The sequence below is a fragment of the Rattus norvegicus genome, chromosome 10 (assembly GCF_036323735.1).
Source record: "Rattus norvegicus strain BN/NHsdMcwi chromosome 10, GRCr8, whole genome shotgun sequence".
NCBI lineage: Eukaryota > Metazoa > Chordata > Mammalia > Rodentia > Muridae > Rattus > Rattus norvegicus.
This window is the reverse complement of record NC_086028.1, coordinates 99,847,709-99,919,590: the sequence shown is the minus strand read 5'-3', so window position 1 is coordinate 99,919,590 and position 71,882 is coordinate 99,847,709. Positions and strand designations below refer to the sequence as shown.

The window sequence follows — 71,882 nt, the reverse complement described above, 5'->3', positions numbered from 1 at the left end:
TACATCTTCATCTGAAGGCTTCCAGCAAAATACTGACCCCCAGACAGCTAGGATGAGGGTCTTAAAGCCCACACCCACAGTGACATAACCACTCCAACAGGGCCACAACTTCTAATCCCCTTTGACACTCCTTGTGTCGAGCTCATACAAACCATCACAAACTATAAGCCCAAATAAATTCTTTCTTCTGCAAGTTGCCTTGGTTACAGTGTCTTACCACAGCAATAGAACCCCTTTCACTGGTGACAGTGACACAAAAGGTCACTCAGCTCCAGCTTACTCAGTGTTCTCCCTGGTCTAGCCCCCCACCTCCAAGCAATCTGAGAATGGCCCTGCTTTCATTTCTAAGGTCACCCAGTCCCAAACTACTTCCCTTAGCATGAAACTGACCCTTTGGATTTCCTACCATATTGGATCCACAGATAAGGTGAACTGAAGCAGGCAGGCACCTCCTAAAACAACACATAACCAAACTCAAGCTCTCATTTGACCTAAAGCTCATGTGGCCTCCCCTCCTTCTCCCTGCTCCCCTCTCCCTCCAGGCTCTCACCAGGAAGCCTCTGAACCTTGGCCCATTTGAACTCATGGATGGTGACTGTCTTAGTTAGGGTTTCATTGCTGTTAAGAGACACCATGACCACTGCAACTCTTATAAAGGACAGCATTTGCTTGAGGCTGGCTTACAGGTTCAGTCCATTCTCATTATGGCTTGAGGCACAGCAGTATTCAGGCAGACGTGGCACTGGAGGAACTGAGAGTTCTACCTCTTGTTCTGAAGGCAGCTAGGAGAAGACTGACTCTCACATGGCTAGGACGAGGGTCTCCCAGTCCACCCCCACAGTAATACACTTCCTCCAACAAGGCCACACCTACTCTGATGAGGCCACACCTCCTAATAGTGACCGAGCATACCACCAACAATGACCAACTTCCCCACATCTTACCAAGGTTGTCCAGCACTCCAGTCACAACAATAGAGCCGCACCCATGAGCCCTCTGGGTCATCTTCGCCTTAATTAAATAGTTGGATGAATGCTTGGATAAATGACTCACCACTTACTGTGGGATGCAGCTCCCCTTTCCTTCCATCTGGTTGGTTGGCTTGTTCACCTAAAGCCGATGTCTCTCTATCTACCCGGACAGACTCACCCATGAAGTGACCTTAGCGACCACCAAGCCCCTCCCTGGTCCTTTTCCCATTAATGAGCTTCAAGGAAGCCTCAGTCTCTTCCACCTACCGACTGCCTCTTACTCTTTCCACAGTTTCTTTCCCCCTGAGATCTTATTTTTATTTCATTTTATGTGTACAAATGTTTGCTTGAATATATGTCTGTGTACCATGAATATTCAGTGCCCACAGAGGCCAGCCGAAGGCACCGGATCCCCTGGGACTGGGGTTACAGATGATTGTGAGCCATCGTGGGGATGCTGGGCCTTGAACCTGGGTCCTCTGAAAGAACTGCCAATGCTCTTAACCGCCGAGCCATTTTTCCAGCCCCCTCCTTTTCCCACGGTCTTGGCGTAGCAGCATTGCTTCTCCTTGACGTCTCAGCTCAGTGTGACGGTTCTGGTAAGCACTTGCTCATCTCTGCGATGATTTCTGATAACCAATGCTCTCCCGCATCTCATCGAAGCCCCTTAATAGGACCACTTCGCACTCAGCCTCTCCTCACCCCTCAGGCCCATCTCAGCATATCCTGTTTTGCCAAGCCTGAAGCCTCAGCCTACACCACCTTTGTGAGCAACTTCTCTGCCTTCCTCTGTGCCCTCCGCCAACCACCATTAATCCGTATTCACGCAAACAACGAGCAGGCCAGACACCAAGTGGGAAACTCCCCTCTGCCTTTTGGGACTCTCTTCCCTAACCTCAGAACCTCTCCTTACAAATCTATGTTGCATATATTTGTAAGTGTGCACATATGTGTGTGATGACTTGTCTGTCTACATGCTCATTCATGCATGTATGTATGTGCATTATGTATTTGTGTATATGCACACACTTATGTGTCTGCCTGTAGGTGTATATGCATGTGTGCTTATGTGCGTGTGTTCATCTGTATATTTGATTATGTGTTTTATGCTTGCGTATGCATGTTTGAGGATGTATTATTTCGTGTGTGTGTGTGTGTGTGTGTGTGTGTGTGTGTGTGTGTGTGTAGGAGGGCAGAGGCTGTGCACAGCACTCCTCTCAGGGAAGCAAGCCCCGCGGTGAGGCCTGTGTTTGTCTGCAGGCAGAGGTACAAGCCGCCCTCGTAGGACAGGAGGTGAGAATGACAAGCACATTTGCCTCATAAACTCAGAGCATGCCCTGCCTGGGGAGATGCGTGTCATAAGCTGTGTGAAGCAGTAGATGAAGTTGTCGTTCACATTTCCTCTTTATGGCTCCCTGTGAGAGCCCCATACACAGAGCCTGTCACTCAGCCCACCAGGAATGACAGCTCTCAGGTCCCTTTCTGTTCTCCACGGGGACACGGGAGGCCGGAAGGGGTCTGTTTCATCCAGGAGCCCTCCCTGCCCCCATCGCATGCACAGTGCCTCCCTCTGAGCCCTGCATATAAAAGGTGCCCAGAAGGATCCATAGGAGGAAGTCACGCAACCACCAGGATTGGGACTGGGAGGCTGAGACACACTGCAGTCCACAGGCATAACCTCCAACGGACTGTCTGGGCATTAGCTCTTGTGCTCCTTCAAAGTGCCCCAAGACAGTGTTTACCTCTGGGGTGAGGAGAGGAGGGTGTGAATCCCTTTTCCTCTAGCGTCTTCCATCAATAAAAGAGAACCAGATAGAGATGAAGGAGGCAGGAACATACATCAGACTTCCAGAGATGTGGCTGGTGCCGCGGGCGGTCTCTCCTCCCTCCTTGGGTACCCAGCCTTGGTGCTCAGCTCACACACGTGGAAGATTCTCCATCCCAACAACACCATGGGGCCGGAGGCTCTTTGGCCCTGGGAAAACGCTCACCCCCAGAGGTTATATGCGCTGGTCATTGATCACTTAGACTCTCAGGCAAAGACAGGGCTGGTGAGATGGAACCAAGTTTCCCTGGCTAGTTCTCCAGCCTCTCAGAGGAGCAGAAGCCCACATCTCCAGGCTCACCGAGGCGACTCTGATGCCCCCCCCCACTTCCTTTCCTTGATGCCCAACATCATATGGCGTTCCCAAATACGCTTCTGACACTGCAGTCCCTCACTGTCTCAATCTGCTTTCCGAGGCTGTGATGAACTGCAATCAACAACCTGAGGAGAAAGGGGTTTATCTCGGCTCACAGCTCGTGTCCATCATGAAAGGAAGCGAGGGCAGGATGTCCGGGCAGGAACCTGGAGGCAGGAACTGAAACACGACCGTGGAGAAACACGGCTTACTGGCTTGTTCCTCATGGCTTGCTCAGTCTGCTTTCTTAGACAACTCAGGACTGCCTGTCCAGAGGTGACATCACCTCAGTGGACTGAGCCTCCCTACGTCAGTCATTAGCCAAGAAGAGGAAAGTGCTACAGAGCCAGCCACAGACAATCTGATGGATTTCTCAAGGGAGGCTCCCTCTTCCTCTAGCCTGTGCCAAGCTGACGCAAAACCATCCAGGACAGCAGCCAGGGACCTGTTTTTAGGAAGATCACAAGGAAGACAGGAAGCCCCACTCCATTTGAGGAGGGAGCAGTGTGTGCCGAGGCCCAGGAGTCTTGGCTCCCAAGGCAAATCTCTTAACTTCTCTTATGTCTCCGCGCCTAGGCCTGTAAAATAAGTGAGTGGGCCACAGTGCCGTGAATCTGCTCCTTACACATTGAAAGAACCAAATTCACCAGGGGTTGCTACAGGGCAAAAATGCAGGCCAGACTCCACATATCTGAATTATGAGATTAATGATCAATACCACACTGCACAGAGAAAGTGTTACATCGGGCAGCAAATCTAAAATAGAGTTGGGAGTATCAAAAGACTGTTGTCAGGGAAAGTTTCTGGAGCTGTGTGCATAACGTTAGGCGAGCTTGGACGTGTCAGGGACCAAGGCTCTGGGCTGAGGTGGGAAGAACTTTGTCTAATCAGCTTCTAGGTGTATGGGTACCGCTTTCCCAACACGAAGCTTTTCCAATCTGATGGGATGGTACTGGGCTGTAATCTGTCACAGGTCTGCCACATGGTAGGCATTGGGTTTATGGAAACCTACCTTCCTTCCTTCCTTCCTTCCTTCCTTCCTTCCTTCCTTCCTTCCATGGATAGTTGTGATTTTCTAGAAAGACCTGGTGCTTAGAGCCTGTCACTCAGCCCACCAGGAATGACAGCTCTCAGGTCCCTTTCTGTTCTCCACGGGGACACGGGAGGCTGGAAGGGGTCTGTTTCATCCAGGAGCCCTCCCTGCCCCCATCGCATGCACAGTGCCTCCCTCTGAGCCCTGCATATAAAAGGTGCCCAGAAGGATCCATAGGAGGAAGTCACGCAACCACCATGTGGCGTCTGGGACTGGAGATGGCTTAGTGGGTGAAGTATTTGCTGAGTAAGCATAGGGACCTGAGTTCAGACCCCTAGCACCCACGTAGAAGCCAAATGTGGCAGTGAGCCTCTGTTACTCTGATCTGTCGCATGCAGACAGGGGTATCTTTGGGGTTTGCTAGCCAGACAGTCTAGGGAACATTGTAAGCTCCAGGTTCAGGTTTCTCTGAGCCTAGAGCTTACCGTTGTCTAAAAAGGAAAGGTGGAGAGTGTGATTTAGAAAGACATTCAATATTGACCTCCTCTCTCTCTCTCTCTCACACGCACACACACACACACACACACACACACACACACACAGAGGGGGAGAGAGAGAGAGAGAGAGAGAGAGAGAGAGAGGAGAGAGAGGAGAGAAAGAGAGAGAGAGAGGAGGGAGAGAGGAGAGAGAGAGGAGAGAGAGGAGCGAGAGAGAGAGGAGAGAGAGGAGAGAGAGAGGGAGGAGAGAGGAGAGAAAGAGAGAGGGAGAGGGAGAGAGGGGGAGAGAGAGAGAGAGAGAGAGAGAGAGAGAGAGAGAGAGAGAGAGAGAGAGAACTTTGCCCTTGTTTCTCAGGTGCCATCTACCTAGCATTTTGGAACAAGGTCTATTACCAGCCTGGGGACGTGCTAAGTAAGTTAGGCTGCCCAGTGAGTCCTAGAGAATTAGTTGTTGCCTCTGCCTTCCAAAAGCTGGGATTACAAATGTCAATCCTCTAGTGAAGGACCCATCCCTGGTCAAGGACTGATACTGAGTACCTGCTCAGCCCATTCTGCCAGAGCACCCGTCTGGAGCACAGCCATGTGACTCCAAACAGACCTAGCCCCTGCCTATAGGGCTGACTTTCTGACCCCACCCCCATGGAGAGGAGAGGAATTGATTAATCAGATCTCTGTAGCTCAAATCAGATCTATCTGATCAGTCCAGACGAGAGGGCATCTGTCCCCACCCAGCACCCAACTTCTTACACCTCTTCTCCGCTCTCCTTCCCCTCCTCTCCTCTGTATTCGAGCAGGGAGGTCTAATACTGCCTGGTTAATGGCTTATAGATCGTTGGTGAGTCGGGCCTGATGGAGGTGTCTGTTAAGGTTGGCATTGGGAGCCGGAGTCAAATGGCCCGAGACAGATTCATGGCTGTCTTCCAGGCCACACCGGGAAAAATTCACCCACACAGCATGCTCAGCTCTTAGAATGTGTTAAACCTGGCAGGATGGAGGGAGGCTTTGAGGGGAGGCCCATGTTCTGAATGGCGGGTCGGGCCCCCCCCCCAGTCCCCACCCATCGTGTAAGGACCCACAGGTCAGGATGGAATTGCCTGAGCGCAAGCCAAGCTGCAAGGAGAAGACAGAACAAGCCTTGGAAGACCTGATTAATGAGCTCTAATTTGGAAAGAGACCAGGGTGACCTAGTAATGGATTCTGAATTATGGGATTTTGAAACCCGATTTTGCCACATTCAAATAGATTGGCTTCAGTACAAGTATCCAAGCGAAAGTACTGGGCGGGGGGAGGTTGATATTTTTGTCCTGCAGGAATTCACAATATACCAGGAAGATGATTGACAGAAAACTGTATTATTTGACACTTAATGGAATCAAATTACCGAAACGGTGAACCAAAGGCTCTTGGGAACCCTCTAGAATGGACAGATATACATGTACTCTCATTGGCACCTCTGGGGGCTGACAGTGTTGGCTATATTACTCGTTCATAGCTTCAACATTCCCCTTCTTTCTGGATCTCAACCCATCTGGTACATGACCCAAGCTTCCAACAGCCAAGTTCCTGGCCCTCTAGAAGGAACATCTGCTTGTTCTCCTGTAGACAAAAACTGAAGGGCTCTTGGTCTACCATGTTTGAGATCCTGGAGTTAAAATCTACCTCTCCGTTCTTGAAGTCAAGAACTCCCAGCTCAGGGACAATTGCCAGGAGCCCAGAGGAGGCCAAAGACTTTGAGGGAGTTTCAGAGTTGGGGGTGCCCCATCTCCTGAGCTTTTAAGAATTTCCCAGTTTGGAGCTAGAGAGCTGGTTCAGCAGTTGCGAGCGCTTGCTGCTCTAGCAGAGGATCTGGGTTCCATTTCCAGTGTCCAAATCAAACCCACAACTGTTGATCGCTCCAATTCCGGGAAATCCGATGCCCTCCTTTGGCCTCCATGAACGCGAGCGTGCTCATGACCCACACGTATACATGCAAGCAAGGCATTCATGATAAATAATTAAGCAAATAAAAAAAAACCCACCAGTCTTTCACCTCTTCCAGGGAAGTTCAGCATTTCCATTTCCTTGGCTGGCTGGCAAATTGTAAATCTAGGTATGAGGAGAAGATATCGTGACATCAAGGTTATGTGGTCCGGCGCTGACAAGATGGATGGCTTCAGTAACCAGCCTTCTCAGCGTCTCCTGGCTCTCTCTCTCCACCTCTCTTTCTTTTCATCTTCTTCTTTTTTTTTTTAAGAAAACATTTTTAGAGACTTTAATAACCGTGGAAGGATGCTGTAAGGCGGGCAAGGAAATCGATCATTTTTATTCGGTTGTTCACGATAAAATGTAAGTTTGGGCGATAAATCTTCTCACCTTGAGGGGAGAGAACAGTGTGGCTGACCATTAATACGATTCCTTTTTGAAAATTATAATGAGTGAATGACGCCTTGGGTCTGAGAAATTAACAGTAATGGCTCCCACTTTCCTGGCGGGACTTAGACTTCAGTGGAGGCTGGAAGTGGACTTACACTTTCCCTGATCTAGGCGTTCGCTGGTCCCTCCTAGTCTGTCTCCCCATCTGCCTGTGGCCACCAACTATCACTTCAACCCAAAATTCCCCCAATGTGTATCAAGCACCCACTGTGTGTAGAACACTATGCTTAGCACTAGGGGTTGTTTTAGGCTCCTGGGTGAGTTTCAGCAAAAGGACTCCCCCCACCCCACCCCCGTCACATTCCACGGGTAACACCAATGTGAGGGACAGGATTACTGGAAGAAGGATGGCCTGGTTTCATTGCTTGTTGCTGTGATAAAATATCCCGATACAAAGCAACTTAGAGAGAAAGGATTTATTTCAGCTCACAATTCCAGGTTAGAGAACATCATTGTGAGGAAATCAAAACAGCGGGAGCTTGAAGCACTTAGTTATGCCTGTTGTCGAGAGCAGAGGGAATGAATGCGTGTGTGCTCAGTGCTCAGTTGGCCAGCTCAGGGCCCAAATCCAGGGGTTGCTGCTGTCCACTTCCAGGCTGGGTCTGCCCACATCAATGAAGACAGTCAATACCATTCTTTCTCAGACATGCCCATAGGCCAACCTGATGTGGACAGTCCCTCAAAGAGAGTCTCTTCCCAGGTGACTGTAAACTATGGCATGTTGAGAATTAAAACTAAACTTCACAAAACGTCTTTGGGGCTGTGGCTCAGGGGACACTATTTTAGGGGAAAGAAGCACAAGATCTAGAGTTCTTAATTCTCAGGGTCTTGGGGTACTGATGCTGATTCTTTTTAAAAGGTTGAGCTCTCTATCTGTCTCTGTCTCTGTCTCTCTATCTCTGTCTCTCTCTGTCTGTCTGTCTGTCTCTCACTTTGTGTGTGTGTGTGTGTGTGTGTGTGTGTGTGTGTAACCCACAATTTCCTGCAAAAGCACACCCAGTACCCAGTGACTATCCCTCCACCTGGTCCCACATCTTAATGGTCTCACCACCTCCCAATAGCACCAAGCTGGAGGCCAAGACTTTACCAACATGGACCTGCAGGGGGAGACTCCATCTGGAAGCTCAGTCAAGTGTCCACCACCGGGACTTCAACAGCTGAATTCTGGGAGGCCAGGAGCCATCACTTCTCCACAGATGTGTGGTATGGAGACTGCCCAAGGAAGTAGGGTAGAGGCATCTGAAAAGCTGGAGTGTGGCAGGGTAGAATCAAGAAGTAGTCTCTGATGCTGGATGGGAAAACATCCTCTGACCTGCTGCTGTCTCCGGAAGCCTGTGGCTAGCTCGTGGGAGGGTTTAAGGTCACCGATGCTCATGCCCCTCCCTAAAATACTTCTGTGATCTCACTTTTCCACTTAAAAGATAATCATTGTGTAGGCGTGTGTGTGTGTGTGTGTGTGTGTGTGTGTGTGTGTGTTAGGTGTGCATGTTCATGTGGGTGAGTGTGGGCGTGTTTGTGTCCTGGTATCTGTGCAGAATTTAGAGTGACAGTCCTCTCCATCCACCTTATTGGACACAGAGTCTCTTGTTTGGAGCCATGTATCCAGGCTAGCTGCTCTGTGAGCTTCTGGGGATTCCTGTCTTTATCTCCCAGCTGCAGTAGGAACTCTGAGACTACATCTGGTTTTCCATGGGTCTTTGGGATTTGAGCACAGATTCACCCACTGGGATATCTCCCCTAATTCTTAACAGGCCACCAAATCCCATCAGGGGACTGCCTCCTCATGGCCTGGAGGAACCCTAATCACCCCTCAAAGGCCTTGTGGTCATCAGTTTTCTGTTCCTATGACAAATAGCCAGCACCATCAAAGACGATCTGGGCTCACTGTCAAATGCTGCTGCCTGCCGTTTTCAGTTCTCCCCCGGCCCCCAAGCATAGGAGGGACGCGTCCAGCCTGGCCTCTCTCCTGTGGTTTGCCAGCACTCTGGACGTTGTCAGCAATGAACTGCTCTCAGAATCCCTGGCATGCACGATACTCTGCAAACAAAGACAGGACAACCAATTATTGCAAACACAGCCTGTTTCTGTTTGCGTCTCGGGTTTGGAGAGCAGCTCCATTGATTGACTTGAACTTTTCTCTTCACGCTGGACCATGATTCATGATTCTTTGGTAAGGAAGAGCAATGCTGTCTAGTTTCTTCCCCAGGGTCAGAAACTGGATATGTATCACCTCCTGGACCATCCTGTAAGGTTAGCACCCCAGTTTCTATTCTGTCCCCCACACAGGGGACAATAATTAGTTTTATGACTCTCACGACTTATAAGGAGCAGGGTCAGAGTTGTTCCAAAGTCAGGGGCCTTTCTGAAGCACAGAGGTGCCAGCACGCAGGCGCCCACCCTTGCTAGCTCATCAGATCCAGCATAGCACTAGGCAAACATGAGAATTGGAGATACTTTTCGAGATCAAACATAGATGGAATTCGGACACCAAGCTGTGCCAGCCGCTCAGCGGTCAGTGCGACCATCTCTGGAAACAATGACAGCCGATTGCTTGCTTCTAACGGTCGTCAGCACTTACAGATTTCTGAATCATATCCGAGTGAGAATTGCCAGGGCAAAGGGGTAACACTTTCATACGCCGGTGAGTTTTCTTCGGAGGAAAGAAAGTGGATATTCACACTAGAGGTCTGGGTGCATAAATTACAGAACATTCACACCAGGCGACGTGATATGCTATTGAAAACAATTAATTGGAGCTACCCAGAGAGATCCCCAAGGTATTGTTGAGAAAGAGAAGCAAGACACAAGAGACTGAATATCAAATGCTTCAGCAAAACAAACAATCACAAAGAGGCAACTCTACGTGCTTAGGTAGGACCTGTGTGTGTGTGTGTGTGTGTGTGTGTGTGTGTGTGTGTGTGTGTGTGCGTGCACATGGGAGCTTACACAAGCAAGTCCGCACCTAATAATGTGTGAATGCATATGTGCAGAAGCACTCAGGCCCCTGTGTCTGAAGTTGCTGCCACTATGGATTCAAGCAACCTTGAGTAGAAAATATTTTGGGAGAAGGGAGGCTGGTGAGCTGCCATGCAAGCCTGAGGTCCCAAGCTCAACCCCCAGAACCCGTCTATGAAAATGGAGCATGGGGGTTCACTTGCAATCCCAGTGCTGTGGAGGGTGGAAACCAGCAGATGCCTGGGGTCCACTGGCCAGCTAACCTACTCTTAAAATTGGGAATCCCCAGGCCTAAGAGAGACCCTGACACAGAAAACAATGAGGTAGACAGTACCGGAGGAACAGAGGAATGACCTCTGGCCTATACACACACACACACACACACACACACACACACACACACACACACACACACAAACACACACACTCCACACATACACACACACACCACAGACACACCCATTACACACCACACATACACATCACACATACACACATACCACACACCCACATACCACACCACACACACACACACACCATACATATACACCACACACACCATACACACACACATACCACAACACACTATAGATAAACCCATCACACACCACACGTACACATCACACATATACACATACCACACACCCATATACCACACACACACCACAGAACCACAGACACACCCATCACACACCACATGCACACCACACATACACACATGCCACACACATACCACACCCACCCACACACACACACACGCACACACACGACAGAGAGAGAGAGAGCATCATTTATGAATTGTATACTGAAATAGGCATTCCCACAAATAACCCCGAGGACGAGCTATAAAAGTGTTTTCCTGAACCAACAGAGACCTGGGTGAAGGTGTAATGAGAACAGGTCCCAGCAGACTCAGACGCCGTGTGGAAAGGCTGGGGCAGCTGCAAAGAAAGTCACCCACAGGCTCCCCGGTGCCTTAGAGCAGGGGGATGTGTGAAATCCTGGGCTATGTTGATTTCATTTGCTTCTGCGGGGCTAAGGATGCAACCTGGGCATCTCGAGTGTGCAACTCAGCCTGTTCATTCCTGAGCTTTGAAGCTAGCTTTGAAGGAAGCCTGGAGACTGTGGTTTTGGGGAGGGTTCTTCCTAGGATGTTGCTTTGAAACCCCTACCTGGACTGATGGTATAATGGCGAGTTGAGGGAGAAAAGGAGTCCCTTTTCAGTTGTGTTACTGTTGGGATAGTCACACATTCATTGTTTTAACAGGGATCTCTTTGAGGATGAGAGCTGTGAGGTCTTGTAGAACCACAGGGGCATCAGCACTGTCCCTGGAAAACTGAGATGCAGGGTCACTGTCGCTACAGGTCCTTAGTGGTGTCAGCATTCTTAACTCTACAGTCTTCCTGCAAATATGACTTACAAGCGTTCCCTGAAGTCCTGACTGTATCCAGAGGCCGGAAGGACAAAATTCACCCGATTCGCCAAATGAGGGTCTCTTCGAGGTTCTAGGATAAGGCCAGGAATGATAGGTGGCTCTTGGGAATCCAGGTCAGCCAGAAGTACTTATGACCCATGCTGAGCAGGGCTGGGGTTTCTCCTATACCCTCGATGTGGCGGTTCCAGCTCTTCAAAGACAGATACAAACTGCACTGGAACACTTCATAGCTGATGGGTCCAGCATCACCAATTCAGATCACAAAATGGGCCATATGCTGACTAATAAAACGAATTGGGTATTTTAACCTCAAACCCATGTTATTCTCTTACCAGCACCCTCTCCCCCAAGCATCCACACAAGCCTTACTTAATGCCAGGGGTTGATGGCTGATGACAGGGAGAAAGGAGGAGACAAACCCACCCCCTCCAACCCCATCCCGAAGCTGACTACCGTGGTTTAGAACTTCAGGCTAGGCTCTCCTTGCATATAAGGAGGAAGGCTATTTGAAGTGCTGTATTTGAGATAAGACAGGATACACAGGAAGCTGAGTACAGAGGTAGAGATGGGAGAAAGATCCAGGTCACACTTTCAGTCTCTAGATCCACCCATGTCTGAAGTCAACCCCCATGGTGGGAAGAATAGTGGCCACCAAAACGGTCCTTATCCCCCATTCCCAGAGCCTGTGTATGTGTTGCCTTATATGACCAAAAAAAAAAAAATTGTTGAAGATCTTGAAATGGAGGCATTGGCTTGGATGGTTCAGGTGGCTCCGGTGATAGCCAGACGGTTGACACAGAAAGGTTACAGAGTAGGGAAGGGAAGCAGACGGAGTAGCTGAAGCAGACGGAGTAGCTGAAGCAGATGGAGTAGCTGAAGCAGACGGAGTAGCTGAAGCAGAGGTGAAGGTTGTAGCCATCAACTGGACATGGGAGTCAGGGAAGCTGGGCCTTCTCAGAAGCCAGGGAGGCAAGGCAAGACGAGGATTCTCTCCCGACAACTCTAGGAAGAATAGAGCTCAGCTCTTGAGTGTCGATTTTAGCCACGTAAACCTATTTCCAACTTCTGACCTCCTGAAATAGGAAGCAGCAAAGATGTGTTATTTTAAGCTCCTCGGTTATCAGTAATTACAGCAGCCATAGAAACCAAATACCTCCGGCTTTCTGGCTGCTGGAATCAGAGTCCTTCTAGTTACTGACGATTTCCTATCATTTGGAACTTCAGGGATCTCTGGCTAGTAGCTCCCATCCACCACACCTCCTGCCCTAGAAGGAAGGGTGGCTCTTCTCAGGACCCGCTTCTGCCTCTATTGACAGGAAAGACTGGAAAAGCCCACAGGGCGGAGCTGTCCAATGTGGTTTTTGTTCATTTGCCTGTGAATGTGGAGTTCCCGTTAGAACCAAATGCTTCTTGTCTTGGCGGGACAGTTTGGTGGATTTTGTGTCCATCCTAATTTTTCTTCTGTTCCTGTGACAAACACCTTGATGAAAAGCAACTTGGGAAGGGAAGGGCAATGTGGTTCACAGTTCCAGGTTACCTACCCACGGTTGAAGAAGAGGAAGACAGGCTCTGGAAGCATCACGTCCACAGTTCAAGAGCAGAGGAGGGACAGCATAGACCCTTGCTCATTCGATTACTTTCCCAGATGGCTTTCTCTACTCTTATACAGCCCAACGTAGGGAATGGTGCTGCCCACAGTGAACAGGGTCCTCCCACATCAACTAACCAAAGACAATCTCTCACAGACACTCTCACAGGGCAAGCTGACCTAGGTCATATACCATTAATACTCCCCTCCTAGGTGACTCTAGGTTGTGTCAAATTGACGGTTAAAACTAACCTGCATGGTGCCCATCTTGAGCTCTGGGCCCAGAGTCCAATCCTGACTCATGGAATCTCAGCAGAGAGCCTGGGATTCTGATTGTGGATCTCTCTCTCTTCCTCTTCCTCTCCCTCCCTCCATCCTTCCCTTTCTTCATCTCTCTCCATCTCTCTGTCTCTGTCTCTGTCTGTCTCTGTCTGTCTCTGTCTCTCTGTCTCTTTCTGTCTCTGTTTCTCTCCCCGTGTGTGTGTGTGTGTGTGTGTGTGTGTGTGTGTGTGTGTGTGTGTGTGTTCGCAGAGAGCTACATAACCTTGGGATTATTCTATAGCAGAGAATACTGGTAGTGAGGGCCACCTACTTTGACCCTTATGCTCCACATCCTGACCCATCTCCTCCCATGACACTTCCCACAGCCTTGCCCAAGAAGCACAGGTCTCTGTGGTCGTGTCTCTAAGGTTTACCTCTGGGGTCCTGTCAGAATTCCGAGAGACAGCCATCCAGCCTCCTAGACCTGATTGTTTTGACAGTTTTGCCAAATGACAAAGCAAAGGCCCCATTTGGTGATAAGAAAAGCAATATTGTGGCAGGGACAGCTTCATCCCTTTGAAAATCAGGAGTAAGTGAATTTGCATCCTCTTAGTAAGACTCTTCTGGCTGCGCCCTCCCTCCCAGCAATCTCAGGAATTTAGAGGCACTTGGGTTGGCTTTATTATTTTATGATAGAGAGAAAGGGAAGTGGGAAGAGAGAGGGAAGAGACACGGCAAGGAGAAAGATACACCCAGAGCGACTAGGGGAAGTTTCCCTTCTAGTTTCTATGTCTGAGCTCACCGCCCCGGGCTTGGGGTGGGGGTGGGGATGAGTATCCAAGCAGGGTGGGTGAATCAGTGTCTGGGAGAAGAAATGGCCTCCCTCGCTTCTGTGTTATGATTTAGAAGCCTCTGAAGAACGCTTGTCAAGACATGCTCTCTAAAACCCTCTTTAAAATTCTGCTGCAAAGGCCCGGGGAGAAGATATACAGGCCTTGGTGGAGAGCAGGGGAGAGAGGGAGACATTGGCAGGATGCTGGCAGAGGGCAGGAGCGCTCCATGCAAATTTGTTTAAAGTCCCAGGTCAGTAGCTACGGGGGAAGGAGCCGCTTTATCCTTTTTAAGAATAAAGTGGACACTATCTCTTTTGCTTTGGAGAGGCGCCAGTTGTGCAATGCTTTGGATTCTCTGCACGGGAATGCCCCGGGTGACCCTCTCTCTCTTTTACTTCTGAGCGTGCATGAAAGAGAAACCAGGCTGGGAGATGAAGGAGTAAGACACATTATGAAAGAGGGCTGTGGGGCCTGTGAGTTCTCAGGTGGGAACCACTGGATCAGAAATGGGACAGCTGGGGGGGAATCAGAGTTCCTGGAATCTTCAGGGTGAAGTCCTGGCTCTCGCTGCCCCATCACATTTGGCTACCCAGCCCAGCCCAAAGCTCCAAGCAAAGAGATACCACCCAACAGATGACATCCAATGTACATGGAGGAGAAGGACGGATAAGGGGTCCCGTGATCTCCAAGTCTGTCTTTGGGGTACTTGACGAGAGCTTTAGGTTTAAAGAGAGGAAGGGTTGGGGTGTGCGTGTGGGGGGTGGGGGCAGGCAGTCAAGGTCAGGGTGCGGTCTTGTCTGTCCATCCTCAGCTCAGCTCTAGTCCTGCGTGGTCAGCAGCAGTCTCCTTGCTTCAGGGGAGCAGCTGATTTGAGGAGCTAACTTCCACTCCAGGGCTCAGCCTCAGCCTTCCCATCCAGCACACGTGTCTTCATCAGGGGGAGTCAGGGAGTGGTGCGTCCTGGAGCGTTTGTGCTTTCTCGGCAAACTGGGGCAGGTTGGAGATGATGACCTACGTCTCTGTGCCTGGAAGTGGGGTGAGGGAGGTTAGGGAGGCTAAGTCAGGAAGGAGACAGGCATGGGATGAAAGGCCAAGCACCACACTGTTAGCTCAAGTGACTGTCATCACCTACGGTAAAAGTGGCTTCTAAGTGGCTGTTTCATTGAACATGGAGGCCTTCTCCTCCTCCTTCACCATCTCATCCTTCCCCCTCAGCCTCTTCCTTCCTCACTCCCTCTTCCTCATCCTCTTGCCTTCGTCTCTACCTTACCCCTCAACAACATCATCATGGTCATGCTTCCTCCTCCTCCTTTTCCTGCAACCCGTTCCCTCTCCCCATTTCTTCCTTCCCCTCTCTCTCTCTCTCTCTCTCTCTCTCTCTCTCTCTGTCTCTCTCTCTCCCCCTTTTTATCTCCCCCCTTTCTCTCTCTCTCCCTCCCTCCCTCCCTCCCTCCCCCATCCTTTCTCTGTCTCTGTCTCATCTCTGTCTCTCCCTCCTCTCCTCTTTCTCCTCTCTATTCTTTCTGTCTCTCTTCTCTCTCTGTCTTTCTCTGCCAGTCTCTGTCTCTCTGTCTGTCTTTGTCTGTCTGTCTGTCTGTCTGTCTGTCCCTCCCCCCCCCAACTTCATACTATACCCTTCAGGTTGGCCTTGAGCTCATGATCCCCCTGCCTCAGCCTGGGATTACAGTACTGGGATTATAGGTCTGCCCCAGCACCCTTGGCTTATGATCAAACTTCTTACCTTAGACTTCAAGGCTTCTTGGGCATGATTCTTAGCTTCCTTACTGGTTTTTCTATCTTGTGCTCAGAGCGCTTTTAATTTCCAAGCTACAGAAGCCTCTGGGATCCAGCGGACACAGATATAATTGAGCTGACAAAGGCAGAGGAGCCATTCCCAAGCTTTCATGACAACCTTGTTTCTCCAGCCATGGAAGGTCTCCTTGTGTCCTCTTCAGAGAGCTCAGTGGAACTCTTGTATACATATTGTGCAACTGGCTCCTTAGACGATTGTTCCAGGGAATAGTCATTGGCAAAAGTAGCTAGGATTCACTTATTACTTCCCATGGGGACAGTGAGGAGGCTCAGTAGGAACAGAGTTGGGGGCTGGCAAGTGAGCCGTGTCCCTAAACTGTACGCCGCAGTCACCTGGCTTGCTTCACCTTAGTCCAGCCCCGGCTGACTTACCCTTACCTACGATCACCCACGGTCATCCAGTGCCATGTGCAGAATGGGATGAAGGCAAGGAGACATGGAATCCGCAATCTCTTCTTCACAGTTACTGATGTACTTAGCTGCCTGCCCTGAACTACTGCAGTTGACACGTGACCTCTCTGGAAGGCAAGCAAGGATCGTTACAATGTCCACTTCACAGATGAGGAAAACGAGGCACAGAATGGTCAAGCAACTTACCTAGAGAGTCGCAGCCATCGAAGGCAAGGAAGGCCAGTCCACTTCATCTTCTTTTGAATAAAGCACATTGGGCCAGGCCTCTGAGACATCTCATGTCCTCAACCGAGCTCTCTCTGGAGCTCCCGGTTGAATTTTTGCTGGGTCCTAGTCTAGACTCTGCTGTGGGCTATGAGGATTCCCGTCTGGTGCTGGCAGAGAATCCAGAGCCTGGTGTAGCCATGTTAGGCAGGTAAACACAAAAGCAGCAAAGTCCAAGAGGTGCAGGGGTCGGGGAGAACCAGGAGCCTGCTGGGAAACAGGGCTGCTGGGTGGGGTCTGGGTCCCATTTATGCACTGCATGTGAGACTCATTGGTACAGGAGCTGCTGTGAATGAATTAGCTGCCTTGTTGGGTTCCTCAACGGCACTAGACCCAGGGGAGGTGGGGACAGTCACCTGGAGGAGCCTCAGTCATTGACCAAGCCACAGCAGCCAGAGCAGCAGCCAGCTGTGCACCCGCCACCCCTCCCCTGACCACCCACCTGCTGGCGGCTCTAGGCTTGTTTGCAATGGCTTTTTATTGAATCTGACTAGTCTGGGAATAATTGCAGTGATAATTATTGACATTAATAGTACACCAGAATGTATTTATATCTTGCTTCTTTCTCGACTGAAATTCAATGTCATCACTCTCGCTCCGGGTGGCAGGCCTCAGGCTTAGGGAGGGGTGGGATCGGGAGGCAGCTGTCCAGGGTACCACACCTGTCTAGGAGGCCTTCTGCTTTGGAGGTTTAAGATCCCTGGCTGCAGTTCCTACAGCTGCCAGTAGGGCGTGCCTTTACAGCAGGTGGTGGTGTTGGTAGTGTGAGGGGGTTTGTTGGAGTTCCCACAAAGGGAAGATGGGCTTTTTTTGAAAGGTTCCGCGCACGCTGATGAAGACGCAGTGCTGGGCAGGACAGCGCTTCTCTAGCATTTGGGAGGTCCCAGTCCCACAAAATGCGTGTGCCGTTTCTCTCCGCGACCCCTGCCGCCCCGCGCCCCCTGCCTGCACCTTGGTGAAGGTTACTGCGTCCCTGTGCCTTTCCTTGGCAGTCCAGTCCCTTTCAGCTTCTTTCTAGTCCCAGCGAGTCTTAGACAGGAAGCAAGAACTTGTCCTCCAAGTTCTCCCTCCCAGTGAGCCCAACGCTTCCTGGCTTGGTGTTTTATTCCAGCTGTGTGAGGAAGCCTTAAGTCTCAAAACCTAGACTCCTTATTATTCACTAGGTTTATTTTACAAGTCATTTGGGACTTAAACACAAAAAAGGCTTCTTGCTACTTTTTTTATTCTAAAGAGTGTGTAAAATGTACACATACGGTTTAAAGAAGAATAATAAACTAAAACACCCATACATTCACATCCGCCATGAGAAACAGAACGCTGCCGGTCCGGGAGAAGGCTCCTGTGTGTTTACTCTTCCTCATCCCTCCCTGCTGCCACAGTTTCACAGCAATTGCTGTCCCCCCCCCTCCCCCCCACTTTTACAAAGTTTTACCAGGCATGCAGGTCTTCCTAAACAACACATTAATTTAGCTCTGCCTGACTCTCTAACTTCATGCTATAAGGGAACTACACAGTAGATTTTTTTTTCTCCCCCCTCGCTTTGCTTCTTAGACTCCACAATGTATTTTGGGGATTCATGCATTTTTAATGGGAATAGTTGCGGCTTATTCCGTTTTATTTCTAAGTAGTATCCCAGGATACGAATACTGTGCAATTCATTTGCCCTGTCTACTACTGGTGGAAATTAGGATCTGGGCAATTAGAAATGTCGCCGTGAATATTCATTTGTAGTGTTGTCCTCAGCCTGGTGGCTTTGACAGTAAATGCAGAATTTCAGGGTCTGATTCCAGAGCAACCACATAAGAATTTGCATTTTTAAAAAGTTTTATTTTTTCCAAGCGTAGCATGAAATATCTGTGTATTTTTTTGGAGACAGTGTCTCTCTCTCACATATGCCAAGTTGACCTTAAATTTGATTCGTAGCTGAGGGTGACTGTGAACCTCTGAACCTTTGGAGTCCAGCTCGCTGGTTCTGGGATTACAGGCGTGCAGCACCATGAATGCAGTGCTGGGGATTTAACTGAGGGCTTTGTGAGCACTGAGTAAGCATTCATCCTCAGATGTTTGCATCTGAACACAGTTAGGAGCACGTTAAGGTTTGAGGTGCAGGGGTTGGGGATTTAGCTCAGTGGTAGAGCACTTGCCTAGCAAGCGCAAGGCCCTGGGTTCGGTCCCCAGCTCCGAAAAAAAAGAAAAAAAAAAGGTTTGAGGTGCAAGGCTCTGTGCATCTGTGCCTCTTCCTGGAGGTGCAGTCACCGAGCCTGAGGAGAAGCACTCCTTCCACTGCTCTTGCAGTAACTGGTTAATGCTTTCCCAGGTGGCTGTCAACAGCCACTTGCCCCAGTGGAGGATGAGGGTGCCTGTTGGTCCCCATGTCTTGGTAGGTGGGAAGCTGGATCCAGGTAGGGTTTTCTTTGTTGTTTGTCTATTTCCCAACAGGAGCAAGCTGAAGACTCTGGGTCCACAGTTAGGGGAAGCCCCACGACTCACCACTTTTCCAATAGTTATGGGCTGTCATACTTCCTGTCCTAGAAAACTGCAGTTTGTGATTTTGCTCACTCTCCTCCTCCTCCTCCTTCTCCTCCTCCTCCTTCTCCTCCTTCTCCTCCTCCTCCTCCCCCTCCTCCTCCTTCCCCCTCCTCCTCTTCCTCCTTCTCCATTTCTTCTTCCTCCTCCTCCTCCCCCTCCTCCTCCTTCCCCCTCCTCCTCTTCCTCCTTCTCCATTTCTTCTTCCTCCTCATCTTCCTTCTTCCTCCTCTTCCTTCTCCTCTTCTTTCTTCTTCCTCAATTTCTTCCTCCTCCTCCTCCTCCCCCTCCCCCTCCTCCTCCTCTTCTTTCTCTTCCTCCTCCCTCATCTGTGTATATGCAGGCCAGAGATCGACCCATGTATTATTCCTTAGAATACTTTTGTTTTTTTAATGATTTATTTTACCGTGTTAGTTAATGTGCACACGTGTGTGCATCTATCTATATAAACACATGAGTTTAGGTGCCCACAGAGGCCAGAAGAGGGCCTGGAATTGGAATTACAGACTGTTGTAAGCTTCTAACATGGTTACTGGAAACTCAACTTGTTTTTTTCCGAAGAGCAATACACACTCTTAACCACTGGCCGTCTCTCTAGCCCTGCCCCCACTTTTTTTTTTTTTTTTTGAGACAGAATCATTTCACTAAACATAGAATTTACCCAGAAGGCTAGGCTGGCCAGCAAGCCCCGAGAGCCATCTGCAAAACATTGAGATTACAAATGTGTGCCACCGTGCCTAGCTTTACCTCAGTGCTGGCGATCAAACCCAGGACCTCACGCTTGTGTGGCAAGCACTTCCCTAACTGAGCCATCTCCCCAGAATTTACTTACTCTCTTGTGAGGCTGGTCGTCCTTTACTGATCCATTCATAGGAGATATTTGTGTAAGGACTTTTACACCTGTGTTCATGGGGCAGATAGTACGCAGTGTTAAACCATGACTTCCTGTCCCTGGGTCCATGGCTCAGCAAATCTTCCAATGCTTGGTCACCATGTGACACTTTCTTTGCCACCTTGTTGGGACCCTGTGACAGTGAGGAAGTGAGAGAAGGAGTCATTTGCTCTGTCCATGGTGCTTCAGAAGGTGTGACTTAAGTAACAGACGTATTTCCTCTTGAAGTTCTGTAGGTTGGAAAAGCAAGATTATAGTGTCAGCACATTCTCTTTGAGGCCTCTCTCCTTCAATGTGACTGCTACCCTCCCACTGTGCCCTCCTATTCTCTGGGTCTCTCTCTCTCTCTCTCTCTCTCTCTCTCTCCCTCTCCCTCTCCCTCTCCCTCTCCCTCTCCTTTTAAAATTTTAATTGTTTGAAAATTTCACATATGCTACTGTATTTATGTCATCTCATTCTCTCCCTCCTCCCTCACCCTCCTCCATCTCCTGCATACCCACTTACCCCCTCCCACATTCATGGTCTCTGTTTCTTTATTACTGTTACGTGCATACATACACATGAATATATGAATGCCACCTGCTGAATCTGTTTAGTGTTGCTTCTATGCCTGTGTGTTTAGGGATGATGGCCTGCTATTGGATAACCTATCTGGAGGCTCGTCCCCGGATGGCCTCTCCCTCTCTTATCTATGGATAAGATAAGATAATCTACTCTGATTTAAGAGTAGGGTCTTGTGAGATTTCCCCCATCCGTGTGGGCTTGTCAACTGGTGCCATTGTTGAGGGTTTTTTCAGGTGGCTGTACTGTCCAGATGTCCATGATGGACTCCGCTCATAACACATTAAAGAATCCACTAATAGGACTTCATTTCACCTTAATGTTTCACTGAAAGTCATTTTATATCTTCAAAGTTCCTGTTTCCAAGGTCAGTGCTTCTCTAGCTGTTGAGGGCAAGTCTTCACACATGAATGTGGGTCAGTGTGTGTAGCGGGGCACACAAGTCAAGGCTATGACAAAAATGTAGAGCGGGAGAGATGGCTCAGAGATTAAGATCACTGTCTACTCTTCCAGAGGTCCTGAGTTCAATTCCCAGCAACCACATGGTGGCTCACAACCATCTGTAATGAGATTTGGCGCCCTCTTCTGGCTTGTAGGTGTACATGCAGGTGGAATACTGTATATATAACAAATAAATCTTTAAAAACAAAAAACAAAACAATAATGTAAGCCACTTCTGTTCCTGGAGGCTACACCCATCCCACAGGTTTTCCCAGCTTCCTCTTGTTCTTTGTCAGTAACTCCAAAAGCTACATGCTTTATAGGGTAAGAAAAGGACTTACTCTGGGTCCCTGTATCGCACAGTGAAGCCTCAGCCACCTCCTGTGTGACACACTATAGCATAGGAAAAAATCCATGTTGTCTGTACTAGGCTCCGAGGTCTTGAAATTTTCCTACTTAAAAAAAAAATCTCTTTTATATGAACTAACTAGCTTTTCGCATGAGATTCAATTGTTATTTTTTTTTCTTTGCTGGTATTATCCTTTTCTGCCTTTGGAATTAAGATTAGGCTAGCCCTTACAACGGTCTGAGGCAGGTGCCTCCCCCTCCCCCAATGGCCTGCAAGAGCAGTTCCTAAAACATTGGGTAGAAATTGCTGATAAATCATTTGGAACGTGTCTTTTTTTTTTTTTTTTTCCTTCCTGGAAGAGTTTCAGCTAATAATTCAATTTCTTTAAAGGTCGTTAGCCTCTCTAGGTTTTCTCCTGCTTCTTGGATAAGTTGTATTTTTCAAGAGTTTGTCCATTTTGTCTAAGTTTTACAACTTATCACTAGGGGTTTTCGGACCCCCCCCCCACCCCCTTTCATGCGTTTAAGCACCAGGACTTTGGCTCCTATTTAATTCTTTGTGTTGTTTTCCAGCATGGCCCTCAGACTGATCTTGCAGGAAAATGGTCTTTTAAACAAATGGTGTGTGTGTGTGTGTGTGTGTGTGTGTGTGTAGTGTCTGCGCATATGTGTTTACGTGTGCGTGTGTGTTCTTGCACATGCTGTGCACATGTGTGTGTGGAGGCGGCAGCTTCCATACTCGCTCTCCATCGTTTTTTGGAGACAGAGTCTCCCCATGAAGCCGGCGCTCACCAATGATGCTGGTCTGGCTTGTCCGTCATCTCCAGGGATATGCTTGTCTCTGCCTCCTGCTGTGGGGGTTACAGGGGACCAGACCGTTTGATGTGGGTGCCGGGAATCGAACTCAGGTTCTCATGTTCATGTGGCAAGCATTTTATCAACTGAGTGTCTTGGGCCCCCTGGATGATCTTACTTAGGCAAAGCCTCTCTCAGAAAGCTGGCTTTAGGGTTTGGTATTCCTTCCTGTTGAACTTCGTTTCCCGTCTGCCATTTTACTCTTACCTTTGACATTTTCTGCCTTCATGGGGTCTCTTCTGTGGGTGTCCTCTGGGTTTCTTCATCTGAAGCACACCGAGTCTGTACGCACAGTGAGAATGGGAACTGTCTTTTATACATTGCATAACTTGCACCCTTACAATTTTTACATAGAATAACTTTGCTATCACTGATTTAAGCTTCTCTCTCTCTCTCCTGCCCCCTCCCCCTCCCTCCGCCTCTCCTCTCCCTCCTCCCCCTTTGTATAGTTCAAGCTGACCTCAAACTTGTGATCTTCCTGTCTCAGTATCCCGAGTGCTGGGTTCACAGAAACAAGCTATTTTTTCCGGCTCAGATACACAGATTTCACACACACACACACACACACACACACACACACACACACACACACACACACAGAGAGAGAGAGAGAGACACACACACACACACACACACACACACACACACTATTGTTTTGGAGACTAACTGTATCGCTGGCTGACTTGAAATTTGCTCTGTAAACCAGACTGGCCTCAAACTCATAGAGGTCACCCTGGCTGTGCTCCCTGGGTGCTGGGATTACATGTGTGCTCCATTCTGCTCAGTGTGGTTCCGTTCTTGTTACTGATTTTCTTACTTGACTATAGGAGTGGCCTAGCCCATAGGTGAGGTTGTGTAGGGTTTCCACAGAGCTCAGCCTATGTCCTGCTGCCATTGGGCACAGCCTCCTCTATAGAATTCCTTCTCAATTGTGTTTGCCGTTGTCTGTATTCTTGGTAAATTTCCTGTCTGGTCGATCAATTATTGAGACAGACATATTAAAAACCTTCACTCTGATGGCAAATGTCTCGGCTTTTTCCTGTGCCTTGTCAATTTGTATTTTATGCGTTCTGTACTTTGATTTTTAGTCTACAAAGTTTAGATTTAGAATGGATATATTTTTCTGATTTAATTAAATAAACCCTTTATTAGGGTGTAGGACGTCTTTAGTTTTACTAATCCCTTTTGTTTAAAAGTCCAGTTCATGTGATGTCAATACCAGGTCAGCAGCAGTCTTTTGCTTAGATATTTCTCCTCATATCTACCATGCTTCTCTGCACTTCACCGGCCAGGCTCATGTGTGTGTTACATGATGGTTTTAGCTGCACTCTCAGTCTGCTTGTTTCCTTTAACTTTGAGGAATGATCATGGAAATTCATGTTTCCCTCTCTCCTCTCAACCACGCTGCCCTACTTTGGTTTCTTCTATCTTTGTGATAAAACTTTCGTCAAAGTCAGGTCAAGGAAGAATGTTTTATTTGGTTTACAGACTGTGGTCCGTTATCAGGGGAAGCCACGGCAGGAACTGGAGGCAGGGACCGAAGTGGAGGCCGTGGAGGGGCACTGCTTACTGGCTGTTCTCCATGGCTTGCCAGCCTGCTTTCTCATACAACCCAGGACCACCTGGCCAGAGGTGGCCCCACCCACAGTGGGTGTGGCACTTTCATGAAGGGTGGCTCCACCCACAGTGAGTGGGGCCCTTCATGTCAATCATTAACCGAGGAAATGTCTCACGGACATATACATAGGCCAATCTGATGAAGGCCATTCCCCAGTTGAGACTCCTTTTTCCCAGGTGACTCTTGTTTGTGTAAAGTTGGCAAAAAACAAAACAAAACAAAAAACAAAAACAAAAAAAACCCCAAACTAACCAAGATGCATGCTCAGAAAGAGTTAAAGTTCTGTTACCTTGATCGTTTAAATCAGATCTAATTCATCCCTATTTGTTATTGATTATCAGCATATCCGAGTTAATTTTGACCAATTTTTGCATGCTGCATGTTAAGATCATAGCACTCCACCCCCCTTTAAGGTGTATTTATTTATTTATATGAGTACACTGTCGTCGCTGTCATCAGACACACCAGAAGAGGGCATCAGATCCCATTACAGATGGTTGTCAGCCACCAAGCAGTTGCTGGGATTTGAACTCAGGACCTTTGAAGGAGCCGCCAGAGCTCTTAACTGCTGAGCCATCTCTCCAGCCTGATTACAGTCCTTTACTCAGAGTAGATGGTTCTGCTTTACTTCTGCGTTTATGCATGTGACGATATGCCTGTGTGTGCACATGTGTGCATGCAGAGGCCAGAAGGTGACCTCAGGTGTCTCCTCCTGTTATTCTCTACCTCATCTTTTGAGACAAGGTCTTGGTTACTCTCCCCTCCACTCCTACCCTTTTCTCTCCCTAGAGCTTGCCTGTTAGGGCCAGGCTAGTTGACGACCATACCCAGGGACCTTCCCGTCTCTGCCTCCTCCGTGCTGGGATTACAGGTACACTGCACTTGCTTTTGTTTGTTTGTTTGTTTGTTTGTTTGCAGGTTTCTTTCTGATGGGTACTAAGGGATCAAACTCAGCTCCTCCTGCTCATACAGCAAGCCCTGTGCTCTCTGAATTGTCTTCACCTCAGTCTTTGAGATGCAGCTCTCCCTAAACCCAGAACTGGCCGTTTTGAGTAGAATGGCTGTCCAGCAAGCCCCAGGGATCACCAGTCCCACCGTCTGGGTTACAGAAGGGTGCTACCGTGTCCAACATCACCACCTTTCACAGAGGTTCTGGAGGGTGAGAACTTAGGTCTTCCCGTCTGTATGGCAAACATTGCCTGCCAAGACATCTCCCTAGTACTGGCTGCCTTGAAAAAAATCGTTGTCATTTAATTTTCCTATCTGCTTGATGAATTATATACTTCATGCTTATTTCACTTAGGGATCACTCCAGCCTGCATGCGTACTTGACTGAAGAAGGATTAAAATGACTGAACACGCTTCCATTCTTCTTGACTCAAGCAAGAATATTAATTTGACGTCCCCTCCTAAGTGGCTCACTATTTAAGAATCACTTCTTTAGCTAGAACCTCATAAGTTTCTGAATTCCTTGACACTAGCACCCCAATCCCTTGGAGCTCATGGGGGAGCTGGCGTTAAGTTCTCTCATGGTAGATGCCAGCATGTGATCCTTTGGCGGAAATGACAGCTCCCTCAGATTGTATCCTTGGACCCAGTGGTCCACTCTACCCCTGGCTTTGATGGTTGCGTAACCTGTAACTTCTCAGTTTTTCTGTTCCCGTCATTCTACTGGCTTTCAAGCTAAGGAGGCACTGGCCTCCCCTGACTGTTGGGAAGTGTCTGCTTATCTTTTTTTTTTTTTTTTTTTTTTGGTTCTTTTTTTCGGAGCTGGGGACCGAACCCAGGGCCTTGTGCTTCCTAGGTAAGCGCTCTACCACTGAGCTAAATCCCCAGCCCCGTGTCTGCTTATCTTAAGGTGTTTACCTAGTGTTAGATTATTCTTTCCAGAAACGTCTGGAGAACTTGCCACGTGCCGTGCATCATTTTCTTCAAAGAAGAACTTTTAAACGATTTATTTAACTTAAGAAGTGCAAGACTGGCAAGTTTCTGAGTTGGCTGCTTTTTGAGTGAGCTTTAGGTAATTTGCATCTTTCAAGAATGAAATCCATCCAATCCAAGACACTGGGAGGTGTCCTGGTGTTTCTTTATCATCTTGCTGGTCTCCATTGGATATGGAATGATTCTCTTCTTCTATGCTTGTTGGTGATAATTTTGTTCTCTCTCTCTCTCTCTCTCTCTCTCTCTCTCTCTCTCTCTCTCTCTCTCTCCCCCCCCGTATGTGTGTGTCTGTGTGTGGTGTGTCTGTGTGTGGTGTGATGGGTGTGGTGTGATATGTGTGTGTGTGGTGTGATGTGTGTGTGTCTATGTGTGGTGTGATGTGTGTGTGTGTGTGTGTGTGTGTGTGTGTGTGTCTGTGTAGGTCAGACATCAATATCAGTTGTCTACTTCAGTTGTTCTCTACTTTATTTTCCGGAGTCAGGGCCCCTCTCTCGTTGAACCTGAACCCACCAAGATGGCTAAGCTGGCTGGCCAGTGAGTCTCAGAGGTTGTCCTGCCTCTGCCTCCCCAGCCTCCGTTGCTCCTGGCGCTGGCACGGGTGGCAGTGTTCTGAGCTCAGGCCCTTGTGGTTACACAGAAATCACTTTATCAACTGAGCCATCTCTCCGGTGTCTAATATCTTCTTCTTTGTTTTTCTCCTTACCAGTCTGGCCACGCTTTGACCTTCACAGTGAGTTAGCATTTCACTCTGCCCAGCTGAGTGCATGAGCTTCAATATTCTTAGTCTTTTTAAAAAAAAGATTTATTTATTTATTTATTTATTTATTTATTTATTTATTTATTATATATGAGTACACTGCCCCTGTCTTCAGTTACACCAGAAGAGGGCATCAGATCCCATTACAGATGGTTGTGAGCCGCTACGTGGTTGCTGGGATTTGAACTCAGGACCTCTGGAAGAGCAGTCAGTGCTCTAACCACTGAGCCATCTCTCCAGCCCAATATTCTTATTTCTGCTCTTCTTCATTCCATCCTTTCTCCTTGCTGGGGTTTAAACTGTGCTTCCTTTAACACGTCTGTTTTTTTTTTTTTTACACTTAGATACAGTAATTACGTTCAAACCCATGGAGACCAATATCTACATTTCAAGTTATGTGTGAGAAGTAAGATGAGGAGATAAGCTACAGGAGAGGAAGAGGGGTGGCAGTAAAAGCCCACTTGACTATCTGCCCCTAGCACTGCATGTGGGGACTCAGACAGAAAGCAATATTTTCCTTTATAAAAGGATATTTATCTATTGGTTTGCCTTCATGTGTGAATGTGCACGGCAGGTGTGCAGTACCCTCAAAGGCCAGAAGAGGGCATCCAGTCCCTTAGAACTGGAATTAAAGTCTGTTGTCAGACACCATGTGGGTACTGGGAACCGAATCCAGTTCCTTTGGAACAGCACCCAGGGCTCCCAAACACTGAGCCATCTCTCCGGCCCCAAGCTATATCTTAATTCAACCGTCTAAGTCATCATGTGTGAACATTTCAGGGTCTTTATGGCAGAAATTTGTCCGGCAAGATTACACACTAACGTTTTCTAGAGAAAACCTAAACCATTTTACCCGGGTTCTTCATTCGTGTGGGATGTGGCGTTCCATAGCTTCTGTTCGGGAATGTCTTCTTGTAGTCCTGCAGAGACTCCAGCTCCAGCCAGAAATTTTTGTTAGTGGTACCCAGAGCTTTGAAGGGTCCGTTTCCGAATCCCCATGAAAAGGAATTTCTTGTTTGGGAGTTCCGCAAATACAGTGCCTGCACTCCAAATGCCAACCGGGGGTGGAGTGGTAAGCTGATCCGTGCAAGGCTTTTGGAGAGGGAACAAAGTCACTGCCTTGTGTCAGTCACTGCCTCTCGTGTGTCTACTCTAATTACCATTTCAAGAGCTCTGGCAAGGGCAATATTGGAGAGTCTGATTGTTTCTTCATCATCCATCAGTAGCTTCGGAGGTCTATGTCTGTGGAGAGCTCCTGGGGAGTGACAAACACAGTTCCCTGATGGATCTCAGTAACAGGGGGACTCAGGAGTTGTTCAGGAGGGACAGGTTCCAAGTACCTCTTGAGATCCATGAAAGGGAATTTAAAAATGAGCTATAACCTGGAATCCTTCCAAGGCACATCCTGACGACCGGCTATATTTGAATAACGAAATTCTTTCAGCGGAGAAATTTTCCTGAATTGCACTTCTAGGATCCCCTTCTTCACTCTCTATTCCAATTCCTGCCTTTAAAATACCTTTATACTTATTTTTATTATTTTAAATTATAGCTGCAGTTAATAGGAAGTTGTGAGCCACCTAACATGGGTGCCGGGAACTGAACTTGGGTCCTCTGTGAGAGCAGTGGGTGCTCTTAGCTGCTAAGCCCATCTTTCCATCCCCTCATTTGATTTTCTTCATGGTCGCTACACGACCTGTAGTTTTGTGTCTCCCCTTATACACATACGGCTGTGAAAGCACAGTCTCCAGTTCTTCTGGTTTCAATACCGTCTTCAGTAGTCACTCACCGTGTTATCTTAGACCCTGGAGTGTTGCTCCACAGAGACCTGAGTATCACCCCCCCACCCCCCAGTCTGCAGGGACCTCCCTTAGCTTCAAGAATCTTCCACTCTAGTTTTCATAAACTAATTAATTTTATTACCATGTATTAACTCTGTTAATTAAGTGCGGTGGTTTGAATACGTTTGGCCCAGAGAATGGCCCTATCAGGGCCCTTTTGGAGTAGGTGTGGCTTCGCTGGGAGAAGTGTGTCACTGTGGGTGTGGGCTTTGGAGCCCTTCTCCTAGCTGCCTAGAAAGAAGTGAGTCTTCTCCTGTTTGCTTTCAGAACAAGATGTAGAGCTCTCAGCTCCTCCTGCCCCATGCCTGCCTGGATGCTGCCACACTTTCCACCATGATGATAATGGACTGAACCTCAGAACCTATAAGCCAGCCCCAATTATATGTCCTTTATAGAGTTGGCTTTGCCATGGCGTCTCTTTATAGCAACGGAAACCCTAAGACGTTAATTAACTTGTTTACTTGTGTATTATATGTGTGTGTGTGTGTGTGTGTGTGTGTGTGTGTGTGTGTGTGTGTGGTGTGTGTCCATGAATACATGCGCCTACTCACATGCACACCCAGTGCATATACATGTGGAGCCTACAGTATGGTTTATTGGCTCTTGGGATACACCTATTTCTGCTCCTTGTCCTTATTTGCATACACAAAAAGCCATACCTAGCTTTTAAGAGGGGCGCTGGGGAGATTTGAACTCAGATCCTCCCAACTTCCTCTTAGTCAGGGTTTCCGTGGCTGTAAGGAGACATTATGACCAAAGTTGGGTGCAATGGTGCACATCTGTAATCTCGGTATTCCTATGGAGAGATGGACAGTGGAGATAGGAACATCAGTTAGAAGCCCTGTGGGCTCCTGGCCCAGAGTCTGCAACACGAAATAACAAGAACTCCTGCGTCCACCAGGTGCAGGAGAGAACGGATGCCCCAAAGTTGCCCTTCGATCTCCAAGACCATGCACTCACCCCCTATGTGTGCACCCCCTCCCAGGCTGACGGACAGGACGAAAGCACGTGCCTTAAAGACAGCGTAGAGCTAGGTCCTGACTTTAAACTCAATTCTGAGAATCTCTGCCTGTCGTCTGAGGCCTTTCCATATATGTTTAGAGCTAGGATTGACGTGGCTTGATTTAGATCTCCCAAATTGTCAAATATTTTCTATTCGTTCCCACCTTCCTCTCGCAGCACAACGCACGATTAATTTTATTTATTTGTTCGCTCGCTCACGTATTTCACTTTGTCCCCATTATTAGCTTCCTGGTTACTATTTTGCAGAAGCTTCTTATTGGCTGCCCCGCGTCTCCACATGCATCTTCAATCCTTGACAGCCTGTCTTTAAATAATAGCCTGCTAATAGATGCCTAGCACGAGAGCCGTGCGTTATCTTGTCAATTTCCCCCTCCTATGGTCTGTGCCGACGGTGACATGCTTCTGCATATGTTGTAAACCCCCGAATACTGTTTGTATTTTTGTCCATAAGCAGGCAATTATTTTCCAAAGTGACTAAACTGAGAAAATAACGTTTTAAATATTTGCCTTTTTTTTCTTTTTTTTTTTTTTTTTTTCTTTTTGCTATTTGGAGAGCGTCTGTTTACTGTGTGTGCTTGCGTCTCCGCTGTCTGGTGTCATATTCTCTCTGCCTCAAGAGCTCCTTTACAGCTTTGCATTCTCAGGGAATTGGTAATTAAATTTCCCCGGTATTGTTTGCCCGAGAATGTCTTTATTTCTCTTCGAGTTTTGAAAATTATTTGCACTGAGACTTCAGTTACGTCTACGAGACACTGTTTGATATGGCTTTCATATAAATCCCAGTCTGGTTCTACTCTTCACACACACACACACACACACACACACACACACACACACACACACACACACACTTTTTCTTTTTCCTTTTGTATTGCGGCTTGTGTAACTCCTGTTCGGTCATACTTCGCTGTTTTGAGCCCATTAATGATGTCAAGAGAAAAATATTTATCTCTGCTGATTTTTATAAAAGTTCTTTTTAAAAAAGAATTATTAAAAAAAAGAATTATTTATTCATTATATATGAGCACACTCTCGCTGTCTTCAGACACACCAGAAGAGGGCATCGGATCCCATTACAGATGGTTGTGAGCCACCATGTGGTTGCTGGGAATTGAACTCGGGACCTCTGGAAGAGCAGTCAGTGCTCTTAACCTCTGAGCCATCTCTCCAGCCATGTGATTATGTTCATTAACTGAGTCCATTCCATAGCATAAATATAGTTCACAACTTTGTTTGGTGGTGGTGCCTATAATCCCAGAATTTGGAAGGTGGAGACAAAGAGTCTTGAGTTCAAGTCCAACCTTAGGTAGATAGGAAGTCCAAGGCCAGCTTGGGCAATGTGAGAGCTCATCTCATCTCATCTCATACATGGTAAATACACACATTTTTATTAGTTAAACTGCAAGGAGTTGGAGGGAGGTAGCACTGGAGAAATGTATAAAAATTTCGAAGAATAAATTTAAAATATTTTTAAAAGCCAAATTCAGAAAATATAAAGTTCTAGCTGTATGTTATGTGAGTCTTCTTCTCTTGGCTCTTTCTTTCTTTCTTTCTTTCTTTCTTTCTTTCTTTCTTTCTTTCTTTCTTTCTTTTTACCTCCTTCCAATAATTCCCTTTTCTTTTTCCTTTCATGAGTTGAGTAATTTTTGAGTCAACGAAGACATTGTGTTTAGAACAGGCTAGCATGAGGTCAATCATCTTTATGCCTAGAAACAGGCATCTTATTTCACATCATTAATGTAGCCCATGAGATGCACTTGGGTACTCTTGTTGCCATGGTTACTTCTCCTGGACCACAGGTTTCCGGGTTTCCTAGTATTAGGCTACTGTTCTGCCGGTTAGAATGGGCGATGGGATGCTCCAGGGTCTTTCTATTGGTTGGAGCTCTACCTCTATTTGAATAGGTCTTTGGATGCAGGGATTCAACCTGGGCTCCTTGGACAGCTGGCTGCTACTTACTGGTTGACCCTGAAGGTCAAGAGAGGGGGTGGGATGGTTCCCTGTTGCCTTGCCCAACACTGATGTTAGGAATACTTTGCTTTAGCTTTTTCAGCACTGTGCCCTTTGTATGCTCTGTGTGTGTGTGTGTGTGTGTGTGTGTGTGTGTGAGTGTGTGTGCGTGTGTGTGTATGTGTATGTGTACATGCACATGTGCATGACTGTTGATACAATCCACTCTTGCCCATTCAAGCATATATGAAACCAGAAATTGAGGTTAGGGTGTCTTTCTTTCTCGAACACTTCTCCAACTCTCCTTTTATGAGAGAAAGTCTCCTAGTGGGCTTAGCACTTGGTTGTCTCAATCAGTTTGCAAGGAAGCTCCAGGGATCTGACAATCTCCACCTACTACACTCTGGGTTATAGGTACGCAGTATCATTCATGTCCAGCTTCTACTGTGGGTTTTGGAGAACTCAACTCAGGTCTTCATGTTTGCGTAGTGTGATGGTTTGTGTGTGCTTGGCCCAAGGAGTGACACTATAAGAAGGTGTGGCCTTGTTGGAGTAGACGTGTCACTGTGGGTGTGGGCTTTTACACCCTAGTCCTAGCTTCCTGGAAGTCAGTCTCCCACTAGCAGCCTTCAGATGAAGATGTAGAACTCTCAGCTCCTCCTGCACCATGCCTGCCTGGATGCTGCCATGTTCCTGCCTTGATGATAGTGGACTGAACCTCTGATCCTGTAAGCCAGCCCCAATTAAATGTTGTCCTTATAAGAGTTGCCTTGGTCATGGTGTCTGTTCACAGCAGTAAAACCCTAAGACACATAGCAAGCACTTTACCTGCTATGTGCCCCCACACTCCCAGCCCAGTCTTTTTCCTGCAGCTGACCTGTTATGGACTCAACACCATCAGTGCCTCCCTAATTCCTGCTGTACTTGTCTTATCCTCTCCCCTCAGCACTGAGTCTCTGCCTGTGGGTGAGGGGGTTGGCTCTTCTGCCTCAGTTTCTCTATAATGGGAAGAATGGAAAACAGTGGGCAGAGGTCTGCATTGCCCTGCCCACCCAAACAGTGGCTTCTCACTTCCTTTCAGGTGATAGCCAAGTCACTCTTCTCATGGCTTTTGATTGGAGGAAAGAGAAGGATCATGGGAAATAGCTGCATGTTTACCCGTGTCACCCTGGCAGCTAATCAGAGCCACACTGCTGATGGTATTTCCTTCATGTCTCATGCTTGGCCCACGGTCTTTCTCTGGAGCATCTTGTAGTGGCTGCTAGGAAAACAGCTATTAGACAGCAGGAAGTCCAGTTTATCAGACACTCACAGCTACTTCAGGCTAAAGTGTGTCACCCTGCACATGGCCTTCGGGGTCCTTTGAAATGCGTTTGCTTCTTCTTCATCCGACTCAGGCTACAGCCAAACAGGTGGTTTGCGTGGCTTCTCTTTGGAGTTCGGGTTCCTTAGTTGCCCTGTGACTCATTTCAAGAAGAGCTGAAGGACTGGGGAGATGGCTTAGTTGCTGAAGTCCTTGCCACTCAAGTGTGAAGCCCCGAGTTGATTCCCAACACTCAAGTAAGAGGCTGTGAGAGAGTACACGGGCTCCAATCTCAGGGCTGGGAAAGCAGAGACAGGGGAATCCCTGAGGTTTGAGGGCCAGTCAGCTTAGCTGAATCTTCGAACTCCTGGGCCAATGAGAGTTGATCTCAAAAACAGGAAGGTGGAGATCAAGAAAGGTAGATAGCTAGCATGAACCTCTCTGGCTTACACATACACATGTGTGTGTTTACACACACATGTGCACACATACACAAACGTTTGTATCCATACATACATGTGTACACACATACACACGGGCACATCCCCACATGCATGTATACATAGACATGCACATGTACATATTCACACACACAGGATTCATTCTATTATCCAAACTTTTCTTAGAGCAAGAGCAGCTTCGGTGGAGAAACAACTCTTTACAAACCAGAGATAGTGTGTCAAGCATCGCTTTCCAGGTACCAACCCTCCCTCCTAGAACAGCATCAGATTCTAAACAGAGATGCCTCATGGATATAAAAAACGGGAGATTCAGGAAACATTCTTGAAAGGTCTCAGCTTCGATACTGTCTCCTTTTCTTCCTTTCTACCATCCCCTGGAATTTTAATTAGACATGTGCTTGATCCGGAAGCCCCCCTCCCCGTCCCCTGAGTCCTGACAGGATCATTTCTGAGATCCCTGCCTGCGGTCCACAAAATTGCTTAGAATTTTATAAGCATCCCATGAAGCATGGAGGAAGTCGAGGTTCCCAAAGGGGGCTTGTATTGGTTTCTGCCATGCTCTCCCAAGCTGGGATAACTTTAATTTCATTTTCTTCTTGAGGTCTTCTGGCCTCCAGGCAGTTCGACTCGTGACTGCAACCTCCCGTTAAGATTAGCTTGTGGCTAGTCTCAAGTAAATCTCCTCCTCGACCCCCATCCCAGGAGCGAACAAGGCAGGCCAGGCCCTACCTGCTTGTCCTTGTGAGATGAAGGCTCTCTGTGGCTCAGGGTGATGGAAGGATTCTATTAAATTGCCTTTCTCCTGTTTCCCTTTCCTGAATCATCCATCAACACAGGGACCCTCATCTCCAGGTTCCAGTGTAAGCACTCAAGGTAAGACTCACCCTTGGCGCTTTCTGCTTTAGTTTGTCTGGGCCCAGGGCACTCTGGATACCTTTCTCTCCTACAGCCTGTGATTTCAAAGAGGCACTTACTTCTAATACTTCAGTTGTTCAAAGATGACAGCGCTCACCACCAAGCCTCAGGACCTGATTTGATCCTCAGGATCCACAGGGGGCGGGGGAGGGCAGGCAGGGATCCACACATGCCTTGGCCTGCTCCCCTGTGCCCCCAACAAATAAATAAATGTAAAAAATATAAAGTAATGTGGCCACAATGTTCAGTCCCCAGGTTGCTGGGATGAGTCTTGTGTGTCAAGAGACATGTTGCTCATGTCTGTCACTGGCCCCTGAGCACAGGGTCTTACACTTGGGACAGCAGCTGGGTAGGTGGGCTCTGCTCTGGGATGGAGTCAGACAGCAGTGTTTGTGGGCGCAGGGGTTTTCCATCCCACGCATCAATGTTTGCAGTTGAAGCTGGACGTTGATGTGCTGTGGAGGGAGGTAGTGCGTTGCAGGTCACTGCGAAAAATCTGAAGCCGGTGGGAATGATACCAAGAATGGATGAATCATGACTGGGCTCCCCGGCAGAACCCGTAGGTTCAGTCTCCAGTGTCAGAAGAAACAAAACACCAACAGTCAAACAAACATGGTTGTAGAGATGGCTAGGGCGCTACATGCTTGCCTTTAAAATGCCAGGAACCAACCCCAAGTTCAACGCCCAGAACTTGTGTGAAAAGCTGAGTGCAGTGGTGGGTGTGTGCTTAGAACCCCAGTAGCAGGGAGGAAGTGGCACTCGTATTTCTGGAGATCACTAACCACGCCTGTGCCTCCAACCATCTGGCTTAACCTTACCAGTGAGCTCCAGGCCAGAGGGAGACCCTGTCTCATAAAGGAAGCTGGAGGGGCTATAGGCTTCCCTGGGGCATACGGTACGGTTTGGAAAGAGGAAGCAGGCTGAGGCTTTGAGGCTGGCGATGTAGCCCTGTGGAAGGGTGCTTGCCTAGCAGGAATTGTGACTGAAGAACCGTTAACATATTGATCACCTACTGCGTACCAGATACACCTGGGGTCCCTCAGGATACTGTGGGAGCTCAATACAAACAAGACAAATAGCCCGGCCTTGCCACTGGCCCTGGAATATGCAATTAGCTTTGAACGCGAGGTAAAAATGTATTCTGTGCTTAATACGTGTACTGCCCCCCACTGAGGATGACCCCATTTCTGAGCTTGCTTGGTAGATGGGGATACTAAGGCCTAGTGGGGACAGGTAGGCTGCATAGGGTCACATTATTAATCATAAGATGATCGTGGAAGCTATTTTCACTCACTGTGGGACACGTAGAGGTGGGGAAACCCTTGGTGGGATCGTCTAGTAATTTTCTTTTGTAAATGGCCTCTATTGGCCAGGACGGGTTTCTAACGGGTCGGATGAGGAGGCTGCCAGACTTCTTAAGAACGCTGTTTAGAGTCTGACAATCCGATGGTGCCAGCATGGATGAGTAATGGTGTTCACGGAAGCTCAGACAAAACAGCCACTTTGCTGGTTGACAAGAGGTATGAATATAGCAACTGATGTTGATCATTCGCCAAGATAAAGATTTTTCACGAAAAAATACTTTTAAGAATAACTTTCGTTTCACAGAACGGTGTTGCAATAACAGAGAATTCCCTTAGTCTTCATGCTACTTCCACTCCAAGTGATGTCTTCATTAAAGATGGTGCGTTTGTCATAATTAACGAGCCAATATTAATATGTTGTTATTAACCAAAGTCCACATTTTGTTCCTCCTTCTTTAGTCCTTTCCTGAGGTCCCCTTGGATTCAGAGTCTCCTCCAGGACACATCACACACAGTAGCTGAGTCTCCGTAAGCCCTCCCAGTGACCGGAAAGGCTTTTGTCTGATTGACCTTGACAATTTTGAGCATTTTGTGTGTGTGTCTGTAATGTTCCTCAGTTGGGGTTTGTCCAAGTATTTCCTTCTAGGGTGATATGTTCAGGAGAGACCAGCAGTAAAGTGTCTCCCTCGGCCACATCCCGTCACATTACAATACATGATAGGTGCTTCTGGGTGCTACTGGTCCATGACTACTGGTCCATGTCTGTTTGTCTTGTGAGTATATGTTTATGTGTGTGCATGCATGTGTGCAGAAACTAAAGTGTAGTCTTTGGTGTTGTTCCTTAGGAATACCATATATACATATATATACATATATATGTGTGTGTATATATATATACATATATATATATATATATATATATGTATGAGGAGGAAGAGAAGAAAGAGAAGGAGGAGGAGGAAGAGGAGAGGGGAAGAGAAAAGGGAAGAGGGAAAGAGAGCAAGAGGGAGAAGCCCAGGCAGGGGCAGGGTTGGGGTGATGGTAATTGATAGTATATGAGTGTGTGTGTGTGTGTGTGTGTGTGTGTGTGCTCTTCTGTCTGGACACTAGAGATTAACCCAGGCCCTCATGCTTGCTAGACAAGTACTTTACTCCCTAGCTATATCCCTCACCTTCTCTTTTTCAAACCGGTTTTATTCTGAGACACGGTCTTTCTAAGTGTTCCAGGCTGGCCTTGGCCTCATTGCAACCCCAGGCCAGCTTTGAACTTGCTCCTTTTCCGGCTTCAGCATCCCAAGGTCTTAGGGTTGTAGGCCTGCACCAGCATACCCAGCTGAGAATCAGTTTTATTTTGCTCCTTTTCCACACTATGCTCTTCACGTGAAAGCTTCTAGGCACAGTCTGCACTTTCAGAGTGACGTTAGCTATGCTCTCCCCTTGTTGGAGGGAAGCAGCTGTAGGGTGAGTCCTTTCTGCCCATCTGCTTACAAACAGTGGCAGAGCTAACTACCCCTGCCTGCTGCCCTTTCTCACCTCCTGGGGACCCCCAGTACTTAGGGTTCAATTGGGCCAAGACAAGCATTGCTGTCAAGGCCTCATCATCATTGTAAAGATTCTTTGTGGTGACAAGGGTGATAGATGTTCAGGATGTTTAGGAAGCTGGATGTGCGGTCATCAAGTCAATGGACGGTGCCCCAGGGTGCTGCATGGGTAGGATTGGAGTAAGCCAATGCTCCGCCTAGCACACAGTTTTGAAAGAACCTGCAAGCTGAGATCTAGGGCTGGAGATGGAGCCTGGTGGTGGGCGCTTGCTTAGTGTGTATGAGGCCTGGAGTCTACTGTCAACACTAAGAGAAAAACCAAAACCAAACAGGGGTGTGGGGCCTACTGCTTGCTTCCTGGGATGAAGAGTATGACTCACAGGAGGCCTAATGATGGCTGGGCATCCTCCATGGGCTGGATGAATGAAGAGAGGGTGATCCAGAGCAGAATTTAACCATTCAACACGTGTAGAGGAGGAAGAGAAATGGAAGTTTCCAGGGGAAGTTGAGGTAGACTGAAACCAGACAGTGGGTCTGGGCACAGAATGTGGAGTGAGGCTTGAGTTGTTGGGATTACAAATAGGAATGGCGTATGTGGCCATTTAGGTCTTGGGGGAATCGGGTGTGGCTTTCTGAGCTATCTCTGCGTCTCCTGTCTAGATAGAGCTTCACATTTGTGTGAATGAGTTGTGAGAACTTGACCGTTAGTTAGGTGTGATTGGTTTGGGAAAGGAGCTGTTGTGAAATTATCCTTCAGATAATGACTTTGCTACCCCAGGAGTTCTGACCAGGCCTTGAGGTAGGAGTCAAATAAAAGGGGACAGATAGACAATACATAACATCATAGGCAGCATGATAGAGCCTTAAAGGAAAAGAGAAATTTCCCTTTAAAACCTGGAGAGAGAAATTCTGGTGGTTAAGTGTTTACTGCCCTCCCAGAGGATGGGGGTTCAGTTCCTAACAGTGGCTCCTAATTGCCTGTAACTCTAGCTACAGGGGATGTGATGCCCTCTTCTGACCTCCGCAGGCACCAGCACACATGCCCACACACGTTCAGACACATTCAAACGCATAAATACAAATAAAATAAGTCTTCAAAAAATTATCTGGTGGCGGCAGGGGTGGGCAGGTCCATTAACATTGATAGTTTAAAGTGAAAGAGAGAGAGTTGCCACGGGAGGGAGGGGCAGCGTGAGTGGGGAGAGCATCTTCAGAAAAATCTCCCAAACAATGGAAGTTATCTAGCTTTTGTACTCTTTTAGGGCTGATGACAAGTTCCTCAGAACATGATTTAGTCTGAGATAGCCTATACAGGAGAGTGGAGGAGATAGAATCTAAACGAAAGGCTATTGGACTATCATAGCACAATATGGTTTCTTAGTTTCAAAGAGAAAGGAAGCGGAAAAGGAGGAAGAAGAGGAGGAAGAAGAAGAGGGAGAAGAGGAGGAGAAGGAGGAAGAAGAGGAGGAGGAAGCGGAGAAAGAGAAGGAGGAGGAAGAGGAGGAGGAAGAGGAGAAAGAGGAGGAGGAGGAAGAGGAGAGGAGAAGAGAAAAGGGGAGGGGAAAAGAGAGCAAGAGGGAGAAGCCCAGGCAGGATCAGGGTTAGGGTGATGGTAATTGATTTCTCTGTCTATGAGATTTGGCTTTACAGAATGACGAGTGTCTTAAAGGCATAGGCCCAGATGTAACAATGATGTTCCTGGTTCTATGTCTAGATGGAAAGCAGAGAGGAATTAGCAAATGCCACGTTGGTGACAGAGACAGGCTGATCCTCTGTCTGTGGGCATGCTAATGACCTCTGACAGCTTCTACAGTGAACTTCTTTCTCCCCGTTGTGACAACACTCAGTCCCACCATCCAGCGTCAGTCCCTGAAGGTGAGTGAGGGGCTATGCTGCTCCATGCTGCCCCCTTGCTGCCAAGGTGTGGAGGAGCTATTCCTACTGGGGTCACTGAGGGTCACTGCCATCTGGGCACTCACTTCAGAGTCCCTTTTCTTCCTTCCTCCACATCACCTCCACCCACCTCTTTTCTCTCTGTCCCCTTCAGGAGAGCTTTGTTGTTTATTGTTCAAGTAGCTGCAAACGTTGACGTTGGATAATTCCTTTCAAGTCCAGGGCCGTAAAGAACACGCCCAACAAAACCAATCCACTTAAAATGCAAATTCTACTGACACTAATAAGCAATATATATACATACACACACAGACACGCATTTACACATGCAAATGAAGGAGGAGAGTGTGGGGCTGTGCAGGGTTTCCCTCCACTGAACTGCTCACATGCTAACTGTGCCCACCAGATACTCCATCGGGGCAGAGCTGAGGGCACTGCCTGTCGCCTGTCTTCAGAGACATCCAGGAGCCTCTGGCAGCAGCCATGGCTCTGCAGAAACTAGAGATCACCGCTCAAGTTCGAGTTACATTGTGTGGTGCCGAGACACATGCTTAGGAGCGACTTCTACTGAGAAGTGTTGACTCCTTGCTTGGACCCACGAGGTGTCTGAAACCAGGATGAAATCCTCCAATCTCGAGCTCACGTATCTGTCTATGTCCTTTACTTTGCAGGAGGCACAGGCAGAGGTAAGTCATCGTCCTACATCCACGGTCACCTTGGACTCCGGGGAGAACACAATCTCACAGGACAGATGCCTGCCCAGACAGTGAGGCTGTAGACTAAATCGGAAGCAACCATCTTGTGAGAATCAGGTCCACCCCATCAAGAGATGACAGTGATGGATTTCTTTAGCCCCACCCCCACCCCCTTGTAGAACTTGACCTGAAACTATGGCCAACCAGCCCACACCTGACCAGAAATACTTAATGATACACACCTCTTGCCTCCTGACTGAAACCGAGGCCAGCGAGATGGCTCAGTGGATAAGAGAACTTGCTGCCAAACCTTAGAGCCTGAGTTCAATCCCCCAGACACCAACTGTGGATGCAGAGGACAAAATCACACAAGTGAGCACAGGCTGCAGCACTCGGGAGAGCAGGCCCTGCATCTCTCCTGGGCAGCACAGTAGAGCTGGCCCAGGATGTGGAGGCTACTGGTGACCCAATTCTGAGGGCATGAGTGTTAGAGCCGGCCCTGTCTCTTGTCTGTTATGTGGCTGCCTTGGAGAAGGAGAGATCCCTTCCTTTTGCCCTCACCACTGGCAATGGGGTGTGCGTGCGTGCGTGCGTGTGTGTGTGTGTATGTGTGTGTGTATGTGTGTGTGTATGTGTGACCATGACAGTGCTTACACACATGTTCTCACATACACACAGACTCGCTGTTACACACACATTCGAATAAACACACATTCTTACACACACATTTCCACACATTCACACACACATTCTCACACACACATACTCTCACACACTCACAGACTTACTGCTACCCACTCACACACATGGGAATAAACACACACTCTTACAACACACAATCACACACTCACACACACATACATATGCACATACATTCACACATGCATACACACACACACACACACACATACACACACAAATCAATTATTTTTTTAAAAATCCTTGCGCTCATGTCAGTTTCCCAAACATGAACTTGGGGCACTAGATTTCTTCTTCCTCCTGTTGTGACTGCATTAAAGAAATCCCTATTTTTTTTATCATTGTTCTTGATTGGATATTGGGGGCGTAGATGTCTGTGAATAGCTTTAGGGGGATGCAGAGGTCCAGAGTTTTGCCCTAAAACTTTGGTTAAGGGCTAGGTAAAGTGCTTGCCATGCAAGCTCAGATTCTGAGAGGCCATGTAAAGCCAGATATGGGAGGCTGCATCTGTAATTCCAGCACTCCTACAGAGAGATGGGAGGCAGAGCTGGGGGAATCTCTGAAAGCTTGAAGGCCAACAGGCCTGGCGTACGTAATGGTGAACCACAGACCCTGTCTTAAACAAGGGAGATGGTGAGGACTAACACTCAAAGCGGCCCTCTGTGTACCACACCTGAATTCACTCACATAAGCACATGCGTGTGCACACATAAATAACAAACCAAAGACACCCACCCCCGTAAGTCACACTGTTCTCTAAGCTTCTGACCTTGTTGTGTTGCCTCCTGTCCCTGCTTGTAGGAATCCCCCTGGACCTTCCAGGCCCACTGAGCTTAGGATGCAGACCTCAGACTTCACTGTAGACCTGGCTGGGGTTCTCATAGCCATCTCACACTTGACCTTCAGCTCTGAGTCCGCAGGTACCAAGAGAGAATGTCCCTTAGTGGGAGATCATTCTTAAGCCCTAAGCTGTTTAGGCTCTCCTGTCCACACATTTAGGATTCCTGGCAGGCAGACAATTCTGAGGGATTTTCTCTTTTATCTCTGCAGCCATGAGCAGAGAAGGAAAATAGCTTCTCACATGAAGGCATGAGGCGCTGGTAGCCCGTCTAACAGTAGTCAGGGAGGGAGACCCTTCCACATACTGGGGATCCCAATGCAGGTGGGGATACTGAGGTGATTTGATGTCTTCCAAAGAAATGATGGGCTCCCGGATTCTCAAAGTAAACACTGTTGGTTCCTTATTGGTATAAGTGTGACTTCTTGGTCTGCAGAGGATTCTGCCTCTCAGTCTCTGAAGCACTTTTATAGCCTAATCTCCCTAGACCTTTAGGGAAACAGCAGTACCGTTTATTTTGCTCTCTCTCTCTCTCTCTCTCTCTCTCTCTCTCTCTCTCTCTCTCTCTCTCTCTCTCCTCTTTCTTCCTCTGCCCCTCCCCCCAAACTAGATTTCCTATAATTCAGGCTGGCTTTAAACCCACTATTAAGCCTGGCCTTGAACTTGAGATTCCTCTATCTTTGCTCTGATTCTGAGCTGCACTCCCCCCCCCCAGCCTTAAAACAGTGTCTTATTTCATCCATGCTCAGTGGTATCTATACATTGGCATCCTGGGTGTTGCCATTCCGTGTGGGTTCGGGGGCTATTCTGTGTGCCAGGACACCCTTTTCTCGCTCATGTATCCAAGTACCGCATGGCCAGCATACTGTGCGTGAGTCACAGGTGGCTCAGAAACTTCTGGTCTGTGAGGCTGCTTTGCAGATGTCTCTGTAAGTGATGCTCCCATGACCCTTGGACACACAGAGTGAGAATGTCCATTGATTGCATCAGGAATGTTTTAATGAATGGTGCTGGTGGAACCAAGGATGGGCTTATGGTCATTAAAAATAAGGCCAGAGAATATCATTGGTGATGCAGCCCAGGCTGACCTTAAATTCTCTAGCCTCCTTCCTACCTCAGCTTCCCAAGCTAGGACTATAGGCATGTGCCACCCCATTGGTTTCATGGAGTGTCTGTCTGTATGTCTGCCTAGCAATAATTTCTTTTCCTACCATCTATTTTATACCTATTTATCTTCATATATCATCTATTTCTATCTTTATTCTTTATATCTGTCTACCATATATAATATACATATATACATATACACATATATAAAAATACATATATGCGTATACGCATGTATGCATATACACATATACACATATATACATATACACGTACACCTATATATACGCATATACACATATATACATATACACATATACACACATACATAGACACATATACACATACAAACATTTACACAAATCCACATATCCACATATATACATATACACATATATACATATACACATATACGCATATACACATATACACATATACACACATACACACATACACACATATACACATACACATGTACATATACATATACACTTGAGACAGGGTCCTACTATGTAGCCAGTGCTAGCTGGCTAGCTTAGAACTTGCCACGTAGACCAGGCTGACCTCACGACCTGGGACTGCAAGGAAGGTTTGTTTGTTTTTTTTTTTTTCTTTTTTCTATTTTTTGGAGCTGGGGATCGAACCCAGGGCCTTGCGTTTGCTAGGCAAGCACTCTACCACTGAGCTAAATCCCCAACCCCGCACCTGTTTTATGGACCCTTTTATACTTGACTTCAGCTTGCCCTCTGGGCAAGCTTGTGCAAACTTTTCCTTCCACTTGTACTGAATGAGGCTCCAGCTTCTAAATGCTCACACCCCACCTCTCTGACTCTTGTTTAAAGACTGGCACAAGAAGTGTGTGCACTTGTCCCTGTGGTCCAGTTTCTCTGCAGCTCCAGGCCCACAACTGACTCACAATAAATATTAGTGGCTTATTGAATGAGCGCCCTGTCTCCCCAGCCCCTGCCCACCTCCCGGCACTCCCGGGTGAGCCTGTCCTCCTTCTCCAGCACAGACTGATAATGGATAACCAAGAGCCTGCCTCGGCCTCGGCTCCCTGGGTGATGAGAAGCAGGATAAATGTGAAGTGAGCAGCAATATTTCCTGAACTTGGGAAGTGGCAAAAATCTGTCACTGTAGCCCAGTCCCCACAGACAAAACAAGGGAACTGTCACTGAGCATATGCTGGGGAGAGCCGGGAGAATTCTAGTCGGAGCTGAGCCAGGGGATTGACAGAGATGGGAATGAAGGAGATGAGATGCAGGCAACTTCAGCCCTCGGTGGCAGAGTGGGAGTGGGCTTGAAGCCACCTGGATCAACGAAAAACGGAAGTTTCTTTACGGTCAGTTCTTGCCTTAGAGTTGAGCATGGTGGCTCACACAACTTGGGAAGTGGAAACAGTAGGATCTGGAATTCAAGGTCATTCTCTGCAACACAAACAGTTTGAGGATAGCCTAGGCTACATGAGACCCTATCTTGAGAAAAACAAGAGTTCCTAACTTTATCTATTCTCCAGGCAAGGGCATGTGTGGTTGCATGGAGTGGGTGATTATAAATGGTGGGAGGAAAGGAGGAAGAGAGACCAGACCAGGGCTGTTTAATGGGTACCTATGACAAACAGTACTCAATCCTTTGGGGATAAACTCCTGAAAGCTAATCTCCAACTACTCACTGCTGAGATGACGCTCTTCCTGTTAGGTTTTGTGGTCTCCATTTCGGTCCCAGTCCAACAAAGACTTCTTCATCCCCAAGTTGAACGCACCGATGAGGAGGCTCATTGACCAGTGATGGGTTCCCCTATAACCAGCTTCCAGTAATCCCTGTCTGTCAACAGCTCTGAGCTGGTGTCTATGGTATAATCTGGCCTGCCCGTATGCAAGTCCTTGGGAATGCCTTCCCACATTCCCCCAGAGTCTCAGTTTGGTCGTGAGACTTGCAGTGTTCAAGGGAACATTAGCAACTGGAATGCAGGAAGAGTTGGAAAAGGTGCTGGCTGCTTTCTGCTGTGCACACACTTCTTCCTCCTTATGTGTGTGCTTCTGCCCTGAGGATGAGCCTGAGTCAGCCTGGAGGAGCAATGAGAGACACTCGAAGGAAAGCCACATTGTCATGGCTAATGTCATTGGGGACCTACTGGACAACTGGTCAGCTACTCACAGACACATCAGTAAACCCAGACGAGAGCCATCAAGACCTGGGGACTCATCAGGCGCCATCACCGGTTGCTGTTTTCGGTCACTGAGACTCGGGATACTTGGTATGCAGCTGATAGACACCCTTTGCCCCTAAGTTAAAAGATGCACATCCTGGGAAGTCTCCCGAAGCCCCTGAGACCTGCTTGTGACATAGGCCTGGAGCTATTCCTCGAAGAACGAGAGAAGTGAGCTTAGATGTGAGAATGGCTGAAATCCTATTGAAATCCATGCCCCACCCCCACCCCCATTCTTAGGTTTTACTCTTTTCAGCAGGTGGCATGGATAACACAAGCTCAGTATAGAGATGGAAACGTAGGGGCCTGGAACGTTACAAACTCTACTTCTCTTCCTTGACTACTGGTACCCACTCCTGCTCACCACCCCCAACTTCTCTCCCTTCTGATTTCCTCCCCTAAAAGGCATTTCTCCTTTTCTTTTCTATCAGTGTGTGTGTGTGTGTGTGTGTGTGTGTGTGTGTGTGTGTGTGTGTGCAAGTATGTACCTGTTTGTGAGAGTGTGGGGTATGCACAACCTCAGTGGTCCATCCTTGTTTGACATAGGGTCTCTCGTTCCCTGTCATGGTATGTATTAGAAGGTGTGGCCTTGTTGGAGTAGGTGTGTCACTGTGTTTTTAAGACCCCCATCCTAGCTGCCTGGAAGTCAGTCTTCCACCAGCAGCCTTCAGATGAAGATGTAGAACTCAGCTTCTCCTGCACCATGCCTGCCTGGATGCTGCCATGCTCCTGCCTTGATGACGATGGACTGAACCTCTGAACCTGTAAGCCAGCCCCAATGAAATGTTGTCCTTTATAAGACTTGCTTTGGTCATGGTGTCTGTTCACAGCAGTCAGACCCTGACTAAGACATCCCCCTTGGGTGTTCCAGGCTTAGCTGGCCTGCTAACTTCTGGGAATTCTCCCGCCTCTGTCTCTCATCTTATTGTAGGAGCCCTGACATCGCAGAGTCATGCCTGACCATAGTGGTTCTCAACCTTCCTAATGCTGCGACCCTTTAATTTAGTTCATGTTGTGCTTACCGCCAGCCACAAAACCATGTTTGTTGCTCCTTAACTGTAATTTTGCTAGCTACGAATTGCAATGTCAGCACCTGTGTTTTTTTGGTGGTCGTAGGCAACCCCTATGAAAAGGTTGTTCCACCCTTAAAGGATCACTACCAAACAGTGTCTGTCTTTAGCAGGTCCTGAGAGTTCCAAACTCGCATCCTCACTCAAGCTCAAGGGCTTTGCCCGCAGAGCCGCCTCTCCGGTGTCAGCTGGTCCTCAGCATACGCACTCACTAATCTTGGCATGGTTTATTTTGCAAGGGGAGAATGGTGAATTACTGTTCTGATGCCTGCTTCTTTTTCTTTCTTTTTTTTTTTTCTTTTTCTTTCTTTCTTTCTTTCTTTCTTTTTTTTTTTTTCCGGAGCTGGGACCGAACCCAGGGCCTTGCGGTTGCTAGGCAAGCGCTCTACCACTGAGCTAAATCCCCAACCCCCTGCTTCTTTTTCTTAACAGCCGTCTGACAGGTCCACCTCATTCTTTTAAATAGCTGTACAAGATGCAGGGCATGAACAAACGCCTTACAGTTGAACTGTGTCCCCGATAGATGCCTAGAAAGGCCTGGAACATCTTTGCATAGTTCTGGTGACACCGCCTCGGGATATAAACCCAAAGGTGAGCCCGCTCAGTGGTGGGGCCTCCTCATTCTTCTCCTTTGACTTACACTGCAAATCTAGTCTCTAAACCTAAGGTGGCTGGCATGAAACCGGCCAGCCCTCCCACCCTGCTTAAAATCAATCTCGTGAATTTTTTTTTCTTACTTTGTCAGGGAAATACACAACACCTTGTTTTGAATTATTTTTATTATGAGTGAGATTGAAATAGTTTTAGATATTTATTGGTAATTTGCATGTCTTTCTTGGTGAATTGCCTGTTTATGTAATCTGACTATTTTCTCTATCAGTTTGTGATTGCTTTGTTATTTAATGTGGCAGGCCTTTATATATTATGGCTATAAACTCTTTGTCATGTGAGTCCCGACGTTTCCTAAATCCATCACACCTCTGCCTTTTAGACAGCCAACCTCATTAAAAACCCGAAGCTAAGGGTCTTAATTCAGTCTTCTGGCACTCACTGTCTCTGTGCTTCAATATTGTTGTTGGAAGGGTGGAAACCAGAGAGGTCTGTGGGAGATCAGGGGATGGGAGTGTGCCCTTCCAGTGTACCTGTATCTCCTGCCGGTTTATTTCCCATGGCTGTAACTGAAGTACCCAGGGCTGAGGGCATTATGAAGCAGATAGGTTAACTTAGAGCTTACTTAGCTGACAGTTTAGGGGTTCGAAGGCACGCCACCAACATCAGCTCAGTTCAGGTGAGGACTTCATGGCGGATGATATCAGAGAGACAGAAGCAGGTGCTGCTAAAACAAACAAACAAAAACAAAACAAAATAAAACACTCTGTCAGGACAAGGCGGGAAGCCAGAGAGTGAATCAGATGATCCCTCTTTCATAACATGAATCCAGAGAATGTCTTTGTATGCTGAGGCCTTCAGTGATGTAACGACTTCCCACTATACTCTGCTTCTCAAAGATCCCACTACCTCTCAATCCACCAAGGAATGGATGTTATCAAGCAGCTCGTGTGGTGGTAAGAAGTAGGGAGGGAGAATGAACTGGACAACTGGCCAAACAAGGTGTCCAGATGCCGCTTCATAGTTCACCATGCCTTCATGGACAGCTCCCAGGTAAGGGTAGAAGCTAAGAGTAGAAGCTAAGAGGGACCAGGATCCAGAACTCTCTTCTGGCATTCCCAGCCTCCAGCAAGGCCATTCTCAGAACCACTCCTTGGGATCCTTGCCCTACCCTACCAATTCCTATCTCCCGTTCTCATAACTTTCACGTTCCATATGCCCTGTCTACCCTGAAGCCGCCTACAGCCTGAGCAGAACTGTGTCTAGCTGGGAGAGAGGTGAAGGTGGGATTGGTTGAGATCTCAGATGAGGGCCTGGTGTGCTTTGCCACGACTTCCTTCTACTAGGGAAGGTTAACACTCCATCTTGAGAGTGCCATGCTGGGAGCCTCTGTTGGTCTCATGGAGATGGCTACACTCAGTGGACAGGGTTGGTATCAGGAACAAGCTTTACAACCACAGATAGCCTCCAAATCCAGCAATGACATCACCCATAGGCGACAGGGATCCTCCCATCTGTTGCCATGGCAATGGCCATACATTCCCAGAGTCCACCTGGCTCACCTCCCACCTTTACCTACAAGTGGTTAGTTCACAGCCCAAATAAAAGGCAGACCCTACTGCCCTCTGCTCTCTCTTTCCCCCTTCATGTTTGTTGCCAGCTTTTGCCTTCCTCTCCCCACAATAAGCCTCTCATGTGGAACTGTAGCGGCCTGGTGTGGTCTGTCGGGACGAGAGCCGTGATTCTAACACAACAGAATTCTACAACACCTACAGCCCTGGACTACTTTCCTGGCCGGTCTGAGGCAGAGAAAAGAGATGGCCAAGGTGCACGGGCTCAGGGATCCCTCTCAGACATGATGCATGGCTGCCCGTTAGGTAGGTTGTTATTATCAAAAGAAACCACTCTCATCTCAAAGGGGGAGAATCAAACACACGGTTTATTCTGGAGCACATATGAGTGACCATGGCCTGGGAACACAGATTTAAGTTATCCATGTTCTACTATAGAAGCAGTTTATGGTTTTACAGAGCAAAGGGTGTCATAAATCAAGGCAAGTTTAAGATACAACAGTGGGTGGCTACATCAGGGAGGCCAAAACACTGAAAGATGTGGGAAGATTTTCTACAGGGCCAAGACGTTATCTGATGGCAGTCTTAGCGTCTAGGTTGGTGGAAGCTAGAGGCAGACAGATTCCCAAAGGTTCCCACTTTTTCCTCACAAGCTACACACAGAAATAGGCAAGGAATGACTGTTCTGGAAGGCTAGGATGAGATCTAAGGTTAACCTGTAAGGCCCACTTGCCCAAGAACAGACAGTTCTCTCAAATGCTGTGTGCCATTGTTCATGTGAGATAACAAGCCATGCATTTCCACCTCAGTAAACAAGGTTGTTGTCCCGAGTACACAGGATGTGCTTGATCACACGTTGGCTGTGTTAGGGTGAGTGATTAGTGGTGCTTTGGAGGGTCTGGGCCAAGGTATGAGGCTAAGAGATCAGACCGTGCAACAGGTTAATTCAAGAGGTTCATTGTGGGGAGGGGGTGAAAGGTCATCTTGGAGTGGAGAAGTGTGTGTGTGTGTGAGAGAGAGAGAGACAGAGACAGAGACAGAGACAGAGAGAGACAGAGAGACAGAGAGAGACAGAGGCAGAGAGAGACAGACACACAGAAAGACAGAGAGAGAAAGAGACACAGAAAGAGATACAGAGACAGAGGAGACAGAGAGAATGGGAGAAAGAGGCTGACAGCAAGAATGAGCAGGACAGAGAGACCGAGAGAGGAGGACATTCTAAACCGTGGGGTGCCACATAGCAGCTGTGGGAATGTGCCTCACCTGTCGGTGGCAAGTGATGACACAAGTTGCTGGCACCAATAAGTTTCTGGAAGGCAGGCTGATGGAGCACCTGGTTTATAACAAGCGGGAGATAGGAAGACAAGAAGTCCATCGGCTGTATGCTTCCTACCACTGGGTGAAGGCGGGAAGGACGTAGCCTTGTGGGTTCTGCCTTCCTGAGTGCCAGACTAACTTAATTCAGCACTGCTCTCTGGGAAGCCCAGGTCTGAACCTGACCAGTGTCCAGCGTCCTGAAAGGCTTGCTCTAATTAGGCAGTTGTGGATTGGGTCTTCTGTGGGTTTCAGGTTTAGCATTAGAAGTAGCCACTATGAGGTAAGTAACTAATTCTAGCCCTGAAACGTTCCAGATTCTCTGAAAATTCTAACCGGTCAACCTGTCTCTGCAGACACAACTTCTTTCCAGGAATTCCTTCTTTCTCCTCGTGTGTAGCTCCAGGCCAGCACAGCTCTGTGTTGGTGGCTGGGCCTTTGTACTCCTCTCCCTGCGCCCTCCCCTTACACTGCTCCCCCCTCGTGCCACCCCATCTTTCTAGTACGAAGCGATTCCTTCTGTGCTTCTTTGACTGTATCCTCTCCCATTTAGCAGTAGCCAGGGGCCTGCGGGACCATTAAGGTGTTTCCTTAAACAAAAGAACAAGTAAATCTTGTACCGCCTGTGAGTAAAAGGCTCACAGTGCGTCTGGCTTTCCAGATCTCGGCTTCAGCTTTCTACATGCATCAAATACTCTCCTGTTGCCTGGCACTGAGAGAGCCCTGGCCTGAGGAAGAAGGGTGGGTTTGTGAGGAATGGAATCATGGTGGCGTGGGACCTGCCAAGGGAGCCACCTCGGGGAGACATAGACAACGTATCTATTTGTCTTCCCGTCTGACAGGACCTTGGGGAGGAAGGGGGTGACAGCAGACTTGGACATCTCTTTCTCAAGGGTGTCCCTTCACGGCCTTGCCAGAAGGCAGACTTCTCTGGAGCCAAGAGCAGACTGTCACCTGTCTATGCCAAAGCCGGCAGCCTGGCCCGAAATAAGGAAGAGGAGGAGGCATGGGCGACCTTGGACAAGTCACCTCCAGTCTGTTCTCTCTTCTGGCCTGAAGCTCGGAGCCCAGGCAACTGACCTGCTTGGGGAGTGGGAGATGATTCAGAGATCAGCCCCACCCTGGAGCTGGCCCATAACCTCTCTCTGACCTCTGAGGGATGCAGGGTACCATCTGGGGGCCTCTGTTGTCTGAGTACAGGTGGCAGGGTGAGGAGAGAGCTGAGGTTGCCCCACCAGGGGCCCTGGAATCTTCCCACTCTTTAATGAGGAAGTAATTCAGTTAGCTTGGATTTCCCTGTCAGCAGCTTTTATTAAAGGCAGGCACAGCCAAGCTATTAGGGACACCAGGAGGAGTGCAGGCTGCCATGGGGACAGGGGATGGGTTGGGGTGGGGGATGGGGTGACAAATTGTTAAGCAGATTAGGAGAGGTGGGGGAAATGAGCAGGAAGTAAAGAAAACAGAAAAAGGCGAAATGAGGCCGCGGAGGAGAAAAATCCAGTACGGAAACAATGCAGACAGAGATGGCAGGGCTGCATTCCAGGCCTGGCACCTCTTTTGTGCTCCTAGGCAGTCTAATCAGGTGCCCAGGCGATCGGGCCAAGCAGAATGGAGGTGCACAATAGCTAGCCGCCGTAATAAACAATAACACACAGCAGGCCTACATTGGCTGGCTCCGGAGTGTGGGATGTCCACCCAGGACTTCCGGGGGCGGGGTACATGGTAGGAGGTTGCTGTCAATCACACAAACTAAAGCCGAGCCTGGATTGTGAGTTCGGGAAGGTGCTACTGTCTATTTTATGCATGAGGGAACGGAGGCTCAGAAAAGTTAGTGCACAGGCCAGGATGAGCAAGCCGCCCCAGAGGTGATTAGACAGAGCTCGCTTGCTATCGGCGCCGATAAAGATTTATTTATTCCGTATTTTACCAACACGTCCATTGTTTTCCGTGAGGCCTGTGGTCACTTTTGTGTTCTAAGGAAGAGTTGAGGCCCTGTGACTGGGCCTAAAACTGTTCAGACTGGGTTAGGAAATGTTTGCCGAGCCCTGGGGTAAGTGGCTGGCTCAAAGCTATAGAGCCACAGAGAGACAACAACGGAGCTGGGGTCTGGAAGAAGTTGGATGACCACAGGGAACCTGGGCAGACCCATGATGAGAGAATTCAAGAGCCCAGGAGGCCCATGAGAATGCAGGAGCCCCATGGTGGGAGAGAAGAGAAAGAGTCTTCCTGGTCCAGTTCAAATACCAGAAGAGACAGAGATGGGAAAGAGAAACTAGTAGGGGGATGTGTGGCTGTTGTTGATTCTCTTTTTCCTTTCTCTCCTCACCCTCCTCCTCCGACCTCCCTCCTCCATCCTCACTCCTCCCCACTCCTCACTCCTCCCCACTCCTCACTCCTCCTCTTCTGGTCCTTCCTTCTCTTCTTTCCCTTCCCCTTTCCCCCTCCTCCTATTTCTTTTATGGGGCTGGGGATAGAACCAGGACCTTGTACACGCAAGGTATCCCCAAGCTTCATCCTAGCCTACTGTGGTTGCTTTTAACCCATTTGAGAAGGACTGAGGTCCATCTGCCCCCAGAAGCTAGAGAAGTCTAGCAAGCCTTAGGTCTCTCTAGCAAGGGTGGCTGTACCAAGGCCTGGAGAAGGAGCCTGGCAGGGATCTCTATATCTTCATATTCATCCTTGGGACCCGAGGGAGGGCCAGATGTGGAACCAAAGCTCAGCAGAGAGGGTAGAATGTCTGAGCGGAACAGGATGCTGGCTCCGGGCTCTGATGGATGAATAGGGCTTTTTTCTTTGTTGGTGCTATTACTAGTGATGTTCCTGCAAGAGGGGCTCAAACCTGGGGGAACTCAGGAGCCATTTGCAACAGCACAGTGGAGTGCCCTTCCAGGTGATGCACCTGCTCTCTTGAAATGCAGACGCAAACCATCTCCAATACACTTGGATGTGTGAGTTGGGGTCGCATGCGGCTGCCTGTGAGAAAAGCACTGGGCTGTGAAGAACCAGAATGGGAAGGAGAGAAACAAGAGTCACACAAACGGGTAGGAGACAGTGTGACAGGCAGAGGGAGTAGCCAATTCAAAGGCCAAGAAGTCAGGAGTTTAATCCCACCCATTCATGAAAAACCCTGACCCAAATCATGCCCAAACAAATCTAATCAATTAATTAAGAAGCAATTAATTAAAGCAATATTTTTTTCCTGTACATGGGTTGTGTCTCCCTAAATGTAAGGTTCAAGAGATGAGCATTGGATTTAGATAAGAGAAGAGGTTTTGTAGTCCAGGAGTTGGGGGTTTCCAAATGGGGGATTTGGCAGGCAGATGATGGGATCACCGAAGCAGAACATAAGCACAACAAATTGGTCATAACACTCTCTAGAAACAAAGGCGTGGTCACAAGGTGGTCATACCAGGTGGTCATACCAGGTGGTTACACAAGGTGGTCATACCAGGTGGTTATACCAGGTGGTCATACCAGGTGGTCATAACAGGTGGTCATAGCAGGTGGTCATACCAGGTGGTTACACAAGGTGGTCATACCAGGTGGTCATACCAGGTTGTCACACCAGGTGGTCATAACAGGTGGTCATAGCAGGTGGTCATTAACAGGTGGTTGTAACAACAGGTGGTCAGAAAAATCTTTCATAACAAAGCATGGCTGACATTTCCTGGAATAGGCAGAACAGAACCATATGTAGTTAGGGTTACAGGTGGGGCATAGTGCAATCCTTGAGACATAGATTTAATCATAAACAGGAATGAACCTAGTTGGTCTTGACTATAAGATGGCTTTCAAGTCCAAGATGGAGTCAGGTTGGTTTATCACTTGAGCTGTGTGAGGATCAGCAAGAGGCACATGCTTTGGAATGATCGGAGGATAGCAAGTGACACGTTCTGAGGACTTTGGTTGTCATCAAGTAAAAAGAGAGCACCAGGAAGAGGGGACAAGAGGCGAGGGTTTTCCTATGGAGAAGGGTGGAGGAGGGTGACTTTAGGCATTTGTGTTTGGGACAGGCCTAGGACATTTCTGGCTTCTCTTTTTTTCCCAAGTCAGGGTTCTTACACATGATTGTTTGCTAGTGGAAATGGCTGCTGGGAGAGACATACTCAAGATGGCGGAGAGGAGTTGGCTACAGCAGGAGCTTCTTGCAAGGATGCTCGCACAATTTCTGATTACATCCCCATCTGGAGAACTTTCTAGAACGATTTCTAATTGTGCCTCCTTCCTGGCATATCTTTCACATCTTTCTCGTGACTGCCCCCGTCTAGCACATAAATAATGTGGCCTGTCTTCTCTACAAGGTAGACACTGTTTCTAGTCCCATTTTACAGATGAGGGAGACGCAACGAGAGGCCAGGCTCAACTGTAAACCTAGGTGTGCAGCTGGAATCTCTTGAGCCTGAACCCCTGTGGTTTTCTGAATAGGTTTGTTCCCCATAAACTCACGTCTTTCACTACTTGGCCATAGGGAGTGGCACTATTAGGACGTGTGGCCTTATTGGACTAGGTGTGGCTTTGTTGGAGGAAGTGTGTCACATGTAGACAGGTTTTGAGGTCTCCTATGCTCAGGTTCTACTCAGTGTGGAATCAGAGCCTCTTCCTGGCTGCCTGTGAATGACAGTCCCCTACCATGGCCTTGGATTAAGATGGAGAACTGTCAGCTCCTTCTCCAGCACCGTGTCTGCCCGCACAATGCCAAGCTTCCACCACGATGACAAAGGACTAAATCTCGGAAACTGTAAGCCAGCCCCAATCAATGGTTTCCCTTTTACGTGAGTTGCCATGGTTATGGTGTCTCTTTATAGCAATAAAACCCAAATTAAGACAGTCCCTGATTGGTTTTTGGATCGATTTCAGGTCCAAGAAGCAGAAGCCAAACACCCCTCTGGGATATCCCATGCTGGACCTGATGGCTGGAGTGTGGGGCAGTGGCACTAGAATCTTCCTTGGGACCAAGAAGACTAAGGATGGTCTGCTGGTCTCAGGCAATGACAGAAGAGAAGTGAAGAGATTTATGTGGGGTTAGAGGCCCCCACCAAGCTTTTCTCTATCTCGTCCAATGCCCACAGCTTACAGCTCATTCTAACCACTAGGACCATAGGCCAAGATGTGTAGGCAAGGTTCTCCTCCTGCACCCAGAGTAGACATAACTAATTGATCCTGGCATCATTGATGGCTCAGCTAGGGATGTGCCACGAAGAATCTGCAACACAGCATTCTGCTCCTTCTGTAGAACCTACAGTCAGTTTGTATTAAATGGAGCTGCTTCGTGACCTTGTTTCAGGAATGTTCTCCAGGAGATGAAGGAACCAGCCTCCGAGTCCAGGAGCATTCTGCTTTCCTTGTTCTCCTGCCACTGGCCCTGCTGTGAGAACAGAAAACAAGGGCAGCCGGGCTCCTCTTAAGAATCCCGTTCACTTCTGCTTTCTCTCGGGAAGGAACACGTTTTGCTGGGGAAATCAGCTGCCTGGCCATCCTCACTTTGACCAGGATGAACCAGCAGCTCCTCTTCCTGGAATTCTCTGGGTAGACTCCCTGTTTTCTCTACTTCCAGTAACTATTTCCACTGTGCTGGATCAGGGACCAAGGTCTAGCATGTGACTCAGGCTTCCAGGGAAACCAGTGATGCAATTGCTTAGATAAAAATCACCCAATGGCCACAGGTAACATTCACAAGAAGCAATGAGAGGAGTGAAGGGTAAAACCACCATTGATTACATTTCTGTACAAATGCCACCCCCACCCCATCCCCACCCCTCCGTATCCTAATAGTTCTTCTGGCTATTTTTTTTAACTGCCCACCAAACAGCAGGTATTGGTATGTTGAATTGTTCCAGGTTTTTGTGTGAGAAAGTGAGAGCGTGTGTACATGCATGTGTATGTGCATATGTACATGTGTGTAGGCACATGTATGTGCATATGTGTGTGTTTATATGTGTGCGCGTGTGTCTGTGTGCATGTGTATAATGCAAGTGCCTGTTGGTGTTGCATGTGCAGAGGTTAACCTCACGTGTCATTGCTCTGAAGTCCTACATCTTGGTTTTGTTTTACTCTGTTTTGTTTGAGACAGTGCCTCTCTCTTGGTTCCCTGGACTTACCAGTTCATCTAGTGTGATGGTTTGCATATGCTTGGCCCAGGGAGTGGCACTATTAGAAGGTGTGGCCTTGTTGGAGGAAGTGTGTCACTGTGGGGGTGGGCTTGGAGACCCTCCTCCTAGCTTCCTAAGGGTGCTCAGTTGGTTCCTGGCTTCCTTCGGGTGAAGATGTAGACCTCAGCTCCTCCCGCACCATGCCTGCCTGGATGCAGGGATGCTGCCGTGCTCCCGCCTTGATGATAATGGACCGACCCTCTGAACCTGTAAGCCAGCCCCAATTAAATGTTGTCCTTTATAAAACTTACATTGGTCATGGTGTCTGTTCATAGCAATAAAACCCTAACTAAGACATCTAGGTTTATCTAGGCCATGAGCCCCAGAGATCTGTTTGTTTCTGCCTCCCCAGTGCTGGGATTGATTGCAAGGCACACCACCACACCTGACATTTTCGCATGGCTTCTGGGGCTAGAACTCATGACCCTGTACTTGCAAGGCGAACACTTTTCTCAAACAGGCTGTCTCCATAGCCTGTTGGTTTTTGAGACAGGACCTCACCGTGCAACTCGAGCTGACCTCCAATGTACAGTCCTTCTGCCTCAGCCTCCCGGGTTCCGGGATTCCAGGTACATTCCAGCAGACTCAGCTGCTCCAGGTTCATGAGCCCCATGCAGCCTGAACACAAATTCATCCATGATTGTTAACAGTCCGACGTCCCACATCTGGTTAGAGCCGAGTTGTCCCTCTTGTGGCCTGAGCCGTCTCTGAGATGAGCAGGATCTGACAGATCGCACTCAGAGTGAGTTATCCCCTAGTTCCCCACCAGCCCTTGATGTATTGTGGCTTCATGGTCGACCTGTGGGAGGTGCTAAAACTGTTGGAGGCAGGGCCTAGAGGAATGGGAGGTTCCATATCCTGGTCCTTTTTCTCTGTATCTGCTTTTGCTGTCTGAGGGTGAGCACCCCTTCTCACCTCCTAGCCTCCTACTGTGCTGAACTACGCTGACATAGGCCCAAAGCCACAGGCCAAGTGACTATGGACGGAGATCTCGGAACTGTAAGAGCTAAAGTCAACCTTTCTGACTCTCAAGATGTTTAAGCTCAGTTATTTTGCCACACAGAAACAGCATGTCTACTTTTAAAAAGGGAAAGGCCTGGACTCATTTCCGGCCTTAGCAACTGAGGAGTCTTTGAGGGGTACCAAGAGCAAAGGCCAAGAACCAAGAAGAGAGAGAACCGTTGGGTGCCAAAGGTGACCAGATGTCAGAGCTTAGATCTGAGCGTTATCATGGAAATGTCAGATGTTGCCCTGCTAAGGTCGAAGGCTGACATTACCTGAGCTTGGTGCAAAATGGCAGAATCCCTTTGTCAGCAGGGCTTCTCCTTCTCTGACCTTGTCTGTACCCTCCTGAAGGTCACACAGCCTTGACTAAATTAGATTACAGGTTAGACTTCCTTTTTCCTGATCACTGGATCTGCAAGCACCTGAGATTCCTGGAATGCCTCCCCATGCTAAAGAAGCATCTTTTAGCTTTTAGCCAATGACCTTTGCCCTCCCTGGATATTCCCACGCCCCTTCCCACAACTACACAACCCTTGGTTCGCCCTGAGTAAAGCTGATCTGCCTCCCCGGAAACTGATCCGGGTGTGCCATTTCCATACATACTGCTGGGCTGTCAGAAACGCTGTTCGTTCATTGACTCTGCTCCCTTCATCCTTGTGGGCCAGAGGCCAACGGTCCTGGGGAGAAGTGTGGAACACACAGTGCTCACTTGTGTATACTAAGCTGGGGACCCGGAAAAGTCTGGTGAGAGGCTTTGGAAGCCCCCTCATAAGTCCACTGTCTGGGGGCCTTTTGCAAAATGACCCAAAGTCTTTGTTACTGGACTTGTTTCTAGATCTTTCCCCCAGGCCCTGAATGGCAGAAGGGAAAAGCCCCTTTCTCTGTTTCACTGCAGAGGACAGCAAGGCTGGGAGAGGTGACTTGACTCTCACAGCCTGAAAACAGCCAGGTTGTCTGACTGCATGTCCTACACCTGTTCGCCATCGGCCTGCAGAGCCCACTGGAGCATCATGGGAGGTTTGCCTTTCCACTGCCAACCATGTGCACGGCTCTAATTCCACAGTCCCACTGCACCCAGCAGATGGAGTGGAGGGGTCTGATGGATGGTTGTTTTTATTATAAAATAATTCATACATGCGAAAAGAGCCGGCGCTCTGGGTGCAAGACAGACAAATTAATAAAACAAATTGCCGAGAGGCAGGCTTATAAAACAATATCACAGAAGCTGAGAGGCCCCCAGTCTCTGGGGACCCCTTGAGCTTCATGACCCTAAGATTTAAGCATTATAGGGCTGACTCTTTTTTTTTTTTTCTTGACATAGGCTCTCACTACTCACACTGGCCTCAGATTTACTTCAGAGCCCAGGATGGCCTTGAACTTGTGATCCTCTTGCCTTAACTTCCATGAGTGCTGGGGCCTCAGGCATGCACCACTGTACCCAGATGTGATGCCTTCTTGGTACGCTTTCCCCATTCCTCAATGTCGCTTTCTCCTTCACGTCTGGATTTCTGACCACATGCTGCTTCATTGTGCAGAGCCTTCTGCCCAGACTCATTAGAACCCTCGCTGTCAGCGCACAGGTCGCCAGGGCTCTCATTCACCCTCACGAGCAAGATGCAGTCCTCATCCCCATTTTACAGATGGCGACACCGCCACACAGGGGCTGCTGCTGCTGGACTGTCCCCAGCTCCCGCAGCGGGCAGTTGGCAGAACCAGGATTGCTAATCCTCCAGAGCTCTCAGGTTCTGGAGCCTGCGCCATGACGGGCAGGCAGCATGACGTCATCCCGGGTGCCTTCTGGAGCTCACTTGTGTCTGCAGTCTTCTTCTGATGCCCGAGGTGTGTGTATGGGAATAAGCAAGAGAGAGTTGGAAGTGCTGGGAAAAGTTTTCCTCCTTAACAAAGAGATGCCAGGAGATGGGGAGAAAGCTAGACAGCATCGTCTTCACCAGGCGACCACGGTCAATAAAGCATCGGCGGTCAGCAGAGCGAATATCATCTCTCCCTCCCCCACAAAAGGGGAGGAGCTCCATGGCCACTGTCCTCCCTAAAAGCTACAACTCCAGTCTGACCTTGAGGAACATGTCAGGCAATCTCAAACGCCTACTGTAGACTCCTTCGGGGCACTTCTTGAGATTAGCAAAGTAATCGGAGACTGGGAGAAGCCAAGAAACTGTCACAGAGCAGACACGAGATGACCCAGTACAACCAGGTGTCCTAATGAGACCCTGTGTTAAGGGGAGGGCAATGGAAGAGGAAGTCATGAACCCGTAGATCAGCTACCACCTGCAGGTGCGGGGGGTGGGGCACTGCCCATGCCAGATGTCCTCCAAGGTAGCAAACAGGGTGTGGGGTTGAATGCAGGCCTCCCCGAGCACTTCATCCAGTGGGAGGAGAGAACTGCAGTGTTCATCTTGTCACTGAGAACAGTGACATTCTGCCTGCTTAAGATGGCAGGGAGGGCAGAAGAGAGCTCTTGGGATCACACTTTTAGGCCTTGCCTTTGAATGACCCCGTTATACAACACAAACAAACACACACACATGCACATTCATGCACACTGGTGCATACACATGTGCATGTGCACACACACATGAACATGCACATGCATGCATATACATGTGCAAATACACATGAACATACATGCATGTGCACAGTATGGGTATACACATGAACACACATGCACATGCACATGCAGACATAAATGTGTGCGCACACTAGTGTGCACACAAGCAAGTGCGTGCATACACACACACACACACACACATTTCCTTTGTAGGAGGTCATAAACTCTCACTGATTATTGCTTTTAGATAGGATTTGTTCTGTTTTGTAAAGATTTATTTCTTTATATAGTTACTTCTTTATTTTATGTGCATGCGTGTCCTGCCTGCATGTGTTTATGTATACTATGCACATGTCTGGTATCTGTGGAGGCCAGAAGAGGCCCTGAAATAACAGTTATGGATGTTTGAGAGCCACCACGTGGGTCCCAGGAACTGCCCAAGCCCACTGAGCCGTTGCTCAGACTCTGAGATTTTCTTTTTTAATTTTCCTTTCTTCCTTCTTTCTTTCCTCCCTTCTCCCTTCCTTCTTCCCTCCTCCCTTCTTCCCTTCTTTCTCATTTACTTGTGTATATGTACATATGCGTATGCATATTATGCACATTTGTGCATATGTTGGAGCATGTGTGTGTTTGTGTGTGTGTGTGTGTGTGTGTGTGTGTGTGTGTGTGTGTGCTGGCGCACATCTGTGTGTATTGGGTGCACCTGAATTTGGAGGCCTCAGGTGAAAACCTCAGGTGTCCTTTCTCAGTCTCCATTCACTTTTTGTATTGTTGTTTTGTTATTTGTTTGTTTTGTTTTTGAGACGAGGTCTCTCATTGACCAGCTAATGAGAAGGACTCCACTTGTCCCACCCTTCCCCTGTGCTGCAAATACAAATGCGGGCCACCAAATATGACTTTTTAAAACTTGTTTTCTGGGGGCTGGGGATTTAGGTCAGTGGTAGAGCGCTTACCTAGGAAGCGCAAGGCCCTGGGTTCGGTCCCCAGCTCCGAAAAAAAGAACCAAAAAAAAAAAAAAAAAACTTGTTTTCTGGACATAGTTCACATGCCCGTTTACTTACAAGGCAAGCACGGGGCCACCGAGTCGTCTCTCTAGCTCTTTTTTTTTTCCTGTTATTTGTAGCCAAAAACATCCATTTCTAGACCCACACTCCTTCCCCTTGTCCCATATGAGCCCTGGCCAATCCTCTGGTCAGTCGAGCACCGTGGCTTCCTTCGGCTGGTGGTCCTGCACGGAACACCACCTTAATTAATCTTGTGTCAAGCCAGAGGATAGAAGTGATCCCCACAGAGGCTGGGAGATGATTGCTTGGGAGCAAAACAAAAGAGAGCCATTGCTCTGTGACAGCTGATATTAAAATGACTACAACTCACTTCATAGCCAGAGTCAATGCATTATACTCCTAGTAAATAATGGGTTGGCGCAGGTTAAGTGTCGCTGCATTCCAATTGTTGATATTTAATTAGCTCTAAAATTAAAATGTTCCTTTTATCGTCACACTGCTAGGGCGACTCGATTCCTAATTGATTGAGATGAAAGCAGTTCCCAAACATTCCCGCGTCCTTTTGTCAGTCCAAGTGTGAGACGATTTAATGAAAACGTTTGACATTTCAAAGTGTGACATAAATATCTTTAAATTAAGCAGAGGATGGGGTTTGGGTGGATTCCGCTATCGGGTGTGATGGGTGAGGAATTGCTTCTTCACGGGAATGAAGCTTTATGGGAAAAAGGATGGCTGGGGCCATTTTTCAGAGGCTAAGACAAAGCAGCCTGTACAAGGGGGCAGCCATCTTTCTTTTGACTGGGAAGATGGCTGATTCAGAGTGGCTATTTCTCATCTGTGGTGCACAGAAGAGAGGGGGCTGGGTGTCTGGAGGGTGGTAAGGGGGTGGGACCACGGTTGAAAGAGGGACAAGCTTTGATTCCATGCGGATTTTGGCTCAGATCTGCTACTATTTTTTAAAAGGTTTATTTAGTTATTAGATATATAAGTACACTGTAGCCACACCAGGAAAGGATATCGGATCTCATTACAGATGGTTGTGAGCCACCAGGTGGTTGCTGGGATTTGAACTCAGGACCTCTGGAGGAAGAGCAGTCAGTGCTCTTAACCACTGAGCCATCTTGCCAGTCTGCTACTTAAGAATTGATTGATTCTCAGTGCGTTTTACTTTTCTAATCCTCGTATAGGGTAACAACACCTTCTCCTTAAAGTTGTATGGAAATGCATGGAGGTCGTATTGCCTAAGAACTGAATCTGGGGGCTGGAGAAACTCCCTGTCAGCTTTTGCTCTTGACCTTAAAGCTTGCTTCTCTATTCATCGGCTGTGGACCTCTCTGTCCTGGGCACAACTTGATCAGGAATTAAGGGCTCCATCTGGGCTGGGCAGTCTGTATTTTTCCTGCTCTCTCATTTTCTTGGGTTAATATAATAAACTACCTGAGTCTGGATGAGTTGTCACAACCCTAATACATCCACCAGGGTACTGGAGCCTGGGAAATTCAAGATGGAGGCTCCACCAGGCTTGGTGACTAGTGAGAGCTTGGTCTGCTTTCAAGATGGCGGCTTAGTGTTGTGTCTTCCTGAGGGACACTATGCCCTCACATAGCACCAGAGATGGTCCATTATCCCGTGCATGGGGTTGTAACCCTCATGGTTCAGTTACATCCTGTAACCTCCATCTCTTTGTACTGCCACACCGAGGTCATGTCCAACATGGATTCAGGAGGGGACATGAGCATCCCAAGTATACCACAGGCTCATTCAAAACCACGTGAGAGCTGGACGCTGAATGCATTCTTTTAGAAGACTTCTAGATGACTTAATTCAGTGTTTGAGGGTTTCTGAAACCTCTACAAAACTCTCGTGCAGCCTCCCTCGGTGATCCATCCATAGAAGTCTCTAGAAGTCTCAAGGTTTCTTTAACAGAATCAAATCCGTTTGTTGCTTTCACCACTCTTTCAGGGCTCCCTCTTCTCCCTCAGGACAGACATAAGTGCCATTTGTCTAGCATTCATTTCTATACTCCATGTAAGCAGTAAAATTGCACTGATGGACTCCGGTGATTGGATAGAGACATGTGACCCGTGTGTGTGTGTGTGTGTGTGTGTGTGTGTGTGTGTATGTGTGTGTGTGTGTATGTGTGTGTGTGTCTGTGTCTGTGTCTGTATGTGTGTGTGTGTCTGTGTCTGTATGTGTGTGTGTGTGTCTGTGTCTGTATGTGTGTGTGTGTCTGTGTCTGTGTCTGTATGTGTGTGTGTGTGTCTGTATGTGTGTGTGTGTCTGTGTCTGTATGTGTGTGTGTGTCTGTGTCTGTATGTGTGTGTGTGTCTGTGTCTGTATGTGTGTGTGTGTCTGTGTCTGTATGTGTGTGTGTGTGTCTGTGTCTGTGTCTGTATGTGTGTGTGTGTGTCTGTGTCTGTGTCTGTATGTGTGTGTGTCTGTGTGTGTGTGTCTGTGTCTGTATGTGTGTGTGTGTGTCTGTGTGTGTGTCTGTGTCTGTATGTGTGTGTGTGTGTGTGTGTGTCTGTGTCTGTATGTGTGTGTGTGTCTGTGTATGTGTGTATGTGTGTGCGCGCGTGTTGTTTTACTTGTCTGTGTCTGTTCCTGTGGGAGCATACATGCGCCGTAGTGTATATGTAAAGATCACCCATCCCCTTCCTCCTTGTTTGAGACAGCGGCCATGAGCTTCCAGAGAATCTCCTGCCTCTACCTCCTACCTTCCAGTAGTAGCTAGGGGAATTGCAAACATTTGTGCTACTGTGTCTGCATTTTATGTGGCTTCTCTGAACCAGCACTGAGGTCCTCACATTCACACAGCAAGCCCTTTATCCTCAACCCCAACCCTGAGCCATTTCCCTCCCCAGCTACTCTGCCAAGTCCTGTGGTCATTTTAGACTAGCAAGTAAGTTATAACAACAGGAAGTATTTCTCAGAGTGCTAGAGGCTGGGAAGTCCAACATGGATGTTCTGAAACACTTGGTGTCCAATGACAATGCTCCCAATATGGTGACTCAGTACTGCCTATTCCTGAGGGCACAAATGGTGTGCCCTCATACAGCTGACGGGAAGAGGAGGGCATTTGAAAGTGGTGGCTGGCCGTTTAATTGCCAGTGTGAGGCCCTCCTAATTTCCTTTTCTTCCTTCATGGTGACCAGCCAGATTCCTGGTGGTGGCTCTTTCCTTAACCTGCACGGCAGAGTAGGGACTATAGTGGCACAGGCAAAGCCTCTAGAAGCACAACACGAAGCACCAAGAGACCCAATGCTTGCTCAGTAGAAGCTTCAGACTTGCTTGCCATCGGAGCCTACTGCGTGTGAGGCTAACTTATGCCTTCCCCTGTGTTTTGCGCCCACACAGTGTAGTAGTTCACGACACTGAGGGAGAGGTGATGTTGCAGAACTCCAGGCATGGCATGGCCATTTCAGTCTTGACTTCAGAGTAGGATGTGGCAAACAAAAGAGGCCCTCACAATATCGGAGCCACTAAGGGACACACTCACATTGGTCTCCTGTGGGAAGGAGGGAGGGCTCAGGAGGGAAGGCACTAGACATAGGAGGCTGCCCATCCCCTCAGAATATATAGCAGCCAATGGTTGCTGGAGGCCAGAGTTCATGAGGTCCTGCTTCTCCCCAGAGACATACAAGTCATTAGAGGTTACTGGAGCAGTATCTGCTGGTGAATTGCTGGTACTCCTGTAAGTAACTGCAGTTCAAACGGTAGCGGCATCAACTGGACTTGGGAAGAGTCACTTTCTTGGTACCCTATCTGAAATGGTATCTGTTCATCTCCTAGGAAATATTTGCATGCTAGGAGAATTGCGTCAACACTGGGGGAAGTTGGATTCTCCCCCTCCTCCTCCTCCTCCTCCTCCTCCTCCTCCTCCTCCTTCTTCTTCTTCTTCTTCTTCTTCTTCTTCTTCTTCCTCTTCTTCTTCCACTATAGCTGTCTCCAGACACACCAGAGGAGGGCATCAGGTCCCATTACAGATGTTTGTGAGCCACTGTGTGGTTGCTAGGAATTGAACTCAGGACCTCTGGAAGAGCAGTCAATGTTCTTAACTGCTGAGCCTTCTCTCCAGGCTTGGTGAGATTCCTCTTAGCTAGGCTAAATTAGGAGCTCGCTCCTTTGACAGGTATATGGCCACAGATGTGGAGTGGGAAGGCTGGTGGGGAGGCAGAGGTCATAAGTTACAAACCGACATCATCCCGTTTCCCACTGAACATGGCATGAAACAAACCAAAAAGAGCCCCATCCCCCAGAACACAGCCTCCTAGGGGCAGGGCACACATTGCACATCAAATTTAACCTCCTGTGTTATGGAGACCCCTCAGGGCTTGCACTTGATCTCCTAGACACCCTAGGTTTAAGGGAGCTCTGTACGTGCGCATGTCATGAGATCTCCTGGCTCATGCCAGGTGCAACTCTTCCACCCTTCCCCAGGACCGTAAGAGCGTTAATTAGTAAGTTTGTAACTCAGGTTTCTGTTCAGCCTTCTATTCATTGTTAAAGTGAGAGGGACCAGATGGGATACAAAATGTATTATTTCCCGAGTTTTTGACTTTCTGGTTTAAAAAAAAATCACTCTGCTTGTGAAATTTGAACACATTTATGAAAAATAGCAGATGCCTATTAAATTGGACAATTATGCTTTGGGACTCAAAAGCTAATCAAAAGTATGGCTTTGACAGCAATTATTTGATCCTGCCTTCCCGAGGATATCTCGGATGCTCATTAACCAGAAGATGCACATTCTCTAGCACACACGCTCGCACGCTCGCACGCACGCTCTACTGGCAACAGGTATGAGTGTCTTTGTTCATTTCCCGCCGTCTCTGAACCATCATCTCAAGAGGATGAGAGAACAAAGCTGCAGAGGCTCCTGGCCCAGGGGAGGCCTGGGAGGGAACACTGGAGAGAGCAGTTCTCAAAGGTGCCTGGTTGCCCGCAAGCAATTTTTCAAAAGAAAATGGGGGTCAGATTCCATCGAGGAAGCCACTGACAGAATCCTCTGTGGCCCAGGACATAGGTGCAATGTTCTTTTCCATTCACCCTGGGCATGCAGGATTTCCTGTCTTCACCCCACCCAGATATGTAGCCTGCACACCACCTCCTCACTGGCTGTATTTCCTTTGCACCTTCTCTTGGCTCTGGGCTGCAATAAGGTTTCATTGTAAATGGGAAAACCCCAGGGTACGAAAGCTGAGTCTTAGCCGGTGCAGTCCTAGGAGCAGAAGAGCCACTATCACTTTCAGTCAGATGAGCTGTGACTGCCTGCAAACCCCCACCTCCCGCCCTAAGATCGAGCCCATTGGTGCTCCTCCATAGTAAGTCAGGCCCTCATGTAAGATTCCAGCCAGTTCCTCTTTCATACCTACTGCCAAGCTATACACAGCTCTGCTCAGGAGGTGCTAAAATAGACAGAATGTGGAGGGGTACCTGAAGGGGGACTCCATCATTGCAGCTACAGAGGAGTCGTCATCCATTTTGGGGGTGGGACTTTCTGACAAGACGCATCCGTCTCGGGTTCACAGTTCTGTAAGCGGCCCATCATTCACATTCCTGTAAGTAAACTCAATAAGCTTACTGATTTGCTTAGCTAGATTATGGTAGAGTGTTCCTTTACCTTACTCTGGGTATGAGTAGACATTTGTTTATGTCTCCCCACATAGAAATTATGCAGTGCCCCAGTAGGAGAACTCTGGACCCTGTCGGGTCGTCTACCCAACTTTCTTTCCCCTTCAGTTCATCGCTACCCATAGAGACCCACGTGCTACAAGACACACTGTCTTGACATTGGCCGCCATATGCTGGCTGCTGCAGTGACAGGGACAGGAGGAGCCCAGAATAAACTTGCAGCTGAGCCCGTCTCAGCCCAGTGACTACCGTTCCCCGCAGAGCTCCACATCAATGGATCGTGGGTTAGGGTGACTCAGTTGCAAGTGGGAACCCCTCCCAGTCCATAAGCCTTCGTGGCAGGTGGGTGGGTGGGGCAATTGTCTTTTGACCGCATTGGCAAATCCCTGCCAAGGGCTGTTTTATATTCTGACTGTCCACGATGGGACTTAATTGTAATGATTTGGTATTGGATTCCCCTTAACAATCAGGGGGAATGGATCCTGACTGTTCGTAAATGTGTTTACAAATAGTGCTTTGATTAGACTCTGGTGAGCAACTTCATCCTTAGCCAAAATCAAGGGGGCTCGCGGTGAGGGCAAAGGATCTTTGGCATGTAGGGCCTGGCCTTAACTTTCTAGTCTGAAGCGGTTTGCACAGACCAATGCTCTCTGCCCCAGAACCTACCTTCTACCGGTTCGTGGGAGAGCCGGGTCTCGTGGGTGGTGTGAGATCGATGGGACCAGCTAATGCACCTAAGAACTTAAGCCATGGTGGTTTAGCTGAGTAAATACCATCGATATTTGTATGATGTAATATATAATAACGACTTCCCTAAACATAGTCACTGCTCCAAGCTCCGTGCCTAGATGATTTAATCTGGTCCTCATTGTCTTTGTTCCCAGAGGCGAACAAGAGAGTTTGTTGGGCCTGGGTACAGAAAGCGTGAGTAAGGGGCGCTACCTGGAGAAATGTGGAGGACCCCCCAAAACAGCCATAATGGCAAGTCTTCACTTAGCAAGGAGGATGACCTCCCGACAGCCACGTAGAAACCCTCTCAATCCTCTCCTGCCTTTATACTCCAGCAGCTCCTGAGCCCTCTAGGTCCGGTGCAGTGGGGGCTGAATTCTGTACAAATATCTGGGAGGAGCTGCTGGAATCTCAGATAAGGGTCCAGCGATCCCCTCCCAACTTCTCTGAGAAACTATCAACCCTCAACAAACCTAGTTATGCTGGACTCCTAAAAGCAGCACAGCTGACCTCCCGAGGATGACACTGTTTTGCTTAGGGGACAGGGTTCTACGGCAGGGGTTTGGCTTGCTTCCTGCTTTGGGACCCACACAGAGGCAGTTAGGAATCAGCCAGGGCTGAGATTTCCTCCGAAGGCTTGACGGAGGAAGGATTCATTTCCGAGTCTACTTTTGGTGACATTTGAGTCTTTGCCACCTGTCAGGCTGAGGACTTCAGCTCCCAGATGGATAGTAGGGTGGAGAGGGGACTCCCCAGCTCTTTGTCACACAAAGAAAAGTGAGGGAGGAAGACCACCAGACAGAATATGCAGTCCTTCAAAGTAATTTTACAAGGGAGCTCTCATTACTTTGATATATACGTATATACATACATATCCATATATATCATATACATATACACATACACACATCTATCTATATCTATCTGTCTATCTGTCTCTATCTTTCTATCTATCTATGTCTGTCTATCTATCTCTGCCTATCTATCTATCTATGTCTGTCTATCTATCTATCTATCTATCTATCTATCTATCTATCTATCTATCTATCTATCTATCTATCTATGAGGTCTAGATACCAGGAAGGGAGTTTACAAAAGGGTGTGAACATTGGGATGTGGTGATGTCCTATTAGGCCATCTTTGAGGTGGCCCTACAACCACGTCCAAGGTTAGGAGAGCATCTTGCAAACTGGCATGGGCTTCACCCATGCTCAGAGATTTTCACGTCTGCTGCAGTGCAGCTCCCTGAGAGGGTGACCCTCTGAGAGTTTTGTCCCCAACTTCCTTTCTTGGGGTCAGCACGAGTTAATGGAATCTGGCTTCTGAAAATGGTGCTGAGTTTCATAGGCTTTGGTGTAGAGCAACTTCCTCTCAGCCTTCTGCTCACTTCACCTCTCAGAGAGATCAGTCTGTCTGGTGATGCAGACGTTTACTGAGCATCCACTATGAAGCCACACAGAGCCTTCCGTTAAAGAGAGAAGATGTACACCTCTCGGTTTCCAAAGTGCTCCGAGGAGGTAGGAGGCCCATTTAGAGTGTGGTCTAGAAGCGGGGCTGAACAGAAGTCATTTTCACTCACAGCCCTGATGTCGTGAGTTGCCACTGGAGTTAGCACAGGCTGCCCTAGAATTCAGGACCCTCAAAGAAGGCAGCCAACACAAATCAAGAGGCCCAAAGAGCACAGTACTCATTTGGAGGTGGGGTAGCCTCTAGTAGGTGAAGGCTGCATGTGGGCGCTAGCTGTGTAGCTGTGTTTCAAGGCCAGTGTCCAAAAAAAAAGTGCTCTACCAACAAATGCCTCAGGAAGACTTATTGTGTAGCATATGTGGGCCTAGAAGGGACAGCACCAGGGAACAGACCAGACCAGGGGTCTCTGGGGTTGCTTTCTTTTTAATACCAAATGGCAAGTTTGGGGGCTCCCCGAGACCACCTTCAAGGTCACAGAGCTCCCCAAAGCCATGACTCTAACAGTGGTTTGTGTCATGGAAGCCAGCAGAGGAAAGAGGCCCACAAAGGTGGGTCCTCTGTGGTCCTTGCCCATCTGTGACCCTCCCCGAGTGGAGCCGTGGACTGCAGTGGCCTGTGACACCGCTAATTCAGAAACCCACCCCGGTGTTGACGTCAGGAGATCTTCCTGGGGCTCAGCCACGTGGAGATGGTTGATTGCCTGTGTGGCTGACCTCAGTCTCCAGCTTCTCCAGGAGTCAAGTTGATGCCACCGAGCCCATTGCCCTCCATAAATCACATTGTTAGCATAGCATGTCAGGTGTGTCCAAGACTCCGGGTAAAGAAAGACACTGCTATCAGGCGGGGCATTCCAAGGGCTCAGGGGTGGCTTCCCAGCAGCCACGGGCACATGACAAACTGCTCTTTGGCTAAAGTAAATCCATTACTGCTGTAGCGGCCATTTTCTCCTGCCTTGACGTGAGAATTGCTATCTTGAAGCGGAACAGCCATGACAACCCACACACTAGATCCGGCCTATTAACATCCCATTGCAGAAGAAGTAGGGAGGCCCCTCGGGCCCCTGAGGTTTAGGCCCTCATGCAGGAGGCCTCCCTAGTGCTGTCAGGAGCCCCCTCTCTCCCGTTAGATTTGATTACTATTCTATAAGAGGTAAAGAATTGGCTCAGGTGAGACTTTCTGGTGATGTAGCTGTTTAAGCATCACCTGTGGTCCCCGAGAGTGGTCACAGCAAAGTCCGTGGTCCACAACAGGGCTTTCTCGGGTCTGTCTTTGCTTGGGGTGAATAGACATTTCCCTGTATCTCTGCAGTACACAACTGCGCGTGGACAGCCCAGCTTCCTCCTGGTGTGTGCATCCCAGTGGGGAGCAGAGATCATTACATGCCCACCGCCGCTCAGCAGACAGATGATGGCAGAGTCAAGCAGGTAAAGGGGACAGAACGTCAGCGTTTGACGTGGGAGGCGACGTCTCGGACCCCTGCCCAAGAGATTCCTCCATTAGTGGGTCCTCACTGACTGCTCTATCTGGAATAGCAGCTGCCTGGGCTGCCTCGGTTCCTTCCAGCCTGCCTCTCTGTGGCCCACCCTGCTCTGAGGCTGGCTGAGTGGCTTCTGTTACAGGCTCTCTGCCTCCTGGGTGAGAACTGGACATTGGGAGCCTCTGGCAAGGGCTGGAGGGTGAGAGGAACATCAGGTCGGGGTACTCATTTCTTTATCTGTTCTTTTCTTCCTTCTTCTTCCCTCCTCCCCTCCCTTCCATCCCTTCTATTCATGACAGAAACTCAGTAGCCGAGCCTGGCCTTGAACTCACCACGTAGCCAGCAATGATCTTAAGCTTCCTGATCCTCCCGCCTCTGTACTGTCTCACATGCCGGGATTACAGGCATACACACATTGACTATTTTATTGGACGCTACCATCAAACCCAGAGTTGTGTGCATCACACCCACTGAGCCGCATCTCTAGCTCTTGGCTATGTCTTCCTTTATTCTGGGCTTCTCCTTAATGAGCCGCAGATGAGCTTGTGGGCTCTACGACAGCTCTCTCTTGGTTTTCAAAATGGCTCCTCCTCTGCCCTTTCATCCTCGGAGTAGGAACAGCCCTTGAGGCCAGTGTGCCTGACCATGCCCAAACGGGCCCTCTAGACCCCAGTCCATATCTTTGCCCCTTTAACTAAACGCCATCATGGCAACCAGTTGCAAGTGGGTGTGCTGTCTGCCTGTTGCTGACTGACTGATGCCCGTCCCTCCCCTCCCCCCTCCGCCCCCTTTTATTGCTCTCTGAAGCACGGATCATTAACTTGGACGGTATTCCATATTTACCGGGCTATGGCTGTACTGTGTGTCTCCCACTCACTGAAGACGAATGCAAACAAAGGGCTTTGCTTTATGGCTAACAGTGTCCCGGGTGTTGGGACCGCGTGTACACGACACAGATGTTTGCTGAATGATACCCGATGGGACAGGAGCCGTGTGTGTCTGTCAGCACTCTGTCCTAGCCTGTGGTAGCTTCTTGGCTCTGGAAGTCCCAGATAATACTGGAATCCAGGAGGACTGGAATCTCCCCCGGGGGGAAGGGAGGTATTTTGTTGTCTGAGCCAGGCTCACATCTGAAAATGAAGCGCTTTCACCTTTATTAGCACCGGGAAGAATAATAGTCCATTCTCCAGGCTTCTAAATCTTACTCCATCATCGTTTCTAAGCAAAGACGCTGAGCACAGCACAACGACGGGCCTAAGGCGGCTACATCATTCTCGGTGTCCGGTGCCTCCGCCAGCACCAGCCGTGTCCCCCTCCCAGACTCGGGGAGGGCTCAAGGCTTTCCTCCTCACCTTGGAGACATGCAAAGAGAAAGGGGAGGGTGTTTAAGAAGAAGGACTGGCTGGTTCTGCAGTTTGTCCCAGCCTGACCCAGAAATGGTGGTGCTGTGGAGTCTATGGGCGTGAGACCTGGGATTCCTGGGTTCGAATCCCAGCTGGACAAGTAAGTACATTTTGTTTTAAAGGCCTCCCGAGGTTCTAGTATTTTAAAATTATGTTTTATTTAATTTACTACATTTGACGCATTGGGGGTGAGGGGCACAATGTGCCACGGCACACAGGTGGAGGTCAGAAGGTAGATTGCTAGAGTTGGTTCTCAAACTCACGTCATCAGGCTTGGTGCCCTAACCCACTGAGTCATCTCGCTGGCCCCAGCCTGGGCACTCACTGCCATACCTGGGCTTGAGACTGGCCTCTCTGCACTTCTGTTTTCTCATTTATGAAAACAGAGCTGTTTGTGGCAAGGAATCACGGGACTGTTGCGAAGATTAAGTGAATTAATACAGATGAAGTGGCCCCTAGTAAGTGCTGGAGCGCGTGTGGGCTGTGACTCATATTAATTAGGTGCTTACTCCTGCTTCAGGCAGTAACCCAGGCAGTGTTTATCGTCCCCCAAGAGCAGATGAAGACATCAATGCAGCTGGGTTAATCACCCGCATCCAAGGTCGCGCACTTTGCTAAGGACAGAGGTGTGATAGAAGCTTGGCCACTACACTGCACTGCTCTGTGTCTGGGTACCTAGACCCCTGGTCTGCTGCTGACTACCCACATTAACATTCCTTTGCCACCCATGCACCCCACCCCAGGGCTGGCTGCAGGCTATGGAGTAGGCTTGGGTCTCTGAAGCGAGTGCAGCTGTCAGGGAGGGACCAAGGTAAGCCAAAAGCAATGGCTCATGCCTGTCATGCCGCCCTTGGGAGGCTGAGGCAGGAGGATTGAGAGTTCTAGGTCAACTTGAGCTGTATAGTAAGACTCTGGCAAAGCAATTGAAAGAGGAGGGGGAGAGAAAAGAGAGGGAGAAGAGGGGGAGAAAGGGGAGGAGGAGGAGAGAGAGGACAAGAAGAAAGGAAGGAGGGAGGGAAGAAGGGAAGAAAGAAAGGAAGGGAGACAGAAGGAGGAGGAAGAAAGGAAAAAAAGGAAGGAAGGGAAAGAGGAAGGGAGGAAAGAAGGAAGGAAGGAAAGAAAGAAGAGACAGGGAGGGGAAGGAAAGAAGAAAGGAAGGAAGGAGGTAGAGGGAGGAGGCTAGAGATCCACAGGAGCTGGGTACTTCAGGGAACAATCCCTCCCTCCCTCCCTCCCTCCCTCCCTCCCTTCTTCCTTCCTTCTCTACTTCCTTCCTTCCCTTCTTCTCCTCTTTCTCTCCCTCCCTCTCCTTCATCTCCCCCTCCCTCTTTTCCAGTTCTCTGTCAGAGTCTCTTTATGCAACTCAAACTGACTTAGAGTTCCCAACCCTCCTGCCTTAGCCTCCCAAGTGCTGGAGGACATGCCCAGCTCCCTCAGCTTTAGGGCACTGCTTGACCACTTCTGGAGAGGTGACCTGAGGAGAGTGAAGGGCTTGAGTACCCCTGGACTGGGA

At 48.4% G+C, this 71,882-nt stretch overlaps 1 long non-coding RNA gene across 5 annotated transcripts; it reads right to left on the bottom strand.

The window, feature by feature from the left end:
* Window positions 1–19,558: 19,558 nt before the first annotated feature.
* LOC120095212 (uncharacterized) lies at window positions 19,559–49,221 on the bottom strand. 5 transcript variants are annotated; one of them, XR_010055476.1, is made up of 4 exons: window positions 48,885–49,221; window positions 29,093–46,777; window positions 22,484–22,558; window positions 19,559–20,301 (listed from the first exon to the last, which is right to left on the bottom strand). It is a non-coding gene; the product is annotated as an uncharacterized LOC120095212 (long non-coding RNA). The 5 variants fall into 5 exon arrangements; XR_010055477.1 differs by having other exon boundaries at window positions 19,559–20,204; XR_010055478.1 differs by having other exon boundaries at window positions 29,093–46,774.
* Between the last annotated feature and the right edge of the window lie 22,661 nt (window positions 49,222–71,882).